This window comes from Camellia sinensis, chromosome 14 (assembly GCF_055761805.1).
Source record: "Camellia sinensis isolate YWXY chromosome 14, ASM5576180v1, whole genome shotgun sequence".
Classification (NCBI taxonomy): domain Eukaryota; kingdom Viridiplantae; phylum Streptophyta; class Magnoliopsida; order Ericales; family Theaceae; genus Camellia; species Camellia sinensis.
This window is the reverse complement of record NC_138974.1, coordinates 139487175-139558730: the sequence shown is the minus strand read 5'-3', so window position 1 is coordinate 139558730 and position 71556 is coordinate 139487175. Positions and strand designations below refer to the sequence as shown.

At 37.2% G+C, this 71556-nt stretch overlaps 1 protein-coding gene and 2 long non-coding RNA genes across 5 annotated transcripts; 2 read left to right on the top strand and 1 right to left on the bottom strand.

Annotated features, from left to right (window-relative positions):
* The first annotated feature begins 2118 nt into the window (after positions 1–2118).
* Positions 2119–4763, top strand: LOC145806728 (uncharacterized). Its single transcript, XR_014350200.1, has 2 exons — positions 2119–2352; positions 4231–4763. It is a non-coding gene; the product is annotated as an uncharacterized LOC145806728 (long non-coding RNA).
* Positions 4764–31225: 26462 nt separating this feature from the next.
* On the bottom strand, positions 31226–49658 carry LOC145806725 (alpha-soluble NSF attachment protein-like). 3 transcript variants are annotated; one of them, XR_014350196.1, is made up of 9 exons: positions 49390–49658; positions 48528–48577; positions 48347–48419; positions 39127–39206; positions 38699–38850; positions 37232–37397; positions 37062–37122; positions 36690–36770; positions 31226–31544 (listed from the first exon to the last, which is right to left on the bottom strand). XR_014350196.1 is itself a non-coding variant. In XM_082904451.1 (9 exons), exons 1-9 carry the CDS (start codon positions 49532–49534, stop codon positions 31464–31466), a joined length of 894 nt encoding a protein of 297 aa, XP_082760577.1. In that variant the 5' UTR covers positions 49535–49658; the 3' UTR covers positions 31236–31463. The 3 variants fall into 3 exon arrangements, 1 of the variants encoding a protein (XP_082760577.1); XR_014350197.1 differs by having other exon boundaries at positions 37071–37122; XM_082904451.1 differs by having other exon boundaries at positions 31236–31544; positions 36690–36784; positions 37071–37122.
* An 18040-nt stretch (positions 49659–67698) lies between these two features.
* LOC145807833 (uncharacterized) lies at positions 67699–71352 on the top strand. Its single transcript, XR_014351255.1, has 6 exons — positions 67699–68012; positions 68100–68225; positions 69741–69802; positions 69912–69963; positions 70082–70177; positions 71110–71352. It is a non-coding gene; the product is annotated as an uncharacterized LOC145807833 (long non-coding RNA).
* Positions 71353–71556: the final 204 nt, after the last annotated feature.

Below are 71556 nucleotides of genomic sequence, written 5' to 3'. Positions count from 1 at the left end.
TCTGAAACTGTGTTGAGAATAATCTGTCTTGAATCTGCCAGCATGTTACCCGAATTTTTAGATAATTTTATACTCAAAATTTCGAGATGATTTCTTCTACAAAGTTGTTGATAATGATGTCTAGTTTATCCAGAAATTTTTGGAAACAATTTTCGATCTTTCTACGAATTTATACAAATTTTCAACTAAATCTGAACTGTTTTGAGAATAATCTGTCTTGAATCTGCCAGCATGTTACCCGAATTTTTAGATAATTTTATACTCAAATTTTCGAGATGATTTCTTCTACAAAGTTGTTGATAATTATGTCTAGTTTATCCAGAAATTTTTGGAAACAATTTTAGAGCTTTCTACGAATTTATACAAATTTTTAACTAAATCTGAACTGTGTTGAGAATAATCTGTTTTGAATCTGCCAGCATGTTACCCGAATTTTTAGATAATTTTATACTCAGAATTTTGAGATGATTTATTCTACAAAGTTGTTGATAATGATGTCTAGTTTATCCAGAAATTTTTGGAAACAATTTTTGAGCTTTCTACGAATTTATACAAATTTCTAACTAAATCTGAAACTGTGAGATAGATTTTACCATGTATTTGAAAATTTATTTAAAATTCTATACTAAGCCAAATCTGGTAATTTCTAACTAAAAGATGAAATTTCAGAAGTCTAGTTTCATGATAAATTTTTAGATTATGGGTTTGATCTATAAATTTAAGCATGGAATTAATGTAAGGAAATGTGACAAATCTGTGTCATAAACACCCTTGGAATTTGTTAGAATTATTTATAAGTTATTTTTGGAAAATGCTTTCTGAAAAATAACCATAACATGTTGATTGAGTATCCTGTAGATTGATATGAATTTTAGAGTTGTATAAGTAATGTATTTATAATTTTATTTGCAAGATATATACTCTGAAAATTTTTCTGGACAGAATAAAATCACCACTTTAATATTATGCTAGTCTGATTTTGTAAATCAAAATTTTGTGCATGTGTGTATTTAGGGTTTAATTCTTGTATCTAAGTTATTATTTCATACCATGGTTTAAATAAATTGTTTATTTAAATTCTGTACTTTTATTTAGTATTGTGTGACACATGCAATATTTTATGATTGGAAATTTTAATGAGTTGGTATAACATTACTTGTGATTAAAATTTGGAATTATTTGTGATTAATGTCAAAATTAACTGAAATGATTACGGCATATACAAAATTAACAATTGACGGTTAATACCAGTTGTTCGGGGTGAGTCTTGGTTTAAAGACTGTACGGAATTAAGAGTTGACGGTTAACACCGGTTGTTCAAGGTGAGCCCTGGTTTTGAGAATTCTCACGTAAATTGTGTTGCGAAACTCTAAGATGGCACGGGACTTATTTGACCCATTTTCGGTATTCGGTTTTGGAATAAGGGTGGATGTGCAGGTGGCACACAGGGAGGTTACTTACCCCTGGCAGACCGTTTCCTTGGGGCAGACCACGGATGCCACTACTTGGGTATATAACTCCGGATGTGGGCATCCCTGGTAGTTACGGTTGGTAACACTTAAATATTTGAGCAAGGGAGGGTTTCAAATTAACCGTTGCCATGCTTAGTGGTTGGTAAGTTAAATCTCTTTGGTGAGATTTCGAGTGTCACCTAATTTATTAAAATTACTGAAACTATTCTAATGGTTGTAATTTCTGTGTATAATTATATTGTTATCTCATGTTTAGAATATTATTATTTGTCTCTTAAAAAGAATGGTAGGTTGGTTACGTTTTCTTATTGTGTTGCAAAACTCATGGCATATATTTTGTTGCCCTGGCGTTTCATGCCAGATTACGTTGAAGAAGGGACTGAGGCTGAAATTGGAGCTGCTGCCAATATCGAACCTTGGCTGACTTAGAGTCAAGATTTTGTCAGAATAAAATCCTGTTATCCCTTGTATTAGGATTAAACTATGTTGTGACATTGTGTGTGAACTTGTAGTTTTATTTTGTCGTTGGACTTTGGCTTTGTAAGAACTTAAAAGTTCCTAACTAGTAGTTAAAATTTTATCTAGCAAGTTATTGTTATTTAAATCTTATGACGTTTCAAAAAAAAATTTGGGACGTCACATGACATTAAGCCCGCATCTAGGTTTTAAGGTCCTCATTTGATACTACAAAACTGGATCATCTACTGAAGGTGTTCACTTGTCAAACAAATATGCTCTCTATTGTAGCTAAGAAATTAAGCAGAACTATGTATGTTGAAGAATTACTTTTTCAATCCTCCCAGTGATTTGCACTAGCTGCAGCAAAAATTAATGGCATACTCTATGTTGTTGGTGGATATGATGGAAGAAATTACTTTAAGTAAGATTTTATTTCTTTTAATTTCTTATCTATTATTTTATTAGGTAGCATTGTCATTTATGGCCAGATTTACCATAATTAAGTAGTTCTGTTTTGAGCCTGCTTAAGATTGTTTTTTTTTTTTTTTTTTTTTTTTTGTGTGTGTGTGTGTGTGTTATGTTACTAATGCATGCCCTGGTTCAGAAAGATTGGCTGATGCTGTTACATAAGACTGTTAAGTTGTGTTATTGCGAGGTTCCATTGTCGTTATGGACCGATTAATAGGTTGGAGTGAAATTAACGATTGTATTGGCTATTGCAGTCTATTAACTTACAGCAACGACTGTCCATTATGGCATGTGAATTTATATACATTTTGATAACACATATAGACTTAGGAAACTTGATTCATTTTTTAGATTCACATTTGCAGGGGTGAAAACAACAATATTTCTCTTCACGTCTCTAGCATCATATTTCTGTAGAAACTGTTTATTGAACTAAACACACAAAGGGTACAGTACATCCTTTGTGGGGGGGGCGGGCGGGGGGGGTTGGTTCAAAATTGAACAAAACTGTCGTGTTAGATGGTCAATAGAAAATTTGGGTGATAGAGTGGTTGGAGAACTTTTAGAAAAAAATTTGGGTAACCCATTACTATGGGAGGGTTAGGGCTGATTGATTAGGTTAATCCTCTGTTGGGCTTGATTTTGAGAGCTCTTCTTTAGATGGTTTGAAGTAAGGAAGTAGGCTCGTCCTCTGCAAGTTGCAGGGCGATGGATCTAGGTTGTCGTGAAGGTGAGTGGTTGAATTCATTAACAGGAGATTATGGAGAATATGACAGCCAAATGAGTTGTGAAGGTTAGGTTTGCTCCGAAACTTTGCTGGGCTCACTGGAAAGGAAGTTGGAAAGAGGATTATTGGGTCAAAGAGCAGGGAAGAAAGGTAGCAATGGAATGGTGGCTTAGGATTTACTTTTCAATTCGATGGTGGTCATTGTAAGGGATGACTAGGTTGATAGGGATGAAATGAAGATGTCTAGCCAGGGGGAGGTTCTCATGAAGTCAAAGATGGTGTCTGATGGATAGGGATGAAATGAAGATGTATATCCTGAAAATGCTAGAGACCCTAAAAATTCTACCAAATGTCTCATATGGATATGGGATCTATATGGGACCTACATTGTGTGGGTTCCATATCTATGTGAGATATTTAGTAAAAACTTTGGTAGAATTTTTAGGTCTCTAGCATTACTCACATCTATCCAGGAGGAGGCTCTCACATAGTTGGTGTCTGAGAAGGAGAGGCTCTCACATACTCGAATACCCAAGGTTGGGAAAAAAAAAGTATAAACTTGAAATTGCATTAATTCTCCAAAACTTGTGTTGCCCTTAGGCTTACAACCATTGTTTATAAATCTAATCTCATTATAGTAAAACAAGAAACTAATAAAATAGGAAATCTAAACAATCTCAAATCAGTAAACTAAATAGTTTTATACTAAATTAAAATATTCCTAATCAAAAATTAATTTCATAATAATAAAATAAAATATATAATTATTAGAATTTTGTCTAGATCAGTTAGCAAATTATTGTTGTTTATATTTATATTTATATTTTTATATGCTTTTCTTTTGTTTTTTTTCTGTAATATTGTAGATTATGTCGATTAGATTTTTTTTTCATGTGTCTGATTTATGTGGTAAGATGCCAATTTATTGTTGAAGTGTCCTAACCGCCAATTAAAGAGTTTAGGGAGGAAAACAATGTTTATCTATAATCTCATGCTGGCACCAAAAATTACAGGTCTCTTCGTATAATAATCTCCTTTGCTTCCAAATATAAAGGGTGCTCAAGTCTATTCAATGTGTATTTGTTGGCTATATATTTTGTACAGACTTATAGCAGTTTGACACGTGGATTATAAGGGGCAAATTGGGGAATCAGTAAAGGTCTCTAATCATCAACAGAAGCATAGCAACTTGCAACAATGGCAATGGATCCGTGAGACATGGGAATAGTCAAGATATCCAAGGTGACATGGCCAAAACGGTTGCTTACAGTTTAAATTCAAAATCAGGAGGGAAACCCAACCATGAGAGTGGAATAGTGGAAGCAAACTGTTCAGAACCACACTCAATGATCATGGAGATCATTTCGATGGTTACCACCTACTTCGACGGCTCTTCAGAGCCTATAAATATAAGAGAATGCTGATAATGCAAGGACCTAGAACCAAATCCAGAAACCAGTTTATTTACTTTTTATTTTCCAATCTTTTAATTCCAGTCTTTACATTCTTGTACTGCACTTCAAATTCCTAGGAGTAATTCTAAGTTAGCCTATCACTGTAATCCTCTTCGAAGCTGTGAAAGTGTGAAGGTACCATTGTAAGTTCTTGTTTACTTAATAAAAGATTGATTTCTAACACTGTTGTTCTCTTCTTCTATTTTAATAAGTCATCTCAATTTCTCCTAAAAACAATCAAGCCACCAGTAAAGTCCTCTTCATTGAGGCTAAAAGAACTTCGAAGCAATCGTCTGACTAATTGGTTGACATTTATTAAATTATATAAGGACTTATTGATACTTGCTGGCACGCTCAAACATGACACGACACGACATTAGGGGTGAGAATTCCTAACACGACTCGAACCATACACGAAGTTATCAGGTTAGGGTGAGCATTTTTCGACACGAACATGTATATGACACGTATAATTTTTTATGTGTTTGTTTAGATAGAGAGTCCTAGAAAGTAATGGAAACTAAAGTTTCCTGTACAACTCAAATTAGCTTGTTAGTTAGGCTAATAATTTCTTGCAAAATATACAAAAAAAAAATTATTTTTCTGACAAATCTTGACAAGTTTTATTTTGTTTCATTTTTGCCCATGTTTCTCTCCACAACCTCCTGTTATGTAGTGATTATATTTATTTTTTTTTCCCATCATTTTCTTACAAAATTTTTCATCTATTCAAATACATGCAAGAAATAAATTTTCAATTTTTTTTTAAACTTTATTTCACTTTATTTTCTACCATTTTTACTATCATCAGTTTCTTTCTAAACAAACAGAGCCTATAGAATCACTTAAAAAAACCCACTTCTCAAACAAACCTTAAATTGAACACATTTATACATTAGAAACTAAATCGACACAATTTAAATATTAAAATCAAATTAAAACGTATGTTTTATACACAAAAACTAAATTCATATAATTTAAACATTGCTTAACTATAATTTTTTTGTAATATGCATAAAATATGTGGTTGATAGTTAATTGAGAAATTTACTATACAACAACAATAATGGCAAGTAATAACCATAGTGCGCAGTAGCCCTTTAGAGTAGGTTTGATTGGTAGGATTAATAGTGAGGTGGTAAATAATTTATGAGATTAGCATAAGATTAGTTAATTAACTGGATTAGTGAGATACATAATTCCCTATTGTCCGGTTTGTTTTGCAATAATGGAAATATATAATCCTAATTATATATATGTTTTGCATTATTAGTTGTTACACATATATGTAGCTTGCTTTTTATAGCGACCCCGGTTTCCCTTTTCTTTACTTGTTATATCCGGACTTAGGTTCCGTGGAGCTGGTTGTTGAGAGTATGTTGTTTGCACCCTTTAATCCTTATATTGAGTCTTGGGTTGTGTTGGGAAGATTTGGAGCAGGTTGGTTGAGCTTAGGAACCAAGTCTAGTTGCTCAGATTTTGGCTTGTCCGCTCGAGCGGGGGTTTGGGCGCTCGAGCGGAGAATACACCCATCCAGTATGTTCTATGTAGTGTTGGACGCTCGAGCGGGGTATTGGCCGCTCGAGCGGGAGGTTGTGAGTGACGCTCGAGCGGGGAGTTAGGCTCTCGAGCGGGGACCTGTCTGCAAAAAACTTCTGGAAGTGTGCATCCGCCGCTCGAGCGGGAGTTTGGCCGCTCGAGCGGGAGTCTGTGAGTGGCGCTCGAGCGGGGGTTTCCACGCTCGAGCGAGGCGACTGTTATAAAAATCCGAGACCCGACTTTCTGGATCATTTTTCATCTCCCTTTTGATTCTAAAACCCTAGAACCGTCTTCTCCCTCTCCCTACACACCTTCTCTCTTAGGTTTGATCTACTTAGAGTGTATTTCTACCCTAAGTCCTTTGTTTAAAAGATAGAGTGGGTCGAGGGCTTCCGTTTAATCTGAACAATCTTGGGTTTGGAGCACTTTGGTTTTTCGTCATCTTCTCCATTCGAGTTCTTCGCTTCGAGGTAGGGATTTCCTACTCCATATTATAGGTTTTGTTCTAAGTTTTGGTATTTTGATATGTTGGGGGTTGTTTGGTAATTTTGGGAAAAACCCTAGTTGTTGTAATAAATTAATTTATATAATTAATTTAGGAAAAATTGGGGAATTTAGTTGAATTCATGGAATTAATGAATTTATTGATTAAATGGTGTAGTTGGTTAGCTTAATCACTCACCTATGAAAATGTTGGAATTATGTTAGTTGATACATTTATTTCCTGTTTAGAAATAACTGTTTTGGGCTACCGGTGGAGGATAGTCGTGATTGTTGTAGACATTGCATGTGGATTAGGGAAAACTGAAACTAATCACATTGGTTAAGTCATTGATTTAGACTATTAAATTAATACAGAAAATACATGTATTGATTGTGTGTTGTATATGACAAGTGTTTAATACATTGTATATGCATTTTGTTTGGGAGGAGATAGGGGATGTACTCCACGGTTTAGGGGAAGATAGGGGATGGACCTCTAAACCGGATTTGTTTGGGAGGAGATAGGGGATGGACTCCATTAGCATCACTATTATGTGTGCTTGTTGATATTGAAGTGTTTTTACATGTTATTGATACAGCACTAAAATGTGTATCAAACGGGAAGTATGAAGTGTTTTGATATGAGCCTGAGTCTCATTTGTTTTGTTGATATTGGAAGTAATGTGAATATGATATATAGTTCACTGTTGTAAGTGTGGCCAGGTTCTGAGCCACATTGATAATAATGGAAAGTGAAACGTGTCATCGACATTAGTGTCATGGAGACTGTACAATGATACAATTGATTATCTTGGTTAACCATCTATCGAATGCTATTGCTTTATTCAATGCTTATATTTGGTTTAGTATATTTCTACTGGGCTGTGGCTCACCCTATATGGGAACATCATTTTCAGGTTCAGGTGATAAGCTACCTCCAAGGACTTAGCTTGGAAGGATTCGATTTTTTTTGGATTTTGAAGACTTGTCTTTAGTTACTTGTTTTATTTGAGATTACATGTAAACATTCAAGCCAAGGGCTTAACTTGTAAATGAGTTAGTACTCATTCTTTTGTGTCCAAGTGTTAGCTTGGAAAGATGTAAGCCCCTAGGGCATTTATTTTGACGTTACAGGTGATGTCTTTCAATAAAAGTACTCTGATGAATAACTCAAATGATTCGTTTTCTTTTAATAATGCATGTTAATGTTATGTATATTATGGGTTTAATTTGAGGGCGTTACACTTTTCATGCTCCTTTCAGATACGATAGCCCTACAATTCGGATTCTCGTGGTTCTGAATCTGATTCCACAAGTGCAATGTGAAATAGATAAACACAAATGAGTCCAAATCCAGCAAATCTTTTGGAAAATCGATTTTGAATCAAAATGTCAAAAATAGACTGCTTTGCCAGATTATAGAGTCGCCACCTAAATATTTTTGGAAAATTTAGAAAACCCGAGACTCGTGCCCAAGGCCACTTATCCGTCATCACCAAAGTGTCTTGGCTCGGGAACTTATATACGAGAGGGGAAGGTCATGAATTGAGCACTCCTGCTCACCCGATCAAAGATCGGCCTCTACTGATCATGATGTGACTCTTATTTACATTATACACTCTTGTTCCAATTATTAGGCTATGTTTTACTATGTGTTGCACACAAGTATAGACTAAGTTGCAAAAGTTGAAACACTTTGATCTCATGTTTGTTTGAAAAGAGTTTTGAATACGAGTCACTTAAAAAAGTGAACATGTATATACATTTGTCAAAAATTCCCAATTTAAGCAATTAGCCTTTATCCACTGGCATTTAGACAAGTATATCACCTAAGCATTTAGCCTCATGGTTTTATGCTTGACATGGCAACATTCGCACACATGCAATATACTAAAGCAATGAATGCTCACCTAGTACTCCAAAGCAAGCCAAAAGAAGTAAAAGAATTAGAAAAATGCATGCTCTAACGATGTGAATGACTAATGCAACACACACAACATGCAATTAATAGGTTCGGCTACTAGTATGACATGTGAAACAATTTGATAGCATGCAGTTTAAGCACGTTTTCAAAGAAGCAATAAACAACAATGCTTGCTAGAATGATGTATCGAGCTTCATGCATGCAAGACAAATGGATACTTTGTTCATGAAGAATGCTAAAAGAAACGTAATGCTCTATGCTATCCATCATAAGAAAGTAAATAAAATGGAGAAAGAACGGGGGTTGGAAGATATACACAATATTACAATTTTTCCCTCACACAGGAGGGTTCGAATAAATGTCCAAACTACGCTAATTATTACAATACCAAAATTAAATAGTTATTCTAACTAATTAATTATAACACAAAACTAACTAGCTATCCTAACTAATTAATACAAATTAAAATTAAACTAACTAATTAGTTACAAAATGAAATTTAATTAACTAAGTAATTAACTATTACAAGTTCACTACTTTAGGTACAACATATTACTATTAAACATAATTGTAACGAGCCCCGAGAAGCGAGGAATGGCTCATGCTTGCATGCAGATTTCCACCCGAAAATGCCCTCTGTTTGGCTTCCAGAATACTTCTATTTTGCAGTCAGAAAATTTCACTATTATTTTTTCACCTCAACCTCTGCTCTGTTCTGCAAGAAAAAGGACACTGCCTGGCTGAAAAAAGTGGCCGGTCGGCCAAAAAAAGTGATCGACCGTACGATAAAGTGGCCGGCCAGCCACTAATGTTTGGTATTGCCTTGTTGTAATAGACACAACACAAACAGAGTATTTTTAGGGGATGTTTGTCTACCCTGCCTCTCCTTATCATCAAACAAATGAAATGAGGGATATGCTTGATTCGCAAGCCATCAATCAACGCAAATTCATTGCGGGAAGACTTATGAATCAAGGGATACAATCTCAATAAATGACAATGCAAAGACTCACAAAACCTCCTCCCTCTCATGATATTGATCAAAGGAAGTGATTGATATTGACTCTTGAATCATCTCATCACTAACAAGTATGAAACGACCCAAGACTTAATGGGTTCAATTAACGTCCGATTGAACCCCAAACCATTTTATTATCTTGCTTCATTTTAGTCCCAATTTTATTAACTTCTTTTAATTGCCTTTCCATTCATTAGTCATTTTGGTCCGAAAATGAGCATTAAGTCCACTAATGGAGAGAAGTGCCAAACAAAGGGTTGTGTCATGCCTTTGGTAATGAACCTCCGAAGAGATTAAACCATTAAGCACAAGGATCTCTATCTCAAGATTAAACAACAATCGGTTGAAACAACTCTCAAAGCAATGAAAAGCCAAGAAATGAGGGAGGTTGCAGAGGTGATTAGAGGTGAACACTAGTATGAAAAGCATTAAATAAATGCTATCAACTCAAATAGGTTGGTGTCAAGTGCCTAAAACAACAAACCTATGAGGACCATTACACTACAAGCATATTATACAAAGCAAAAATGAACTAAAAAACCTAAAACAATCCTAAAATAGTCAAAAATAGTGCTGGAATTCACATGAAAAGGCGTGAAAAAGTAAGCTACAATATTGAGGAAATTAAGCTAGTAAACAAGCACAAGGAGGGGAGGCTAACCCCTCCATTTTTGGGACTTCAAAACACCATTTGTAGCCTCTAAAACCCTCTGAATTCCAATAGTAAGAAGCTCAAAAAAAGTTGATGAAAAGATAGGAAACACAAGGGCAAGAGCTTGGAATACAAGGTACAATGAAGGGTGGTCCACCCTCTACCTTGGGTACGTAGCTTTTAACCACAAGTTTCAGCCCATAAAAATAGATGAAAAGGGACCCAAAAACAGCAAGTAAAGATAGTAAATAAATAAGGGAAAGAAGCTAGGAATTATACCTCTTGAAGAGAAGTAATACCGTAAGTTATAAACCACCAATTCCACACCCTCAAGAGCTGAAATTCAAGCTTGAGAACCTCAGCAAGGAACCTTAGAAATTAGGTTTAGGAAGTGTAGAGAGAGAGTGTGTAGGTTGCAAGATAGAGAGATATTTTTGGGAATTTTTCTTCAAAATTTTCTAACCTAATTTTACGAGAGGGGGTCATCTATATATAGAAAAATATGTAAGGCTCTCGAAAATATCAATATACATACAGCTTGTGCAGTGCATGCACCTGTGGAGACAGCTAGCACAGCTGGCAAAAAGATCTGTTTTTACTAACACTAGTTGGACAGCCGTACACTCATTTGTGGCTGGCCGGCCACCAGTTGGCCTGCAAGTCTCTGGGTGGTCAAGTTTGAAAAACTGTTATTTTGGTCCAAAAGTGGTGCAAGGTTTTGCAAGCTTTTGAGGCTCAAATCTGAGTCTTGAAAATTTTGTCTAAGGTTAACTAGGTCTTAAGTGAGACTGGTGTGACCCCTCCAGCCTTCCTAGAAACTTTCTTGACCATGTTCGATTCTAGGGTAAGTGGTGAGATTAGTTTTGAATTAAATTTCAAACTTTAGGATTTTCTAGTGTTAAGTTTAGTTTTTGGAAAAATTGAACAATGAAATTCTATTGTGATTTTTCAGAAATAGCTTCAAGAGGTGACAACAAGAAATTTTGTTCCACCTGACAATCTTAATAGTTGGGTCAGAACTTGCCCTTAGGGTCATCGATGGGAGCTCGGTTGTCTTTCAATACCATGTCTCCTTCCTTGAGATTCCTAGACTTAACTTTCTTATTAAAAGCCCTAGCAATTCTGCATAGGTAGTCTTGAATGTGATATAATGCCTTCAACCTCCTTTCGTCAAACTAGGGGTGCAACTCGGGCGGGTTCGGTCGGGTTGGAAGGTTTTCCAAGCCCAGCCCAAGTTGTACTGAGACCTGCCCAAGCTCACCCAAGCCCGAATTGTAACCCGAGGTTGTCTGCCCAAGCCCGACCCGAGTTAAACTCGAGTTGCCCGAATTACCCGAGTTGTAAATGAATTTTAGTTTTTTTTTTTTTTTTTTTTTTGCAGCTACATTATTAAATTATTAAATTTGACTCTATTTACAAATTTTTTTATTTATAGAAAATCATTAATGCCATCAAAATAAATAATTTATATAATGTAAGAAAGATGTCACTATAGTAGTCCTTACAATTTATGAGTGAAAATAAAAAGAAAAAAAAAGTAAGATTTTATGTTATTTGTATATATAATATATATTCAATATGATTTAATAATATAAATTACTTTAATATCATGTAATGGCTAATAATTTATATGTATATTTAATATTTTTATATATCTATATATATATATATAATTCGGGCTTCGGGTTGCTCGGGTTGTTTGATGTCTTTGCCCAAGCCCGCCCAAATTTAATTCGAGCTTCTGAATTTTTGCCTAAGCCCGTACCGAATTTGAAAATATTTTGTCCAAGCCCTAAAAAAATTCGGGTTGGGCTCGGGTTGAGCCCGTCCAAGTTGCACCCCTACGTCAAACAGCATCAACTCCTCAAACCTGCTCTGTTGCCAATCTGCCTCTGCTATCTAACACTTAGCTATAATTTGCAGGGACAGTACTTCAATTTCAATTGGCAGAACGGCTTCCATCCCGTATACCAGAGAGTAGGGGGTTGCCTCTGTGGATGTCCAAATCGACATTCTGTAGCCCCAAAGTGCAAACGGCAGCTTGTCCGGCCAGTCCTTGTAGGTCTCAACCATCTTTCGCGGGATGTTCTTAACGTTCTTGTTAGCGGCCTCAACAAACCCCATTAGTTTATGGTCTATATGTTGATGACTTGTGAAAGCCACATTGTATTTCTCGAGAAGATTTACCGCCTCTTTCTTGAAGTGTGAGCCATTATCTGATATGATCTCGTTCGGAACTCCATACCTACAGATGATGTTATTTCTGATAAACTTGGCTACAGGAGACACTTTCAACACCGCATAGGACTAAGCTTCCACCCACTTTGTAAAGTAATCAATTGCCACCAGAATGAACTCATGTCCATTTGACACCTTTAGCGAGACTGCACCGATGACGTCGATTCTCCAGACTGAGAAAGGCCATGGTGAAGTCATGTTGTAAAGCTTTGACGGCGAGATGTTCATATGATTGGTATGGATCTGGAATTTGTGGCATCACCGTACAAAACCAATACAATCCTCCTCCATGGTTGACCAATAATAACCTTGTCTGGGGATCTCCCGGGCTAGCATCACACCATTCATATGTGCCCCACACTCTCCCACACTCTCCTCCATGGATAGCCTCCATGAGATGCTTCGATTCCTCTTCTTCAACACACAGCTTGTGCATTCCCAGATGGCCTCTTTTATACAGCTTGTTTCCGTAGATGACAAATTGGACGGCCAGACGCCGTATTCCCCGTTTGTCCTTGGCATTTGCCCCTGGTGGATACGTCTCTTTTTCCAGAAAGTTTCAAATATCGTAATACCAGAGGTTTTTGTCTTGAACTTCATCTATTGTGGCGATGCTTTCATAGGCCAGCGTGTATTTATGTTCGAAAATGATCGGACGCATCTTGACTCCCAGCAGGATGTCTACCATAGAAGATAGAGTGGCCAATGCATTAGCAAACCGGTTGTTCTCTCTTAGTAGATGCATAAATATCAGTTTTTTAAACCTCGGAACCAGAATATCCAGGGCCTAATGGTAAACCTTCATTTTCTTCTCTTTGACTTTCCAGTCTCCGTTTGCTTGAGAAACAACCAAGCTTGAGTCTCTAATAACATCCAACCTTATTGCCCCTAATTCTAGGGCAGCTTCCAGGCCAACAATACACGCCTCGTATTCTGCTTCATTATTGGACACTTTGAACCATAGTTTGAATGCTAGGGAAATATGGGAATAATCGAGTGCTATCAGCAACACACCTATCCCATAACCGTACTGATTGGATGCTCCGTCAAGATACGTTGTCCATGTTTCCTCTTCCACTTGCAGAATATCTTCATCTGGGAATAGGTATTCCACTGCCTCATCTTCTTCTATTGGGTGATCTGCCAAGAATTTCCCTACAGCTCTCCCTTTAACAGATTTGCACATAACATATTTGAGATCAAATTCGAAGAGAAGAAGCAACCAACGAGCTAGCCTACCCATAAGCGCTAGTTTCTCAAAGAGATATTTGATGGGATCTAATCTTGAAACTAGAATTATGGAGTGAGCTAACAGGTAGTGCCTCAATTTCCTAGTAGCCCATACCAAAGCTAAACAAGTTTTCTCCAGACGAATGTAGTGGGTTTCATAGTCCAGCATCTTCTTGCTTAAGTAATAGATGGCCTTCTCCACCTTATCAGATTCTTGAGCTAGCATGCACCCCATGGTCGAGTCTGTTACCGACAAACACAGAATCAGAGGCTTTCTTGGCTCAGGCGACGACAACACACAGGCGGATTTTGGAGATATTGCTTGACATGCTCGAAGGCAAACTGACATCAATCGTCCCACCAGAGCTTCTTCCCTTTCTTCAGGAGACCAAATAATGGTTCACAAGTCAAGGTTAATTTGAAAATAAACCGTCTTATGAATTGCACTTTACCTAGAAAGCTGCGCACCTCTTTTTCAGTCCTTGGTGGTGGCATTTCTAATATGGCCTTGATTTTGGAAGGATCTACCTCAATTCCCCTCTGTGTGATCAGAAATCCTAGCATTTTCCCTGTCGTTACGCTGAAGGTGCATTTTTGCGGGTTTAACCTCAATCTGTATTCCCTAATCCGTTGAAAGAAATTTTCCAATGCAGTGTAATGGCCTTCTTGCTCTTTGGATTTGACAATCATGTCGTCCACATACACCTTAACATCTTTGTGGATCATGTCATGTAAAATAGTGGTCGTAGCCCTCTAATAGGTAGCCCCAACATTCTTCAACCCAAAAGGCATGACTGGGTAGTAGTGCATACCTCATGGCGTGGTGAAAGCAGTCTTTTCTCTGTCTTTCGATGCCATCAGAATCTGATTGTATCCAGAAAACCCATCCACAAATGAAAGCAAAGCATGGCTATAGACACCCCATTTTTGACCGCCCTTACAACTTGGACGTCATCACTTGCACACCCAATGATGAGTCTATATGCTTGATAAGTGCTCGAAGTCCTCAACGGAATGCCACAGCTTTGAGCCTTTCCAACCCTACACCCCTGTTGCCTTGTTTTGGACCAAAACCTTGGATTTTCAAGCCTGCAACCTCTGGTGGCTTGCCGGTCCCTGATATGGGTTGCCGGCCACTGCTTCTAGTTGTCGGCCACTAATGTGGCATGCCGGCCACCAATGTGTTTTGCAAATATTTTGTGACAGTTGTACCAGTTGTTTGCATAGATGCTTGCATCTGCCCCCACGTGTATGGTTGGATGTTTTTTAGGGAGGTTCATGTTTCTCTATATATATGAGGCCTCCTCTCTTGCCATGGGGTTAGAAAAATTTTAGAGCAAAATTTTTTCCTCTCTCTGTGCAATTCTCTCTATCTCTTGCAAATTTCTTCACCTTTGCCTGTACACTCTTAGCCAAACCTCTCCATCTTTGAGTTGAGGTACCTTTGAGCCTTGTTTGAGCTCTTGAGGGTGTGTTTTTCTTGTTTTATTGCTTGAAAGTGATCTCCTCTTTAAGAGGTATAAAGCTTTGTCTCTTTACTTGTTGTATTTACTCTTTTTCTTACTATTTTCCAACTATTTTTGGGCTGTAAAAACTCTGTATTTTTGGGCTGAAACTTGGGTTTTAAGGCCAATAAAGGTTGAGGGGTGGTTCACCCTTCTTTACACCTTGCTTTCAAGGCCTTTACCCTTGTGTTTCCCGCTTTACACTATCTTTTTTTGAGCTTTTAAACACTAATTTTTAGAATTATTTCAGTGGCTAAAATCATGTTTTGAAGTCCAAAATTGGAGGGGTTAGCCTCCCCTCTTTGTGTTTTGCTTACTAGCATGGCATGATTTATGTTTTAGCTTATTATTCTAGCTATTTTTGTCTTAATTCCAGCATGTTTTAGGACTTATTTAGGACTGTCTTTAAGTGTTTGTTGCATTTGAGCTTTGTTTTGCATGCTTGTAGTGTAATTGTCCTCACAAGCTTGGTGTTTTAGGCATTAGACACTATCTTATTTGAGTTGATAGTGTTTATTTATGGCTTTCCATACTTATGATCACTCTTAATCACCTCTGCAACCTCCCTCCTTTCTTGGCTTTTGTTTTTCTTTGAAAGTGGTTTCAAACTATTTGTTTGTTTAAGTGTGAGATTGAGATGTCATGCTTAATGGTTTAATCCCTTTGGAGGTTCATTACCAACGGTATGATGTTTTTTTCATGCCCAAAGCAACACTTGATTTGAGCCTCTTTCCATTAGAGGACTTAAATTCACCTTTGGACTCAATTAACTAAAGAATGGATGGTCATCTAAAGTGAAGTAATAAAATTGGTTACTAAAAAATGTGCAAGATAGTAATTAGTTAGGGTTCAATCAAACGTTAATTGAACCCTTGAGTCTTGAGTCGTTTCATACTCATTAGTGATGAAAACGGTTCAAGATTCATTGCCAACTACTTCCCTTGATCTTTCATGATAGGGAGGTGGTTTTGAGAGTCTTATTTTGTTGCATTTATTGAACTTGCACACTTGATTCATAAGTCATCATACAATGAAATTGCATCCATTGGTGGTTTGTGAAATCAAAATTACTACTCCTTTGAGCGGCTTGATGATAAGAAGGGGTAAATTGTGCAAACAAACCCTTGAGAATGCACTGTCTCTACTTTATTTGCTCTCTGTTACAGTGGAACAATCAAATCAGTAGTGGCCGGTAGGCCATCATCAGTGGACAGCAAGCCCTCTGCCAGCCACCAGTGCAAAATCCAGCAGTGTACTTCCCCAACAGAACAGAGTTGGTCTAGAGGTGAAAATCAATGCAAATGTTCTACTGTGCAATAGAGGTATTCAACAACAGAAACAGTGGCTTTTTTGGGTGGAAAATCCACACATGCATGAGCATCCTTCATTTTTCGAGGAGGAGTAATTAAGAGTAGTTAATTTAGTTACTTCATGTTGTACTTAGCTAGTTAAACTAGTTATTCAATTTTGTCTTGTAATAATTAGTTAACTAGAATAGTTAATTAATTTGTTGTTGTAATAATTAGTTAAATAGCTTAGCTAATTTAGTCATTTGTTTTGTAATAGCTAGGTAATTAGTTAGCTAGTTAGTTCATTCAGACTCTTCTTCATAAGAGTGCAATGTAATAATGTGTATGTCTTCCAACCCTACATCTTTCTCCCTTTTATTTAACTGCTTACGTTGGTTAGTTTAAGGCATCATGTTTTGATTAGCATGCTCCATGTTTGCATCCATTTGTATCGAATGCACCGAGGCTTGACTCATTATTCTAACTTGCATTATTAGTTAATAATTCTTTGAATACGTGCTTAGACCGCATGCTGTCAAATTGTTTCACATGTTGTGTTAAGTAGCCTATTTAGATTGCATATCGCATGTGTTGCATCAGTCATATTGCATAAGTTAGGATCATGCATTATTCTAACTCTATCACTGTTTTGGCTTGGAGTACTAGGTGAGCCTTTACTCGCTTTAGCATATCGCATGTGTGTGATTGTTGCCATGTCTAGCATGCTTGCCATGAGGCTAATTGCTTAAGTGCTATAATTGCTTAAATGCCTGTGGATGAAGGCTAATTGCTTGAATTGAAATAATTTTAGTAATATTCATATGCGATCATTTTTTCAAGTGGTAGATATTCAAAACAATTAGCAAAACAAACATGAAATCAAGTGTTCCAATTTTTGCAAATTAGTCTATACTTGTGTGTGTGCGCATCACATAATAATGCTAGCCTAATAATCGCAACAAGAGCATATAATGTAAATAAGATTCATATCATGATTAGTAGAGGCTAATCTTTGATCGGGCACCTAAGTTCTCGAGCCAAGACAATCTTGGTGATAACAGACACGTGGCCTTTGGCACAAGTCATGGGTTTCCTAAATTTCTCAAAAATATTTAGGTGGCGACTCTGTATCTGGCAAAGTAGTCCATTTTTGGCAATTTGATTCAAAATCGATTTTCCAAAAGATTTGTTGGATTTGGACTCTATGGTGTTTATCTATTTCACATTGCACTTGTGAGATCAAATTCAGAACCGCGGGAGTTCGATACTATAGGGCTTATTCGTCTTCCGAAAGAGGGTGTGAAAAAGTCGAGCTACAATGGCCAACAGTGAAGTCTACCAACTCATCAATATCTGGCAATGGGAAGTCATCCTTCGGACTCGCTCTTCCAAATTCTGCTGTCTTTCTTTAGAACTGGGACGATATTGGCCAACCAGGTCAAATGCTTGGATAGTAACAAGAATCCTACATCAATCTGCTTAGTGACCTCTTCCTTGATTTTCAGCGCCCAATTTGGACGAACTTTGCGCAATTTCTGTTTGACGGGTCGAGCCTCAAAGTCAAAAGGGATCCAATGTTGTACGATCTCAGGGTCGATTCTAGGCATGCCTTCGTAGGACTACACGAAAACATCTTTAAAATATTTTAACAAAGCAATTAAATGCTCGCATTCCTCTGAAGACAACATGGACTCGATCTGGACCAAGTGCGGATCCTTCTCAATACCCACATTAATGGCAATGATTTCATCAATACATGGCCTAGCATGCCTTTCCTCCTCTTGATTAATCAACTTTTTCAAAGCCAAAGGAATCTCTTCCTCTTCGGTTCGTTAAAATTCTGAAAATCTTGGTCAATACAATAAACCAGCGACACAGAGTAGTACACAGAATCTGCAGTGTTCTCATTCATAAGTTCCGGGTTTTTCTATTACAACAGACTTAAAAGCAAAAGAAAAATAGGACCTTGGCATCCGAGTTACCACCACCGAGAATGCCAGACTCAGACTCCCCAGACTAACTTGAATCTGATCCCGACTCCACAAACTCAGTGGAATCAGATTCTGGCTCATTACCCGATTCGGAACTGGAAAGAAAGCCTTTCTCCAGCTGCCAAGTAAGACACGGTGCCCTCGATGCGTCCCGGTTAGGTCTACACTCGGTTCTTCCCCAATCATGGAGATGGTAAAGTTGTCTCCCAAGTTCTCTAGGTCGGTCGTGGGATCTGTCAGGAGATTGGCCAGTGTTACCCCTATTACAAGCTCATTGTTGTCTGAGTCATCTTCTTTGCTCTTACTAGCTTTGACACTTGGTTCAACCTTTTCCTCATCACTGTCTTGCAGCTGCAAATTAAAGAAAATCTCGAATCCGGGGACGCGCTTCTTTGAGGAATTTACCCAAGGCTTGGGAAAGCCACAAAAAGGGAAATCCTCTCCCTCTCGAATAAAACGGCCGTTCAACGTCCCCCGGATCGGCCTGTGGACGAGCTCATAATGCTTCCCAGCTCTCTTGGTCTTGGCTCTGTCCTTCATTTCTTCTCCCTTTCTGAGCTAGTCCTCTTTGGTGGGTACGTAGCCCAGTCCAAAGACATGCGGATTGTGTGGCACTTCTGCTAATGCTGCAACACCCTTCTGCCCACTCTTTTCGAGCCCCATTCCTGGAATATGCTGCAGCTTGTTCATGAAGTATATAGACTGGGCACTAATGTACATGCCTTCGTTCGCGACCAGAATTGTCTGCACTACCCGGGCTTCTGCCAGAGTGAATCCCAAGAGAAATACATCCTCATCACCATGGTTGATCTCTAGCACTGGCATAGTCACCTCTGGAGGTGGATGGATGGATGAGTTCCCAAAAACAGTTGCTACCATGAGGATACTTCAACATCTGATGGAGGGTGGAGGAGACAGCCTTCACGTGATGTAACCAAAGCCTCCCTAACAGCAGGTTAAAGGTAGCTGGCACATCCAGGACGTGGAACTCGATCTCTTGCTCAGATGGGCCCACCTGGACTCGTACTTTCACTGTTTCCATGACTTCTCTACTTGTATTGTCAACGCCCTGTATCACCTGGGTCGTAGGAATAAAATCTACCTATTTGAGACCAACCACGTAGGCAGTACAAGAAGGACAGACATTAATGGTAGAACCAGTATCTACCAACACTACTGGCACCCACTTCTCTCTGTACTCCATGGATATGTATAATGGCCTGTTGTGAGCCGACCCTTCCAGCGGCAGCTCTTTGTCAGAAAAAGTGAGCATTGACTTGGCACCACTTGGAAAGACTAGGCCCACAAGTTGCTCGAGCGTAGTATCAATGGACAATTTAGCCTTGTCCATCGCCGACAATACTAACTACCGATGTGTGACACCCTCAAAAAAAAGGACTAAAGATATAACCCATGACATATATAAATGACAACATACATTAGAGTAAATAGTTCTTTCATTACATGAAGTCAATAGTACAGGAGAATTTAACATAAATAAATGCCCTTCAGGCTTACACCTTTCCAAGTCTTGACTTGGTTACAACAAAAATGGGACTAACCTTTACAATTAAAGCCCTAGGCTATACAAAATATGAAACAAAACTAGAAGCTCTCTTGCTTCTCAATTATCCCCTCCAATGCTATTGCCTTGGTGGAGGCATGCCATCATTTCCTGAAAATGGTGTTTCCCAAATCGGGTGAGCCATAGCCTAGTAGGAACAATCTAACACGATATATGAGATTTAACAAAAATATAAGTGCAGTATGTGTAAACAATGCTAGGGCTAAAAACATTCATCTCCTTACATACATTCGTAAAGTATTAATTCTATATTCCGTTTCGTCTGCTTTCAATTCATCTCAATACATGAGCAAATTTCCTTACTTTTATTGATCCAAATAATACTACAACTCAATAGTTTAACAAATTTCACACTCAACACATTACACTTCCAACTTGCCATTTTACGGATATTTCGTCCGCGGAATCGGCACCCATGTATAGTTTCACTTGCCATTTTACAGATATTTCGTCTGTGAGATCGACACCCATGTAAAATTTCGAGACTTTCACCCAAGACACTCGGGCCAACTTAATTATAATGGAATCCATCCCCTTTCTCCTCCCAAATAATCATTCATACACATGCAATGTATTTAACACATAACAACACATGGAGCACATCCCCTTTCCACTCGTGAATAAGCATGCATATACAATGTATTTACAATATGATCATATTCAATGATAATCAACCATGGGATAGTTTCAATTCACCTAATCCACATGAAATTTCTACAACAAACAAAGCTATCCTCCACCGATAGCCCAATATAACTATTTCTAAACAGATATACAATCTCAAGACAGATAATTTAATCAAAATTTTCAAAGGTGAGACATATCATCTATTCAATTCCACCATCTATCTCCATACTAGTCCAATTTCATGTTTACAACATCAATTTCATTTATTTATACAAAATAAATAAAATACTCATTCTAGGGCAAATTCCCCACTTGCCCCAAATCTCAGCCAAGTACCAAAATCAACTATTTTGACATCACATGATCACTCTTTCAAACCCTCTATTCTTTAATTCCATTTCTACCAAAAACTCCTCTTTTACATTCTACCCAAGCCCTAGGTTTGTATTAAAAATACTCCCAAATCCACCATTGTTACACAACCACATAATATCTAAGTTAAAAACCATAACAAGGTGTAGAAAATCCCTACCTCAAAGATAGAAGGCAAGCCAAGCAAGGATGGAACTTCAAAAGTGACGAAACCAACTTCTACTCAGATCAAAGTGAAGAGCTTGAGGAGTTCTACCTTTTTAATAAAGGCACAAGGGTTGAAAAACCACTAGATCTAGGTGGAAATCTAGAGAGAGAGTATTTTAGAGAGAGAGGCTCTCAACTCTAGGATTTTGGCTGAAAATATATGAAAAAGTAATGTAAAAAGTGCTTTTCGCGATCTAATATACGCGCAGCCTACTCGAGCAGAGAGTTTGACGCTCGAGCGTCAAACACATAAATTTGTCCCGCTCGAGCGCAAGAAAGGCCGATCGAGCGCCAAGACACAACAACAAGGCACTACCCGCTCGAGCGTAGAATACACACTTCCAGTATTTTTACAGACTTTAGACAGTCGCTCGAGCGTAAGAAAGGCTGCTCGAGCGTAGACCCACTCGAGCATAAGAAACGCCGCTCGAGTGTAAAAAACACTTCCCCAACATTTTTGCAAACGCACAAAGTACTAAATGTTTACAAACCCTGCTCGAGCGAAAGACCAAAATTCTGGGCAACAAGGTTTTAGACCAACGAGCAAACAACCTGTTCTAAAGACGCCCAAGACATTCCAAAACTCAAATTCAAAGAGTGAGAGGAGGAAAAGGCATAAAGAACAACGTTAACATGACCCGAGTCCGGAACATCATAAAAGCAGGGTTAAAATCTAGGATCGCTATACAATGCACCCGTGAGGCCATAAGGAGCCCCCATATAGAGATATCAACTTAGATTTTCTTGAGCTGCTTTAGAACTAACTCCTCTTCTAATTGCTTCTCATTCTGTTTCTCAATTTCCTTGTCTTTTCTTGAGGACTCTGCTTGATCCAAGTGTGGCGGCTTAAAGTACCATCCACTTTGGGAAAGATGGTCTATCTCCTCAGCATACCATATATCATCCAGGATGTAGTTTCCCCAGCCTTCATCAGTATGGGCCAGATGCAAATCATTGTCATCCCACCACTCATCATCAACCGTCGACAAACCGTTGTCCAGCTCTACTTGAATCATTTTTACAGTGCAAGTGTCCCTCTCCAGGTGACACACAATTGCAGTTTTCTGACTGTCTTCAATTCTTTCTATTTCAAACTGTCTCTGCAGTTTCCTGTTCAGTATCTACAGTGTTTACAACACCCACTTCTTGGGTTGGGCATCCCGCACATGCACCCTCTGGCAGTTTTCCTTTCTCATCAGTATTTCCAGACACTGTAGCTACCTCTGTTTCCTTTCCCTCTAGCATCCTAGTTTCTTTTTCCTTATCTGGCTCATTGCTCAGCCATCTGGTAGTATCAGTCGATCCATTCAAGTCGAACTACCCAATCTATACATCTCCCTGATCATGCTTATTGAAGAAATGCAGGTTGTCTAGATCTTCTTCGAGATCTGCTAAGTCATCCAACCCTTGGTTCGGGCCATCCTCCCTGACCACATTAATGCCAAACGACGTTGGTGGCACCACTTCAGGCCTAATTTGAGTAGTATGAACAACATAATAGCTCTGGTCGTACTCACTTTTAGATGAGTCCCGGGGACATTCTGATAGTAAACTAGTACCTCCCTCCGATGTCAACTTCTCTTCTACTGCGGGTGTTGTCACCATCAATCTGGAAAGCTCAGGTTGTTAGTTAGACGTGTCCATCATACACAAGTCTATGCCCTCAAGAATGAACAGCGTCGGTTTTGGTAGATGGGGGGTCATATATAAGCTGGGGTTATAAGAGGTGGCCAGTGTATGGATAAGGTTAAGGTTTCAAGGTGAAGGGACTTGATTATAGGAATTTGTGGTTACATTTGGTTTTTGGGGTGGAGCAATGACCTTGTTGTCAATAAGATCCTAAATCTCATAACGCAAGCAAAAGCACTGGTTGGTGTCATGACCGTGCTGCTAGTGAAAAGCACAGTACTTTGTGGGGTTATGTTTGGGTAGAAGAGGGTCAAGAAATGGGCGAGGGTCTAAGGGTTTTAGGTGCCCTTGACTAGCACCTGCATGACTTTGGATAAGGTCATGTATAGTTGGTTAAAAGTTCTACCCTAAGGTCAGGGTAGGGTTGGATGATGTCTGTGGGCCTATGTTGGCGAAGGGGTTGGTAGTTTTTGTTGTGGTGACAACACTTACATCCGATGGCCTCACAACTGTGCTATCACTGGCAACATTAGAACTGCGAACAAACGGCCTCTTAGCCGATTCCTTATCATTAGTAATAATCCCCTGTTTCATAGCATCCTCGATTTGAACCCCCATCTCGTGAAGCTCTTTGAATGTAAATAGGGGGAGAAAAATCATTTTCTGCAACAACTTCCCATGTAGATTTCGAACAACCATTCTGATCTAATCTTTCTCTGAAGGTCGAACAGTCATCATGGATGCTTTAGCCCTCCATCTTGTCACAAATTCGGAGAAACCTTCCTTTGGCTCCTCATCTCGAGATCACGAGTTGTGACCTCAATTTGCGTGTTGTAAGAGTACTGAGTGACAAAGGACTCGGCTAACTCCTCCCAATTCTGTTTTACGGAATCTTCTAACTTGGCGTACCAGATGGTCGCTATACCCGACATGGTGCGACCGAAGAGAGATAGCTTTTGCAGTCTAGTTAAGCCCATCGGCTGTAAGATATCTGAAAACAGTAGTAAGTGAACCATTGGGTCCCCAGAACCGTCAAAGCGGTCAATGTGCGGCATCTTGAACCGCTCTGGTAATGTAACCGCACATTCAGTGTATCCATCCTCTATGTCTAGAATGGAATTGACCCCTTGCACTTTTTTGAACAGCTTCTCTAATTTGTTGACTTTGAGCACAGTAGGATCAACCTCGAATTCGAACGGTGCCTCAGTTTGATAAATAAGGGCTTTGGAAGCTTGTACTGGGATGGGTTCTGTTGGGACTAAGAAAACCAGGTTACCCTGGGTTTGTGGATTTTGAGCAATGGTAGTATTAGCATTGACACTGGGCACAGGGATAGTAGTGATGGGCATATGTGATGAAGAGGCTGTTGTTGGCTATGGTTGATGTTGTTGTAGCCTAGTTATAACCTTGGCCTGACAAGCCGCGTCCTGCTGTAATGTCTCAATTGTCTATTGCAGTTGGAGTATTAAGTCCTCCATATTTACCAAGAGATAGTGTGCTATTGGAATAGGTGTTTGTCTTTGAGCTGGATTGGAAGTAAATGCATATTCTTGAACCAGACTGAACACAGGTGAGCTAAGAAGTGATTGATGTAAAGACTGGACTGGTGAATTCTGCCTGACCGTTCTTTGCCTTGTAACCGGTGATAATGAGGTAAACACAGGCTGTCCCCGAACAAGATCTCCGACCTTGCAAAGTCTTCCGACACGGCTTCAGAGTACTTGGGGGATATCAGAACCTTCTGAAGCTATGGTTTAAACTACCTAGCAAAAGAGCAGTAATTAGAAACCGCACAGCACTTCATCTAAGATGTTATCAACACAGACCTGATCAAAGCTGTAGAACTGCACTCCATACTGAATTCTTCCCCGAAACAGATACCAACTGTGTAACTAATATTCACATTCCTGTATAAAACACATACCAGTTTAAGAGAGAGCCAAAACACCCCTATAAGGGGGTAGGGTTACCCTGTCCTAGTTTTGTCATGAATTAGGATTCACTACTTCAATCAAGTGGTTTCACGCAATCCTGCACGTGCTTAACCATCATGTCCTAGTTTGGAACAGTCACTATGGCTTACTACATGCAGCTAAGCCAAATAGTCAAAGAGAGTACCTCAACAAGACTACCTAATATACCTCTCACACCTATCACTGAGAAGTGAAAGGAGGATCAAGCAATACAGCAGCAGTCCAAATCCAAGGGTTGTGTTTTCAACATGGCAAAGCCCACGACCGGTTAACCTTTTGGCAAGCGTTTTAGGCAAGCCTCCGGCAAACCGTCCAGGAATAGAAGATGGAAAACACAGTGACTTATAGTAACAATGCAAATGCAAATGCAAATGCCAATGCAAATGCAAAGGCAAAGAACATATATATGTAGATAAAATTTCGCATCATGAATTTTAAGTCAAGTTCTCTAAATCCCCAGTAGAGTCGCCAGAAACTGTAGCTTTCTTTTCGTGCTCCTTTTGGATACGATAGCCCTACAGCTCGGACTCCCATGGTTCTGAATCTGATTTCACAAGTGCAATGTGAAATAGATAAACACAAATGAGTCCAAATCTGGGAAATCTTTTAGAAAATCGTTTTTGAATCAAAATGCCAAAAATTGACTGTTTTGCCAGATTTCAGAGTCGCCACCTAAACGTTTTTTGGAAAATTTAGGAAACCCGAGACTCGTGCCAAAGGCCAGTTATCCGTCATCACCAAAGTGTCTCGACTCGGGAACTTAGGTATGAGAGGGGAAGGTCATGAATTGAGCACCCCACTCACCCGATCAAAGATTGGCCTCTACTAATCATGATGTGATTCTTATTTACAGTATATGCTCTTGTTCCGATTATTAGGCTAATCTTACTATGTGTCGCACACAAGTATAGACTAATTTATAAAAGTTGGAACACTTTGATTTTTTGTTTGTTTGAAAGGAGGTTTTGAATATGTACCACTTGAAAAAGTGATCTCATATGTACATTCATCAAATCATCCCAATTTGAGTAATTAGCCTTTATCTACTGGCATTCAAACAAGTATATCACTTAAGCACTTAGCCTCATGGTAATTATGCTAGCTATGGCAACAATCACATGCATACAATATGCTAAAACAATGAAATGCTTACCTCAATATCCGAGGCGAGCCAAAAGAAAGAAAATAGTTAGAAAAATGCATGATCCTAACAATGCAAGATGGCTAATGCAACACATGCAAAAATGCAACTAATAGGTTCGGTTGTCTAATATATCATGTAAATCATTTTGATAGCATGCGGTAAAGCACGTATTCAAGGAAGTAATAAATGACAATACCATTAGAATGATGAACCGAACCTTATGCATGCAAGGCAAATGGATGCAAATCATGGAAAATGCTAAAAGAAACATGATGCTATCTGTTATCCATTATAAGGGGGCAAATAAGAGGGAGAAAGAACGGGGGTTGGAAGACATACACGCATTATTACATATTTACCCTCGCGCAGGAGAGTCCGAATAAATGTCCTAGCTAATTACTACGAATTAACTAGCTATTACAGACCAAATGAAATAAATTAACTACACTAGCTAATTATTACAATACAAAAATAAATAGCTATCTAATTAATCTAATGAATTAATTACAAAGCAAAATGAACTAACTACTCTAACTAATTAATCACTTTACATTATGAATTAACTAACTATTTACAACACAAATTAAGTTGCTATTCTAACTAGCTAATTAATTGCAACACACTACTAGTGAACACAATTTTAACGGGCCTCAAGAAGCCAGGAATGACTTATGCATGCACGGAGATTTCCACTTGAAAAAGCTCTCTATTTGGCTACCAAAATACTTCTATTTTGCAGTTAGAAAAATGCACTGTTTTACCTCATCCTCTACTCTGTTCTGCAGGAAAAATAACACTGCCTGGCTAAAAAAGGTGGTCGGCCGGCCAGAAGAAGTGGTCGACCGTACAATAAGGGTGGCCGGCCGGCCACTAATGTTTGGTGTTGCCCTGCTGCAACAGACACAAAACAAAGAACAAACAAAGTATTTTCAGGGGATATTTGTCCACCCTGCCTCTCCTTATCATCAAATAGGTCAAATGAGAGGTAGGCTCGATTCGCAAGCCGTCAATCGATATAAACTCATTGCATGATGGCTTATGAATCGAGGGATACAATTTCGATAAATGACAAGGAAAGACTCATGAAGCTCCTCCCTATCATGATATTGATCAAGGGAAGTGGTTGACATTGACTCTTGAACCGTTTACATCACTAACAGGTATAACACGACTCAAGACTTAATGGGTTCAATTAACGTCCGATTGAACCCCAAACCATTTTATTAGCTGGTTACCTCTTAATCCAATTTTATTACCTCTTTTAATTACCTTTCCATTCATTAAGCCTTTTAATCCAATAATGAAGGTTAAGTTCACTAATAGAGAGAAGTGTCAAACAAATGGTTGTTTTAGACATGAGAGAAATGCCATGCCTTTGGTAATGAACCTCTAAAGAGATTAAACCATTAGGCACAAGGATCTCTATCTCAAGCTTAAACAATACTCATTTGAAACAACTTTCAAAGCAAAGAAAAAGTCAAAGAAAGAGGGAGGTTACAGAGGTGATTAGAAGTGAACCCAAGTATGGAAAGCACTAAATAAATGCCATCAGCTCAAACATATTAGTGTCTAATGCCTAAAACACCAAGCCTATGAGGACCATTATACTAGAAGCATGCTATATAAAACATAAATGAAACGAACAACCTAAAACAGTCCTAAAATAGCTAACAACAGTGCTAAAAATAATATGGAAAAGCTTGAAAAAGTAAGCTACAATATTGAGGAAATTAAGCTAGTAAATAAGCACAATGAGGGGAGGCTAACCCTTCCATTTTGGGGACTTCAAAACAACATTTTTAGCCTCTGAAATTTAGTGGTAAAAAACTCAAAAAAAGTTGATGAAGAGATGGGAAACACAAGGGTAAAAGCTTAGAATATAAGGTACAAAGAAGGATGGTCCACCCCTCTACCTTGGGTAGCTTTTAACCACAAGTTTCAGCACATAAAAAGTAGTTGAAAAATAATCCAAAAACAGCAAGTAAAGATGGTAAAGAAATAAAGGTTATACCTCTTCAAGAGGGGTGACCCTTTGAGTTATAAACCACCAATTTCTCAACCTCAATAGCTAATATTCAAGCTCAATAACCTCAGCCAAGAACCCTCAAGAAGCTTGGTTTAAGGAGCCTAGGTAAGGTATGTATAGATGTGTATAGGTTGCAAGGAAAAAAGAGAGATTTTTTTTAAGAATTTGGCTTCACCAAAATTTTCTAACCTAATTTTATGAGACGGGGTCAAGCATATATAGAAAAATATATTAGGCTCTTGAAAATATTAACACAGAAACAGTTGGTGCAGTGCATGCACCTGTGGAGACAACTGGCACAGCTGGCAAAAATATTTGGTTTTCTTAACACAAGTGGCCGACCGGCCACTAAGGGGACAGCCGTACACTCATTTGTGGCCGGTCGGCCACCAAGTGGCCTGCAGGCCCCTGGGTGGTCAAGCTTAGTCAGGCTTGGAAAACTGTTGTTTTGGTCTATAAATGGTGCAAGGTTTGCAGGTTTTTTGAGGCCCAAAACCGAGGTTTCCTGGTGAGGAAATCGAGCATCTGACAAACGTAACAATTCATCATTAGGTGATCAATCGATGGAGCCCAAGTCTTAAGGGTGGTCCAAAATGGGGTGTCTACAACATGAAAGAACTCACAATTGACACAACAACAAAAAAACATAGAATGAATAAGATTAATTCCATTACAATACCAAGTTATACCACCATGTGATAATGCAACATCATCATAAGCAAACACAGTAATAAGACTACAATACTAGAAAAATCAAAAGTGTTTTACTAAATTTTCTTCCAAAACAAACCTGTTTGGAGACATTTTATACCGTCAAAAATCTCTCGATTAGACGAATTTCCTGAAATTCTAAAAACATGAAACCCAACACTTCGTTTTTTCCAAAATTTAATTAATCTAATTAAATCAAAATGGTTAACAAACTTTCAAAACAACAAACGGAATAAATCTAAAATAAAACTAAACTATAAAGTGAATAACTAAATTCACAAATATATCCAAAATTTGAAGGTCCAATATTCTGCCTTATTCACACAAAGGTAATCCTATTCAAATAAAAAATTAGTAGTTCATTTTACTAATTTCAATTTGTTTTGTTTGTGTGTATTATATATCCTCCTTTCGCGTTTAGGTAAATCTGTAGAAAAAGTTAATTACAAAAGAAAATAAATAACAAACAAATCATATAAATTAGTAAGAATTTTAAGAAATAAAATTCTTATTTTCCCTTATCAATTCTTAGTAACTTATGCACTAACAACCAAATTACTCATGCAATAATAACTAATTAACATCAAATAAATTGTATGAATAAATTACTAGAAATGAACAATTCATAACAATCCAATAACTCTAGGCAATTAAATTAATTTTAGTTCCAAAAGTCACTAGAACAAAACTAAATTGTTTTATTAAAACCTATTTATAAGAATCTGTTTTAAGATTGTTGGTATTTTTTCATAATAATATAAGAAATATATATATAATAAAATAAAATAAATAGAAATAACAAAATAATTTTTTTATTTATTATTAAAGAATGAAATACAGAATAAACTACACAACTAAAAATACATAAATAAACTAAATTACATCGTGGAACATATAACAAGATGAATTCCATTAACATATAAAATAATATGCAAGAAATAGTTCAAATCTAAAAGTTTGATGAACAAAAGATAAGAGATGCAAACTGAAACTTGTGTGATACCACAGTTTCCTTAAAATAGATTTACCGCCTCTCAATGGGTGCTAGAGGTACGCCAGCATCTGTCTCCTAGGATACGACGGTCGAAACCAGCTAATGCAGAAGCACCTTCTGAATAGCTCCAGTGAACTTGACAATGACAGCACTCTCTCTAACAAGAACCAAATAAGGGGCTAGTACAAAGAAGATAGAAAATTTTCTTTGGTATAAAAATCTACTTCACCTTTATCTAAAGAAAATCACAAATTTTCCATCTCAAAAATATTTCTATCTAATCTATCTAAGTTGGAGGACCATCTTTATACTTATAGGAAAAGTGTTTTAGCCATGAAGGCTACCATAAAACCTAACATCAAAGGCTATCAACTCTAACCATTAGGGCTAAAGTTACAAAGGTGCAAAACTCTCATGTGCATAATATGATCATCAACTCTATCATCAAAAGATGAGAGTTACAAAGGTTGAAAACCTCGCTTGCATTATATATATATATAATGCTATTTAAATAATCCAACTAGATGGATCGCAAAATGGATACAAGTGTTGGGTCATAACCCGATCCGAACCCAGTTTAAACATGTGCATAAGACAAGCTCAGTCCAGCATAGCACAATCTGGCCTATGCCCAAGACTAAGACTAAGTCCAAGTCCAGACCAAGACTAAGACTAAGTCCAAGTCCAAGCCTAGGTCCAAGCCCAAGCCCAACTTCTATTGATACTCACTTTATGAGACAATTCTCATTCACAACTTAATAGTTTTGGCTTATTATTTTTGTATTACAACCTTCTCACTTAAGAGAATACAAAACCACTCAAATCCACTTCAACCAACGGTTGGGTCCCATTTTAATTTCGAATTAAAGTAGCTGAAAAATCATTATTTTCCAACAGTGTAAAGGTAAACATTTTCTTAAAAAAATAAAGGGAAAAAAATTCAAGAAATATTTTTCCATATTTGGAGGTGATTATGGTGGTAGGACAAAGATGGAGGAGGTGAAGGTGATAGTGGTCTGGTGGTAAAGGTGTGGTAGTGGTGACATTTATAAGACTTTAGTTCAAAAAATATCTTTCATCTTTCAAAAGTGAAATATTTTCTACCCGAATCAATTTATTTTTTATCGACCATAAAAAATATTTTTCGTTGACTTTCGTTTTCCATTGTATCAAACACATTTTAGCTGAAACAAATGGTTTGAAAACATTTTCCGCTCAAATAAACTTATTTTCCATTGACCACATAAAACTTTTTCAGCTAACTTTAATTTCCTATGGTACCAAATGCCAAAAAAAAAAATGTATATATAAAATAGGACGTGGCAATTGTTTTGGCTCATGCCTCGCATCAAAAAAATTCTAGTTGCACAATTTTCATATGCTCTCGGACTAATCAATATAAAATTATATTTGCACAGCCAATTTTTGTTGTGTAAATCATTTACAATGAGGTCAAACATAAGATGCAATAAAACAAAAATGCAGAGGCTTGCAAATTGCAATGGGAATTCTTGAACATCTTCAACAAGCAATTTTTTATTCATGAACTTACAGTAAACAAAAGAAACCTGTATTCCATTACAACCTCGTATATGCTTATAATAGCAAGCATATATTCATTCAGATTCACAACAAAATCAAACGTACACACAAAACCAGTGTAAAAGAATAATAATCAGACACAACCACCCGGTACAATCATCACAAAGATATGCGAATGACACGGCATCAAATTAAAATATAGACCTAAGTAAGATCGTCCTCCTCTAGTTCTTTTGCCTTCAGTGCTTCCTTAACTCTCAAAAGAAGGGTTGTTTTCCAAGCATCCTGCAGAGTAAATGATGTGGAAACAACACAACTAATTGCAACATTCAATAACTAAATAAACATGCGGATCTGAATCTAGACAACACAATAGCATCAGTTTTATTGATGTAAATTCCCATCTCAACTGGATCAGAAAACAAGTAACTTTACCAGCAATGTGTAATATCCACAAATCAATACAGAAAAACTAGCTATAAATAAACTACTACAATGTCAAATGCTATAGAAAATAACAAATGCAACTGAGTTCAATTCAGCAAAGCTTGATCCACACAAAATCTTTTCATTGATTAGATAAGTAACTTTCACCATTCCTCCATTAAGTCTGTTGCTTTGATGTCACCCCTTTAATATTTTGATAAATATTTTGATAAATTCGACTCACATCAAATTTACTTGGCAAAACCATTGAAACCTTCATGTTGTCTAGAGTTAGTGCCACCTCTAACTTCTCATTATTTCTTCTCGTTATATCTTTTGTTCTCATGCAACTTGATCCTTCTTATCAGCCTCCCTCTTAATCTAATTTTTCAAAACTAGTGTTTGTTTGTCTTCAATATTAACAGCTGTTTTAGCAAAAATCAAGATATGCCCGCTAGGATTGACAGAGAAACTACAAATTAAAAGATGTCTGTAAAATTCAAAAATTCCAGGCCTAAGTCACCTAATTCGCTGGTACAAGGTGATGGACACATTATGAGTTCGCGAACAGGTGGATTTTTGGCAAATTCTCGGCAAATTTATGAATTCATTAAATATATTCACGAATTCCTTTAATCAATTTGTGAATTGGCCAGAAATCTCATTCCAGCCAATTACTTACTGCCGCGGATCACAAACCATACGATTTTAATAACTATGAACCAGCAAGTAAAAATGCTAAAAATTTACTGTCTTCCATTTCTGAATCAGTTCATGCTTAGTCATTTTGCCATGCATTAGTCACGCCATTAATGATCAACTTCTAAAGCAGCTGTTTTTCAACCAATGAACCAAATGTTCAACACAGAAATTGTAGTGCAGGAAGTAGCCCAAAAGATGAAAATCTTCAGTACAGCATGTCAGTGGAAATTGATTCAGCAGCCATACTTCTATAATTGATCACAAGGAACCTTTCAAGAAGGTCACACTCAAATAATATGTTCTCTAAATGTCAAAAGCAATCTACATCGCACAATAAGATCAAATTTTGAATTGATATCTATCCTCAACATCAGCCTTTGTATAGTCTAATCAGTATACTTACTGTTCAACAAAAAATAAATCCTACTAAGTGCTATGCTATTCCAAGATCTGAAACTAGACAAAGCTATTCTGACCATACAAAATTATGACAGTTCTAATATGGTACAAGGAGAAAAGAAGGAAGCAATTCAAAACAAACTTGGACCTAGAGTTGCAGTTATGTGCCATCACATGTTGTTCAAGACATTATTAGCCAAAAGCAAAGAAAAGAAAAGAAATTCTGAACCTCCTTTTCAGAATAATATTAAAATCAATTCAACTAAACTCAAAACTTCTGTGCTGCAAGTAAAATTGTTAGAATTTTCCATCTTTACCTTCACCTACTCCACTACACACTCCACTTCACCTACCTCCTTTCCCATCTTTACCTTCACCTACTCCACTACACACTCCACTTCACCTACCTCCACTTCACCACACACTCCACTTCACCTAACCCACTATCACCTCCACTACACCTACTACCACATTTTCTTCTATATATAGATTGTATAGGAATTGTAATTCATCTATCTTGTAATACATCAATCAATAATATACTTCAATATTTTTACATGGTATCAGAGCTGGTTTAGAACCTAGTATTTTTGCTTCACCGGCGGGCGGCAACTTCGCCTTGGCCGCCCGTCGGACCTCAACCTAGTCCGCTCTACCCTCCCGGATCCTCAACTCACCACTTAACCATGTCGACCGAACCGCCGCCGCAGATGAAGGCGCCACCGCCCAACTTCTGGGGAGACATGCCGGAAGCAGAATACTACACATCCCAAGGCGTCACCAACACCCAATCCTATTTCGCAACCCCCAACGGCAAAATCTTCAACCAATCGTTCCTACCCTTGGATCGACCCGTAAAAGGCACCGTATTCATGACCCACGGGTACGGATCTGATACGGGTTGGCTCTTCCAGAAGATCTGCATCAATTACGCCACGTGGGGCTACGCTGTCTTCGCCGCCGACCTCCTCGGACACGGCCGATCCGACGGAATCCGATGCTACCTCGGCAATCTCGAACAGATCGCCGCCACGTCGCTGTCGTTTTTTGTGAGTGTTCGACACAGCGAAGAGTATAAGGATCTGCCCGCGTTCTTGTTCGGCGAATCTATGGGCGGCGCCGCCACCATGTTGATGTACTTCCAATCGGAGCCTTCTACGAAGAACTTGCTTGTCCGCGGGTGCGCCTCCTTTTTCTGCTTTGGTCGCGCTGCCGCTGGACTTGAGAGCCCATCTCCTTTCAAAGTAGGCCCTGCCCAACAGCAGGACATCCTTCCTGCCCCCCCTGTTACTGACAAGGGCAAGGCTCATATCCATACCACTGACCTTGTTGAAGATGATAGTAATACAGGAAAGCTTGCTTTTAAGAGCAACTTGAAGAAGCCTACAAATACCATTCCAGTTTCTGGTGGGGTTGTTAGTGAATGTGAGGTATTGTGTGAGAATGGACGTGACATCCCTGGTCATATGGAAAGAAGGAAAGTACAGTGGACAGCTGCTTCGGGAGGAGAGATTGCTCAGATCCGGAAATTTGAGCTCAGTGATGTGGGTGGATCGGATGATGAATTTGACAATGGGGATGAAAGGCACTGTTCATGCAGAATAATGTAGCTTTGGATTTACTAGAAGAGAGAGCCCCTCAACTTTCTTTTTCTTTTTTTATTATTTTACTCCCTCTTTTTTTTTTGCAACGCACACGCCACACAAATGGCTCTGCACATGCACTTTTTGATAACATTATTTTTCTTTATTTTTTATTTTTTTAATTCCATCCACTCCCTCTCTCTCATCCCTTTTTTCTATCCACTACACCCACTTTCATCATTTCTCTGATTCCATTACAAGCAACCCACGTGATTCTCTTCTTATTATTTCTTTCTTTTTTATTTTTCTTTCACTTTATTTTTCATCTTTTTTTTCATTATTAAAAAAAAAAAAAAAAAAAAAAGAGAAGCAGAAGACCAACTGCACACCAACTTATTTTATTCATGTCGGGGCTCACCCCGATCACCATTTTACACCACTTCAAAAAAAAAAAAAAAAAAAAAAAAAAAAAAAAAAAAAAAAACCAACACAAATTGGAACAGTGGGATTTTTCGTCTCTACTCTGCCGCCGGTCTCTTCTTCTTGCCTCCGTTCTGAGCGGCCCTTGACGGTGCTGCCTCCGTGTTTTCCACGCCACCGAGCACGTTCACTCCCCCATACTCCTCCACTGCCGCATATGGCGGCCCTCCAAATCGGAACATCACGGTGGCCTTCCGCTTCAGCTCCTTGTTTTCTGCCCTTAGCACACTTATCTCTGCTCGCGCATCCTTATACATGCGTTGGAGCAGAGCCAGCTGGGAGTTTAAATGCTGCACCTCATTTGTCCTACTCTGCAGCCGGTTCGACAAGTTTGTGACCGCCGTCATGCTTTCCACACATACCTTCAAAGTATACTGATTGGCCTCCACATCCGACAGCACTGCCATTCTTTGCTCCACAGACCGCATCGGAAAGTTCAACGGAGTATACCCAGCGGTGTTTGGTTGAGGTTCCAGTGCCACCGCACCAGTTCTCTCTCTCGTTGACTCGTTGAGGTCGGGAAAGAGGGTGAGCAGTCCACGGGAAGACGAGGACGAGGCCATTTTTCTGGGCAACAGAGTGTTACAGCGTATTACAGAGTTTCTCTCTCAGCACAACAGTGTTACAGCCTCTCTCTCTCAGCACAACGAAGAGTTTTACAGAGGATTTCGCAGTTTTTTTGCTTCTGCCTCGGCCTCAGGCTCTGTCATGGTTAAATAGCCGAGGCAGCCACGCGCATCGCGCGCCTCTTGCCGCCCGACACACTGGCACGCCTTTTCATGGCACATCTTTTGATAAAATGGACACGCCTTTTGATGGCACACCTTTTGATAAATTGGGCACGCCTTTTGATGGCACGCCTTTTTTAAAAAAAATTGAGCGCACCTTTTGAGGATGCGATTTTTTAAGGGGTCCGACAAGACTCTGTAAACTGTCCCGACATTGATTCCGGTTAGCTCCTTTATGGGTCCGACAAGACTCTGTAAACTGTCCCGACATAGATTCCGGTTAGTTTCTACAAGGGTCCGACAAGACTCTGTAAACTGTCCCGACATAGATTCCGGTTAGTTTCTACAAGGGTCCGACAAGACTCTGTAAACTGTCCCGACATTGATTCCGGTTAGTTTCTACAAGGGTCCAGCAAGACTCCGTAAACTGTCACAACATTGTCTTCTACAACGGTCCGACATGACCCCATAAACTGTCTTCTACAACGGTCCGACATGACCCCATAAACTGTCTTCTACAGCGGTCTGACACCGCCATACCGTGTCCTCTACAACGTTATGACACCACCATACAGTGTCCTCTACAACGTTATGACACCCCATACCGTGTCTTCACCAACGGTCTGACACGACCATACAGTGTCTCCTATCCTTTTTTATTTTTATGTATTTTCTTGTTTTTGTTACTCTCTCCAAACTCAAGTTAGTTAGTTTCTCTCCTCCTTGAGTTTGCGGGGGGCTGTTAGAATTTTCCATCTTTACCTTCACCTACTCCACTACACACTCCACTTCACCTACCTCCTTTCCCATCTTTACCTTCACCTACTCCACTACACACTCCACTTCACCTACCTCCACTTCACCACACACTCCACTTCACCTAACCCACTATCACCTCCACTACACCTACTACCACATTTTCTTCTATATATAGATTGTATAGGAATTGTAATTCATCTATCTTGTAATACATCAATCAATAATATACTTCAATATTTTTACAAAAATCCATGTCAAACACATCAGCAACAAACCCACTCAAGAGTGCTACAAACTAATCAGACTCCAAACATTGATAAGTGTTTTCAATTAGAATCAGAAATGCAATTTACCAGTTGAGTCATGCTGTCAAATTCCTTCACAGCATCAGTGAACTTTGCAATATCTTCCTGATCAATAGCATCAGCTAAATCCTGGGAGAAGCAATCTTCATGTTAAGCTAAATTTTTGTTATCACAATTATATAAAGATATTAAATATAATTATTAAATTCAACATAAGAAAGGACGTAGCTTAGGAGTTTAAACTGTGGATAAAAAACCATCAAAATATGCAGTTCATATGGGGAAAAAATTCATCAAGATGAGAAGTTAACTACATTCCACGAAATCTATTTCCTAACAATTGTAGAATGAATTCACCATCCAAGAGGAAACTTTGAAAAAAAAAAAAAAAAAGAGATGCAAAACCAAAACGAGTTTTACAAGCTTTACATAACGCAAGCAATTTGTACTCTCGTGTTCCAGAAAAAGTTGGATCCAAATCCTGAAAAAAAATAAAAAAAAAAATCAATGTTCATACAAATACAATGTCTAAGCAATATGATAAAAAGACAATCCGCTGGACAAGAGCTATCGCTTAATCACGCTTAAACCTGATATTTCTCTAATGCATTGTTAATTGCAACAGTGTCCCCTTTGTCTTTACAGAGTTGGCCAATGCCAGCATTAAGAAGATGTCCTTTTACTCCATACTTCAGCAAATTATTGTTCAGCGATTGCCGTGCTATATCTTCATAAATCTCAATAGCTTGCTGGTATCTGGAGAAAATTTTGAGCATAATAGTTCCTATCAATGCACTTTCAATTATTCCTCAACAACATTTTACATCAATGTAAAGCTATGACAATATGTATTCCAAATAAATGATTTCTGACAGTAGGTACAGATCTCATTTGTATTGTTCCACTATTTCACTTTGGTAATAAGGCTGCAAATGAGATGAGCCAAGCAAGCTTTAGGGTGTTCAGAATCGGCTCAGTCAGTTTAATGTATGTTCTGGTTTGGCTCATGTTCGTGATAGTTTCATGAGCTCATGATTCCAGCTCAGTTCGGCTTGGCTCAGTAATGCATATGAAACCCGGACACATGTAGAATGGATGAGAAAAAAACCCAATGGACAAAAAGATGACAGGGCTTTTAAAGTATGTCACCAAAAAGCAAAATGTGGGCCATCATTTAACATTTTTTCAAAGTATAAAGCATATTTGTAATACAAAGCAGGGCACACGTCCTCTCTCAATGTGTGGTGTATTATATTATACTTACACAAAAATATAGAAAAAGGATTAAATGTGACCTTGATAAAAAGTAACAAAAGTAGAACAACTCCTCTCATTTGCAGCCCTAGTTACAAAACTAAGCCCTGAATCTATGCATGAATATTAACATATGTGCATACATATATTTGGAAATGAAGTAAACTACACTGTCAATAATGTGAATGATCATTTGTTTTCAAACTATACTGTTGAACCAAATAAGTGCTGCAACACTCTAAAAAAAACAAGCTGACAGTAACAAATTCAAATGTGAGTTAGTTGTTGGAATAATCAGAAGAAAAGACCACCGCACTCACATTGATATAAAGAGAAACAAACAACCAGATGCATATTGACTTAATCCCACATGACCAATTCAAGCAGCCTACATGGAGATCCTACATAACTGACTATACTGCCTTCAGAAACACATACAGAGATGAAAAATAACTTTTGCAGATAATACATGTGGAAGCTCTCCATATAAAAATACATTATTAAATTATTATAAACTTACACATTTAAATATGAAATGCATTAAAAAATTTGGGATTAACTATATAGATCCATTTCCTCCAAAATGGTAGCAGCATATCCTGATAAATTTAACTGCAGGTAGTTTTAAGGTCTACATGGTACAAAGTTAAATCAAACAACAATGTCATCTACTTTCCGCAATCAATTCCTACGCAGAGAAAGAGAGATTAGAACAGTTAGGAGATACATCCACTGTGGACTGAACGTTGCAGAAAATAGGTTTCAAAAGTCATCTAGCCACATAAGAAGTATAACGGGCTTACTGTTCCAACTGAGCAGAAAATTGAGCAACTTTCTGCCTGCACTGATTTGCAGTAGTTGTTACATCTTCGCTTTGGAAAAGATCAGCCGCTTTTTCATAGTAAAAAATAGCCTGCTCGAAGTTCTGTTCAGCTTCGTACGATTCAGCAATTTCCTGCACATGAAGACAAGAGTTCCAAGTTATCTACGACTTTACTAGCCATCATATGCAATGATCCTAGAGGTTTACTCTAACTAAACATTAAAAAAAAAAAGGATAATAGCATCTATGTATTTTACCCTTGTTTATAGTCGTAAGTGATAAGGCTTATCACTTATTACTATGAACAAGGGTAAAGTCATAGATGCAACAAAATATGGGTAAGGAAACAATTATCTTCAACTGCCTCAAGTCTGACATAATTTACAGACAAAATGGTACAGATTGTACCTTGTAATATCTTGCAGCCATGTTGAGCCTTCCAATCTCCTTAAACATATTGACCGCTTGCTCTAGACAAGATATGGTCTCTGAAAAGCATACAATATTTAAGACGAGAGTAACCCCATGCCTCTGTGTAGTTTTCTAATAAAAACATCATTCCTAATTACATGTGAACAGGCGAGATATTTAGCTACAAAATTCCATTAGATTTTGTTCTTTTCAAAGCTTTGATGGGCCGGATTTATTGAATTATTTTCAATGATGCTGTGCATGGAAAGAAGAAAAAGGGCAAATACGAAATATTACATGAAGCACCCCTAAGCTTTCATGACCAGTGAAGCACAAATTATCATCAGGGTGCAAATAAGTGACGATAAACATCAGACTGGTTTGAATCATTGCTAGTGAGCAGGTTTAAAGAATCCCAAGATTTCCCATTACAAAACCTACAAAGATGGTCATGCAAAGTTAAAATCTATGAAGCACATGTACGGGTACAGATCAATACGGAAAAATCTATGAAAAAAAGTAGGATACACGTAAAGCTGGGTACATTCGTAAAAAATAAATAAATTTGAAATAATGCAAAAATTAATTAAATGGTTTAGTTGGTTAAGATCAAACTTACAATTCACATTTAATGTCAAAAGTAAGGTATAAATCAAAATTAAATGTAATTAAATTAAATAACTTACAAATTAAAGCTTAATTTTAAAATCATGCTGAGTATAAAAAAAGAAGTTTAGTGAAACTAACTTCACATTTACATGGAAGAAAATACTATTCTAATTGAGGTACAACTTAGGTATATACTAGACACATCTGGGGCACTGCAAAAATCAAGAAGAAAAAATTGGGCGCGTGTTTCGTGTACCCAGTACTTATGCAGAAGTACCATGCAAAATACTAGTACCCAGTATGGTTACGGCCAAGGTTCTGAAAAGCGGTTGCGGTCACCGTAACTGTGGCGGTGGCGCGGTTGTGGTTACGGGGTGTAAAGGCCGTAGCGTAACGGTTGCAGTAACCAGAACCGTGAATTTTTTTATTTTTCGCACAATTTGAAAAAAACTTACCGATGCGCATATTTTTTTTCCATGATCATATTTATTGGGTTCAAAATAAATATTGATCAATTTTTGTAAATTTTTAAGCATGATCCAATATATTTCATATTTTTAAATCACTATAAACTGAGTTTTTTACATTTTATTTTAATAATTAATGACTTTATATTATACAAAAAATCAATCACTAACTATTATATATAAGATAAACAATGACAAAAGTAAGAATAAATAAGAGCCTAAATATATATATGCATATTTTAACCAAGCCAAATAGATAATGATCACACTTACTATTACTATTATTATTATTATTATTATTATTATTTTCAAACAATATATAGATAGACCTTAGTTGCAGGAATCGCGCAACTAAGTAGCGATTCTCACTGAGAATCGCGATTCCGCGATTCCTAGTAAGAAACGTGTAAGAATCGCGTTTCTGTGGAGACAAAAACGCAATTCAGTCCAAGATGGGATCGTAAAGGGGAGAGAGAGAGAGAGAGAGAGAAACCCTAACCTTCGACATCGACATGAGAGAAGAAAGGGCTTCAATCATCTTCGTCACTCTCGCGATCGTCTTCGTCACTCTCTCGATCGTCTTCGTCACTCTCTCGATCGTCTTCGTCTTCGTCACTCTCTCTGTGCTTCTCTCTCTCTCTCGCTCTTCGTCTCCGCTTCTGTCCCTCTTCATCTCTGCTTCTGTCCCTCTTCATCTCTGTCGTTGTTCCTCTTCACTCTCTCTCTCTTCGTCTAGATCATATATAATATATATAATAAATATAATTTATCATATATTATATATGTAATAAAAAAATATTTAATTATTATTTCTTAAAATATCATATATAATAATAATTTTTGTAAATTATTATTTCTTAACTTTTTAACATATAATAAATAAAATAAATCATCCAATTATTTAAAAGAAATCTAATTAAACCATATATAATAAAAAAAATTATAAAATAAAATATCTAATTTTTCTTTTTATTTATTTTAACATAATTTATTATTCCTTATTTATTATAATTTTTTATTTATAATATATATCAATTAAAAATAAAAAAATAAATTAACAATAATACATTATTTAAAAAATATAATACATAAATTAAATAATTAATGTATATTAAAATAAAAATATTTATAAAAAACTTCTAATGTGCATTAAAATATATATTTATATATATTACCACTCCTCAAGACGCTCCCAACCTAAGAAACTTCTATCGGCTCACGATTCCCCGCTCCCGCCCCCGCTCTCGCTCCCGCTTCGTGCAACTAAGAGATAGACACACACAAACAAAATAGTTAAGTGATAGCAGCTAAATAGAATAGCATAGATCTTACAGCTTCAACAAATAAATAACATGTTCTTCATCTTCCCTCTTCTCTCCCGCTATCTCTTACTCATCCATCTTCTCTCTTTATCCCTCTTTCCCTATTTTCAGTTTTTTTTTTTTTTTTTGTGTTTTTTTTTTTTTTCCAAAAGAAACTGTTCGAAACCGTCACATAACGGTGCGTAACAGGCCGTTACGACATCGTTACGACGGCTACGGCCGACACACCTGTGAATCTCAATCACATTGCAAAAGCGGCCGTAACGGGTAGCGGTAACCACCACAACCGTTACGTAACGGCGTTACGTAACGATTGCGGCCGCTTTTAAAACCTTGGTTACGGCATATTTGGCAAAGTACCCATGCATCATAGAGGTTAAAATTGTGGCGATTTAAACAATGCGTGGACGCATGCCCCTATTTGTGTTCTACATTATCTGATGGTACATCTAGTTTATTAGTTTAATGTGCATGCTCTATCATATTGAGTGGAGGTTCCTTCAGCTTCAAGTAACGAATTGAAATAAATATTCTTTCTAAGCTTGAATTGATCCCAAACACAAAACAACAAATGGCATGTTGGGGCATGTTAAAAAAGACAAAAAAGAAAAAAAGAAAAAGAACCAAGTTGTGATTTAAACAATGCATCACTACAAAAACATAACATGAACATTGACTAACAATGAATTTTGAAATCTAGAATTCTGAAATCCCTTGATTTGTTTATTCTTGAGATTAGTAACTTCTACCGAAAGGACACAACCTTACTGTGTTGTTACATGTTTGTTAATAAAGAAAATTTTGGCGGAATGCCTATTTGACGGACCAAAAAAATAACAAAATGATGCAGGACTGCTTTAGGAATACTTTCTAAGACTAAAGCATCAATTAGGAGGGAGAGATAATGGATTTTAAGTTTATATGTGCCTATAAAAAAATTAGTGTCAACTGATTAAAAGAAGTTCGTGAAGGTGTAATAGAACATTCACTATAGCGATCCCGGGTTTTACCCCTTGTTGTACAGTGATCCAGACTTGGTTCCGTGGGCATTAGCAGTTGTATCTATCTTGTTGTCATCCTTTAGTTCCATTTGTTTGAGTTTTAGGATGTGTTGGGCTTGTTTCGAACAGGTGAGTTGAGCCTTGGTCTAGAACCTTGTTGCTATGTTTTTGGCCGTTCCGCTCGAGCGGGTCTTTGAGCGCTCGAGCGGAGATTGCACACTCCCAGTATTTTGTACTCTGCAAAACTTCTGCAGGTGCGTTATTTACGCTCGAGCGGGTTTGTTACGCTCGAGTGGGTCGCGCTCGAGCGGGATTGTAGGCGCTCGAGCGTCTAGTACACTTTTGGCGTAAGTTCTGGGAGGGGAAAAATTGCGCTCGAGCGGTCTGGTTTTTCACGCTCGAGCGGATGTACTTTATTCTTGTTTCTTGGCACTCGATCGGGCCTTCTTGAGCTCGAGCGGACCATGGTTTTTGTTCTTGACGCTCAAGCGTTGTGTTTTCCGCTCGAGCGGGAATGTCGTATAACAGAGGGCAACTGGGCATTTTTGAATCATTCTCCACACTTTCTCTCTCTCTTACTTTCTAAAAGATATTTTGAGAGCCTCTCTCTCTAGAAACTCCCTTCTCTCTAGGGTTTGATCTAGTTAGAGTGTCCTCCTTCCCTTCGGCCTTTGTAAAAGTTGTGTTGATCGTCCAGGGCGTCGTTTTGATCCGAAAAGTTTGGTTTTTGGAGCACTTTGATTTTGGTCTCTTCTCCATTCGAGCTCTAACTTCGAGGTAGGGATACCCTACTCCTCCTTATGAGTTTTGTCTTTAAATTTTAGCATTTTGATATGTTGGGGGTTGTTGGGTAAATTTTGAGAGAGTTTGGGACTTTGTGTAATTTTACAAAAGCTAGGGTTTTAATCATATAAAACCTATATGCATGTTTGGCATGAAGAAATGGAATTAATGTTGAAACATTGATGAAAATGGAACCCTAGGGGTTGAAGTGTTAATTATGGAAAATGCCCTAATTACATTAATTAATTAATTTGTATAATTAATTGTTGGAAATGAGGAATTGAATTGAGAATGTAGAAATCGGGAAGGCATGGGATTAAAGGGTGTAGTTGAGTCATTTATCGCTCACCTAGTTGAAATGTTGATATAATATCCATTTTGTGCATTTATTTCCTGTTTAGAAATAACTGCTTTGAGCTATCGGTGGAGGATAGTCTTGATTGTTGTAGACAAGGTTCTGAAAAGCGGTTGCGGTCGCTGTAACGGTGGCGGTGGCGCGGTTGCGGTTGCGGAGTGTAAAGGCCGTAGCGTAACGGTTGCGGTAACCAGAACCGTGAATTTTTTTATTTTTTGCACAATTTGAAAAAAACTTACCGATATGCACATTTTTTTTTCCATGATCATATTTATTGGGTTTTAAAATAAATATTGATCAATTTTTATAAATTTTTAAGTTTGATCCAATATATTTCATATTTTTAAATCATTACAAACTGAGTTTTTTATATTTTATTTTAATAATTAATGACTTTATATTTTACAAAAAATAATCACTAACTATTATATATAAGATAAATAATGACAAAAGTAAGAGAATAAATAAAAGCCTAAAATATATATATATATATTAATCAAGCCAAATAGATAATGACCATACTTATTATTATTATTATTATTAAACAATATATAAATAGACACACACAAACAAAATGGTTGAGTGATAATAGCTGAATAGAATAGCATAGGTTTTACAACTTCAACAAATCAATAACATGTTCTTCATCTTCCCTATTCTCTCTCTATCTCTTGTTCCTTAATCTTCCCTCTTCTCTCTCTATCTCTCTTCCCCCATTTTCAACTTTTTTTTGTGTTTTTTTGAAAGAAACAATTCGGAACCGTTACGTAACGGTACGTAACAGGCCGTTACGGCACCGTTACGACCGCTATAGCAGCCGCTACGGCCGATACACCTGTGAATCTCAATCACACTGCAAAAGTGGCCGTAACGGGTGGCGGTAACTACCACAACCGTTACGTAACGGCGTTACGTAACGGTTGCGGCCGCTTTTTAAAACCTTGGTTGTAGACAATGCATGATGATTAGGCAAACGAAAACTGATCAATGGAATGTGTCATAGAATATGACGGTGGATAGAATACATTAAATTTATGTATTGATTGATTGTGTATAGAACCTATGTGTTTGTATACATTATGTGTAGAGGAGGAGATGAGGGATGTACTCCGCGGTTTAGGGGAAGATGGGGGATGGACCTCTAAACCGGATAGTGTTGAGAGGAGATGGGGGATGAACTCCGTAGATACAGCTCATATGCTTATCTAGAGAAGTGAAGATACAACTCATATGCTTATCTTTGAGAAGTGTAGATACAGCTCATATGCTTGTCTAGTGAAGTGTAGATATAGCTCATATGCTTATCTGTGGTAGTGTGATATAGTTCTTATACTTATCTGTTGATGTGTTGATATAGCTCATATGCTTATCTGTTGGTGTGTTGATATAGCTAATATGCTTATCTATTAAACAAAGATGGAGAATGAAAAGTAACATAGACTTGTAAGTCGTGTAATTGTAATGTGATAAAAGTGGACGTATCAGTGTTGGCCATCTATCAACTGCTAATCTTTTAGTCTTTGTTCATAGTTGGTTTAGTGTATTTCTACTGGACTGTGGCTCACCCTATATGGAAACATCATTTTCAGGTACAGGTAGCATGCCACCTCCAAAGACATAGCTTGGACGATGATGAGAGTCGAAGACTCATTTTGATTATTTTGTTCGTATTACATGTATATCAAGCCAAGGGCTTCTTTTGTATAGAGTTAGTACTCTTCTTTTGTGTAACCAAGTGTTGACTTGGAAAGCTGTAAGCCCATAGGGCATTTGCTTTTGTTGTTAACATGTAATACTAATATAAGAACTACTCTGATGAATAGAAATTGATGTTTTACCTTATATTAATGTATGTCTAAAATAATGAGTTTTATATAATATTTTGAGGGCGTTACATTCACCACCATAATCATCTATAATAATCAAATCGATTAGAGGACAAAGGAGGAATCCTACATCTGTCAGTCCTTTTATTTCTTGCATTGTAATTTGTATCTTACTTGGCATTCTGTCAATTGGAATCGTGCCCCTTGCAAGCCAACAAGCAACGTGTATTAGATGTCACATGTAATAAGGCTTCACGAATCAGTACACCATAGGTGGGTATGACAATTCTCTAAATTAGCACCAAGTACATGATTGACTGCTCATAGTTCATAGGAACTAGAGAAATCCACTAAAGGACCACCTATTCTACTAATCATAAGCACCCAACCACCTTGCCTTACAATTCAACCTAATTGGCCTTTTCAGTCACTTGCTTGGTTAGATCTTGTCAACACATGCATTCTTGATTGAGCTACTTTAGCATGAGTACTGAAATACATCTTTTATTTTTTTTATTTTTTCGGATAAATACTAAAAGTTATCTAATTCAAAGAAAACAAGAAGCAAGGGAACATCGCAAAAATATATCGTGTAAAAAGAATTTAAGATTACATTACGCTGTCACTACTTTTTAGCTACAGGGTAGATTCATAAATGATATAATTATAATAGAACATTGCTTATATAAAATAGAAAAATTATCCGTAGTTTGAAATTCGGTGGCCCGAATTTGGCTCGAAACCCAAAACGACGTCGTTTTGGGCTTCGATTTTTTTTTTTTTTTCTCCTTTTCTTGCTTTTCGGATAGAGAGACAGAAAAGAGAGAGAGGAGAAAAGAGTTAGAGAGGAGGAGAAGAAAAGAAGAGGAAGAGAGGAGGCGAGAGAGGAGAGAAGAGGAAGAGAGAGAGTAGATCTAGATTTGATGAAGATGATGATGTTCAAAATCTGGATTGTTGATGAAGGGAAAAAAAAATATATTTGTTGATGAAGATGTTGATCTGGATTGAAGATGATGATGATGTTGTTTTCTTTGCATTTTTTTTCTCTATATTTTTTTTTTTTTTTTTAGTTGCTCTGGAAATTTTTTTTTCTTGTGTTGATGCAGAAACCCAAATTAAACATCATCTCTTTTTTTTTTATGCTGAATTTTTTCTGAACAAATTTTTGTGTTGATTATGGAACGAATTTTTTCTAAACAAATTTTTGTGATGATGTTGATGTTGATGCTAAATTTTTGTGGTGATGATGTTGATGCCGAAAAGTTGCTCTGGAACATCATCAAGAACAAATTTTTGTTCATCGAAAATTTCTTGTGTTGATGCCGAAACCCAGATGATGGTGATGATGTTGATGCCGAAAAGTAGGAATGGCAACGGGGCGGGGCGGGGCGGGGCGGGGCGGGGCGGGGCCGGGGATGCCACTCCCCGTCCCCGATCCCCGATGACAAAAAACTCCCCGGCCCCGGCCCCGATCCCCGACGGGGAACCCATCTCCTCCACCATCCCCGCCCCCTAACGGGGATCGGGTTTCCCCGACCCCGAAAAATCCCCGCCAGATCTATTCTAACACACACAAGAACAACAATAAAAAAAATGTAAGAGGGAGGGAGGGAGGTGAGAGACGTGGTTCTCAATTCTGAACAACAGATTCAGAAACCAGTTAAAAAGAAAAAAGAAAAAACAGATTCAAAAACAGATCTACCACAAATTTGTTCATCAACAGACGCAATTCCCAATTCTCAATAACAGATCTACAACAAATTTGTTCATCAACAATAACCATCAAAAAAATGTAATCTATATATGAACAACACTCGATCAACAACTTAAAAAAAAAAAAAAAAATTTGTTCATCAACAACAGATTTGTTGATTATACACACACACACACGCACATATATATATATATATAGAGAGAGAGAGAGAGAGTTGTTCAGATCCGTGGCTTGACGGTTCACGGACCACAATCTGTTAGATCGGTGGCTTGACGGTTCAGATCGGTGGGTTCAGCTTGGTGGCTTCACGTCGGTGGCTTCATGATTCAGATCAGTGGCTTCATGGTGGTGGATCTGGATGACGATGACGATGACGATGATGAGAGTGAGTGAGGGAGAGGGAGAGAGAGAGTAAGAGTAAGAGAAAGACGGAGGGAGATAAGAGACGCAGTGACTCTGAGAGTGAGTGAGGCAAAGGAAGAGAGAGAGTAAGAGGGACGGAGATGAGAGACCCAGTGAGTGTGAGTGAGAGGAGGTTTAGTGAAATCCGAGTGAGTGAGGGAGGGAAAGGGAGAGAGAAAGTAAAGGAAGGGAAATGAGACACGCACAGTGAGTGTTAGAGGAGGGTTGGGTTTATATATATAGGAGGGGTAAAATGGTAATTTTATTTCGGGGACGGGGCTGGGACACTTATCCCCGTCCACGGCCCGAAAGTGATCGGGATTAATTTTTAAATACCATCCCCGTCCCATTGGGAATATTTTTCGGGAAAAAAAACTGCCTAATTCAGGGTCGGGGGGTCGGGTCCCCGTCGGGCCGGGTTCAAATTGCCATCCCTACCGAAAAGTTGCTCCGGAACAAATTTAGATGCCAAAACCCAGATTAAACATCATCTCCTTGTGTTGATGCTGAAACTCAGCTCCTTCTCTTCTTCTTCTTCAGCTTTCTTCTTCTTCTTCAGTTCAGAAAAACGCGAAAAAAAAAAAAACAAAAAAAACACCAAAACAACGTCATTTTGGTGTCGAGCCATTCGAGCCATCAAACTTTCGAGCTACCAATCGGAATTGTATAAAATAAGCCAAAGTGGTCTGACAAATTTCAGGATAAATTATGATACAGAGAAGTCAACATCATACATACCTTTAGTATTTGTCTTCTTATAGCAATGAGCAGCAGAAGCATAAGCACCAGCAGCTTCATGTTTGCTATCCAACTACAAAAATAAGTAACAGCATTATATAGGCTTATGGTCAGATAAGATCTGCCAAAAACAAAACTTCAAAGATAGAAATATCTAAACCCTGTAAAACGAAGCAATTACCTTTAAATGACAGTTTGCTAACTTCACATATGCTGATCCAGCTTGGTCCCCTGAGAATCCAAATATCATAAAAGATTACTGACCTAATACCTGGGATATAATGCTTATTAATCCAATTTTGAAAAAATAGTCGAATTCTTTAATCAACGTGATCCTTCAAGTACCGAAGTGATCGAAAGTCTTCTTAAAATAGAAAGCAAGAAAAAAAAAGGCTTCCAAAACATTAGGATAACTCATAGCAAATAAATTGTTATTCTCATTCTATAAGCTTAAGAGCAAGCAACTATGGAAGAATCAGCATTGCTCATCAAGAAGTCATTTTTATTTTAATTTCCAAGTACCAAACTATTCAGTCGTCGAAAAGTAATGGCTTTATAGGGCAGGCAGCGATTGAGTTTGTATTGGGTGCCAAGGGTAATCCTGTAAGCCACTAAACACACACACACACACACACACACACACATAATAAATTGGATTTTTACTGATCACTATATATATGAATCTATAACATTCCCAACTTAAGATGCACGCACAAGGCAGATAATGAACAATTTTATAAATTAAAAAAAAAAATCTTAATTTATTTGGCATTTAATGTTAACCCAAAATTAAACAAATAGATATTACTGCTCCATTTCCTTGACAAAAGTTGCATCCAAGTTAAACAATTACAACACACGCACAAGCCATCAAGGACTCAATCAAACCAAGATCCACCACAATTGACTGATCAAGAACCTTCGATTCGAAAAAAAAAAAAAAAAAAAAGGAAAAAAGATACAGAATTGTGCATTCTCACTATCGCATCGAAACAAACCATAATCGATCAACAAAAAATATGTATGAGTAGAAGAAGGCTGACATGATTTGGCGAGCTTGAAAGCATTGGCGGCTTTATCGAACAAGTCGGCGGCGTCATCGAATTTGGAACCGAAGAGGCCCCAGCCGCTGAGCTTCTTCTCAGCTCTCTTCTCGAAATCTTCTCCTCTCGCAATCTGATCGCCCATCTTGTGTTGGCGGTGATGGAAAATGAAGATGAAGATGAAGATGAAGATGAAGATGAAGATGAAGACTGATCAAAAAAGCAACAGAAAAAGAAGAGGAAAGGTGGGGTGGTATCAAAAGAAATGTGCTATTGCCAGGTTTCATCATGGATGAAATATGGGCCTGCTTTTCATGGGCTCAAATTTCATTAAGCAACGCAACCCATCAAATTGTGGATCTGTCATGCCGTGAGAATCCCATGAGAGGATATTCTAAGATTTTTAAACATATGATTCATAAAAAAAATTTAGGATCTTGCTAATAAATATCCTAAGGGTACAAGAAAAAGACAAATAAGTGTAGAACTCAATACACTTTTCATTAATTTTAGAACATTTTTCACTCAATTTAATACACTTTCCAACTTTTTTACTATTTTTAAAGCACTTTTTTCAATCATCCTTATATTAAATAATGCATGAAGGCACTTAGTAACATATGCAACTCAATGATACTCACCATTTTAAAACAAACTATTAAAATTTATGCTTACCGTTTATTTTTAAAAAAATAAATGTAGCTTTGTTTTGAGATCATAAATACCCAATTAATATAATTTTCTATAATATGAATGATTCAAATGAATGACATGAGTTCCGAATTGTAATAACTCTCACCACTGCTTACCAATTAATTACTGATTACCGCTAAACTGAGACTGATTATGAGAAATAATTGAACTGATTAAAATACTGGACTGACTAACTGAAATCTGAAACTGATTGATTGACTGTATCTATTTAATCGCATTTCTATCTGTCGCTTGTTTGATTATCTGTTCATGTTTTTATGTTTGAACTGCAAATTGAAGGCCTTATCGGCGGCCGAATCAAAAATTGATTGATGATTTAGGATCATGAGAATTTGTGTGATTTTAAGGTATATTTATTGAAAAAGTGATTTGGTATGTTTAAATTAGATTAAAATAAGCCAATTACAAGAGTTAGCCTAATTACCATATTGCCATTGTGAGTGGGCCTTTGTTTATTAAAATATTGAGCCTTGTACACAATTAGACAAATGTTTCCTCAGCCTCATTTGAGCACAAAACCGATCTAGAGAGAGAGGGAGTAAGAGAATTGATGTGTTCTTGAGGGTTTTGCTTGGAATCTTGAGGATATTGTAGAAGACTTGCAACACTAAATTCCTATACCTTAAACTCTAGACTTAGGTAAGGAATTTATCCTCTCATTGTTGTCTTTAAGGTTGGTTCTTACAAGGTTTATGTCAAATTGTAGAGCTAAGGCATGATTTAGTCTAAAAATGTTGATTTGTAGCTTGAATCTTGCATGCATGTGTATATTGAAGAGTTTTGAGTTTGGTTTCATGGAAATCTTGCATGCATGTCTATCTTTTGATCATAATCCATGATTTCGCCAAGTTCTTGAAGAAATGAGCTCAATTGAGCTAGCATTGAAGCTTTAAAATGGTTTAAATTCATTCATGTTTGCATGTTCTTCTTGTTCATGAAAATTGGTTTGAAATTGAGTTTTAATTAAACCACCCTTGGGCTTTGATTTCTCAAATTGAGCTTTGAATCATATTATTCTATGTGTTTACAAATGTTTTCCAGAAAATTAGCATAAGAGGATCGAAATTTATGCATTTGAACATGATTTTGAACTTGGAGCTCAAATCTGGATTTTCTAGATTTTGGTTGTCCACTCGAGCGGGGGAAGTGCCGCTCGAGCGGGAAATTCGAGCTCCCAGTACTTTGCACTGTTCATCAGTCCGCTCGAGCGGAGTAATGTACGCTCGAGCGGAGGATTGGGTGACACGCTCGAGCGGGCGTCGAGCGTGAATTTCACCTATCCAGTACTTTTTGGTCCGCTCGAGCGAGTAAGTTGACGCTCGAGCGGGGACCTTTGTTTGCCTATCCGCTCGAGCGGAGTAACCTACGCTCGAGCGGGACCCTGTTTCACTGAAAATTCTGAAAATGTTTTCTGAATACATCTTTACATCCCCATCCCATCCTAGGCATTCTTAGGTCTAGTTTAAGACATCTTAATGAGGCTATAGATGTAGAACACACCAAGGCAATTAGGGATTAAATTATTATTATCCTTTCCAACTGTGTAGCTTAGTGTGTGTTCATTCTGTACTGTATAGGGTTGGCATTTCGAGGAGACGCTCTAGTTTATTGTAGCCCAGAACTCTATGAGTAACAATTGTGTAAAGATATGTTCAAAATGATTATCTTCTGAACAATTGAACTGTACTGTTTCTGAACTGATATTGTTAACTGAATGAATGTATGTCCTATATTCTAAACTGTATTGTGGCATCCTTAGCAACTACTGTTACTGACTGTTACTGTTACAGAGATCTCTGTCGGTTCCCTCGTTGGAACCACTACTATTTACTGATTGATGGCCATCATTACTGTTCGGTCTTTTAAGACCTACTGTTTACTGTACTGCTATGCGAATGGATATACCACATATGACTGTTTACTGTACTGAACGACTAATATACTGTTTAATGAACTGTTTTCATTACTGTAAAGACATTCATTCTAAACCCCTTTACGCTTTATGTTATTCGCTGGGCTTTAGCTCACTGTTCATATATATATGTAGGTGTACAGGCACCGGACCAAAGCTAGAAGCGTCGGGGTAAGCTCCAGTTTTGTCAAGCCAACCATTGTGCCTCACTGCGAGGTTCCGAGCCTGCCAAGCTATGGCTTAGGGGTGTTTTTATTTCCCCGTCTGTCTCTGTACCATTTTTTCGTAATACTGTATAAACTGGCAGCACTGTACTGTACCGTTTAATGGGGATTAAGTCCCTGTTCTGAATGGTTGTTAATAATGTATATACTGTTTTGCCTCTGACTGTATATATGTATGAAAAGTCTTTTTGCATACAGACTATCACAGCTCATTGGACATTGTTTATTTACTGTTTTGGCTTCCGTCATGCCCATGTACTCTGTTTTACTGTACTACTGTTAAGCAGGCCTTCGGTAATCTCAGATTACTGGCCGGTTACGGTGCTAAACCCTTAGGGGCGGGTTTGGGTCGTGACAGAGTGGTATCAGAGCGATACTTAACCACGAGTTATACCGCACACACGTGTCCAAATAAGCTATAGGATGTCCTAGAGAAGTGATTAGGGTATTTCATGAGCATGAAAAGTGTGTGACTATGATATGACTGAATACATGCTAATGTGTTAAACTGTTTAAGTATGCAACTGTTTATGTTTACAATTGCTATAACTGCTTATAGTGAAATGGATAATGCAAATGAATCTGAATCCTCGTCCACTGAGGCAAGAATGGCAAGAATGGAAAGAATGATGGAACTGATAACTACAAGACTTGAGCAACAACAGAACCAACAGCCCCCACCTCCTCCCCTGGTTCAGCCGGAACCAAATGTAAATGTTAATAATGGGGACATAATTGCTCTTACCCAGAAGTTCAGCAAAATGAAACCGCCATCCTTTCAGGGAGGCCTTGAACCGATAAAAGCTGAAGCATGGGTTCTTGAAACAGAAAAATTATTTGAGGTGTTTCCGTACTCGGAGGCACATAAAGTATTGCTAGCTACCTTCACCTTGCAAGAAGAGGCCAGAAGGTGGTGGATGCTGATCCGTGACACCAATACAATAGCGACTTGGGCTTAGTTTAAGGAGTCCTTCTTTGAAAAGTATTTCCCCCAGTGTGTCAGGGACAGGAAAGTGACTGAATTCGAACAATTGAGACAAGGCATAATGTCCGTTGCTGAATATGAAACAAAATTTACTGAGCTTGCTAGATATGCACCACATATGGTAGACACTGACTACAAGAAGGCCAGAAAATTCGAAGGCGGCCTTAATGTTGCAATACTCGACAGAATAAGTGTTTTAAAGTTACCGACCTATGTAGGTGTTCTTGACTGAGCATTGATGGCTGAGTGGAACATCGAAGCAGTGAAACAATCTGAAACACCAGCATCTGAATGGCGTGGTAAGAGGCAGGGTTTTAAGTTCAAGAAAGGCAAGAACAACCCGCTGAACAAAAAGCAAAATACGAGGTCAACGACTACTTCTAGTCAAGGGAACCGTTCCATTCCGCCCTGTTCCGAATGTGGTAAGAATCATAAGGGAGTTTGTTACAAAATTTCTGTGCTTGCTACAGGTGTGGCAAGGTGGGCCACATGGTCAAAGATTGCCCTTCCACCCTCAGGGCAATAGTAAAGCTGCACCAGCGCAGTAGCATCAAATGTTGTACCAAAATCGAACTCCAAAGCTACCGGGAAAGAGCCTATGAGGCAGGGCCGAGTGTTCGCCCTAGTACCGGGAGACGTTCAAAATACCGAGACCGTTATGTCAGGTATCCTCTCTATTTGTACTCAAAATGCATATGTACTGATTGATTCGGGGTCTACACATTCATATGTATCGCATGCCTTTTCACGAAAATTGAATAGACCCTTAGAACCCATGAATTATTTGCTAGCTGTATCTTTACCCGTTGGGGGATCCATGACTTGTGCATATATGTATCCTGCTTGTGAAATTATTGTTGGAGACGCACATCTGTATATTGATTTACTGCCTCTGGATATAAATCATTTTGATGTAATATTGGGGATGGATTGGTTACAAAAATATCATGCTACCATAAACTGTGTAACGAAACAAGTAGTTTTCCGTCCACCTGGTCTGCCTGAATTTGTGTTTAATGGTAGTGGAGTGGTACCTCCCCCGTATTTGATTTCATCTGTGAAAGCTGTTAAATTGATCAGAAAGGGGTGTAAAGGATATCTTTGTTCTGTGTTGACTGTGCCTATTAATGTTAAAACTGATGTGAACTGTATTCCGATAGTCAGAGAATTCCCAGATGTTTTTCCAGATGATCTGCCAGGGGATTTGATTGACAGGGAAATTGAGTTTGCTGTTGATGTGATTCCGGGAACACAACCTATATCGAAAGCTCCTTACAGAATGGCTCCAACTGAACTGAAAGAATTGAAGGCGCAACTGCAAGAATTGTTAGATAAGAAGTTCATCAGGCCCAGTACTTCACCATGGGGTGCACCTGTCTTATTTGTGAAAAAGAAAGACGGCTCACTGAGACTTTGCATTGATTACCGTGAACTGAACAAGGTAACTGTGAAAAATAAATACCCATTGCCGCGTATTGATGACTTATTTGACCAGTTACAGGGTGCCCAAGTGTTCTCTAAGATTGATCTCAGATCCAGATACCATCAGCTGAAAGTTAAACCTGAAGACATTGACAAAACTGCTTTCCAAACGAGGTATGGACACTACGAATTTTTAGCTATGCCTTTCGAAGTTACCAATGCACCTGCTGCATTTATGGACCTCATGAACAGAATCTTTAAACCATACATTGATGACTTTATTGTTGTATTCATTGATGACATACTGATTTACTCCAAAAGTATAGAAGAACATGAACATCATCTGAGACTTGTCCTACAGACCTTAAGAGAACAGAAACTTTATGCTAAACTGTCTAAATGTGAATTCTGGCTTGATCATGTTATGTTTTTGGGGCATGTTGTTAGCAAAGATGGAATTTCCGTTGATCCGCAGAAAATTGAAGCCGTAATAAACTGGCCTAGACCAATAAATGTGACAGAAGTCCGAAGCTTTTTTGGGTTTAGCTGGATATTACAGAAGATTTGTCAAAGATTTCTCCAAAATTGCCTTACCGTTGACTCAGTTAACTCAGAAGGGGACATCATTTGACTGGACTGACCAAAAGGAATCGGCTTTCCAAGAGTTGAAAACTCGACTTGTAACTGCACCGGTTCTTACCTTACCTTCAGGTACGGATGGTTATACTGTATTTAGTGATGCTTCTCATAAGGGTTTGGGGTGTGTTTTAATGCAGAATGAGAGAGTTATTGTTTATGCTTCCCGACAACTGAGACCACATGAAAAGAACTACCAACCCATGATCTGGAACTTGCTGCAATGGTGTTTGCACTGAAAATCTGGCGTCACTATCTTTATGGGGCAACATGTGAAGTGTATACCGACCACAAGAGTCTAAAGTATTTCTTCACCCAGAAAGAACTGAATATGATGCAGTGGAGATGGCTAGAATTGATCAAAGATTATGACCTACAGATCCTGTATCACCCGGGAAAAGCCAACACCGTTGCCGATGCATTGAGTCAGAAATCGATTGGAAACTTAGCCTGTTTGCTTATTGGGCAGAGAGAGTTGCTTTGTGACCTTGAAAAATCTGAAATTGAGATTGTTTTACGAGAACAAGGTGGAACCTTAGCTGCTATTTCTGCTCAACCGCACTAATTGAAGAAATTAAAGAGAAACAGCAATTGGATGACTTCTTGAAGAAGATCATCGAAGAGAGGGAATCTAAACCGAGGCCGGGTTTCAAATTTGAAAATAATGTACTGAAATTTCAAGAAAGACTGTGTGTACCGAATGATACTGAATTGAAAAGAAGAGTTCGGCAAGAGGACCACAACTCAAAATTTTCTATCCATCCGGGGAATACGAAAATGTATCAAGATTTGAAATTGAATTTCTGGTGGCCGGGAATGAAGAAAAAAAATTGCTGATTTTGTATCGAAATGTCTTCATTGTCAACAAGTCAAAGCGGAACATCAGCGGCCCGCAGGCTTACTACAACCCTTACCCATATCGGAGTAGAAATGGGAACATATCACGATGGATTTTATCGTTGGATTGCCTCGCTCCAGTAAAGGTATGGACTCAATTTGGGTTATTGTTGATAGACTGACTAAATCTGCTCACTTCTTACCTATCAAGACAATTTATAATGCGGACAAATTGGCTATACTCTATATTGATGAAATTGTTAGACTGCATGGAGTGCCTGTGTCTATTGGGTACTGAATTGAGACTGAGTAGTGCCTATCATCCTCAGACAGATGGCCAGTCAGAAAGGACCATCCAGACTCTGGAGGATTTATTGAGAATGTGTGTCCTTGATTTTCAGGGAAACTGGGAAAGCCATTTGCCATTGGCTGAGTTCGCCTACAACAGCAGTTATCATTCAAGTATTGGTATGGCGCCTTTCAAGGCATGTATGGCAGAAAATGTAGATCTCCGATTTGCTGGGCAGAAGTTGGAGATGGGCCTTTGCTTGGACCCGAGATTGTTTATGAAACAACTGAGAAAGTGAAACTGATACAACAGAGACTAAAAACCGCACAGAGCCGATAGAAAAGTTATGCGGATGTCAGAAGACGGGACAGAGAATATGAAGTGGGTGATCACGTTTTTATGAAAGTGACACCGATGAAAGGCCAGACTCGTTTTGGAGTCAAAGGCAAGTTAGCGCCAAGATATGTCGGACCGTATGAGATTATTGAGAAAATCAATCCGGTGGCGTATCAAGTTGCGCTTCCTCCTGAAATGGAGCATATGCATAACGTCTTCCACATTTCTATGTTGAGAGATTACCTCTGGGATCCTTTCCATGTGATTGAGCCGACCCGTGTAGTGCTAAGTGATGACTACACTTATGAAGAACGGCCTATATAGATTGTGAACAGATGGATCAAGAAGTTAAGAAACAAAGAGATCCCACTAGTAAAAGTCGACTAGCAAAACCATGGTGGCGTGTATGCCACTTGGGAAAGGGAAGATGACATGGCTAAGAGATATCCTGAACTATTTCCACTGAACCCTGTTTTCTTCCAGAATGAAGGTAACTCGAGTTTAAAGGACTAAACTCTTTTTAAGGAGGGGAAACTGTAATAACCCTCACCACTGCTTACCGATTAATTACTGATTACCGCTAAACTGAGACTGATTATGAGAAATAATGGAACTGATTAAAATACTGGACTAACTGACTGAAATCTGAAACTGATTGATTGACTGTATCTGTTTAATCGCATTTCTATCTGTCGCTTGTTTGATTATCTATTCATGTTTTTATGTTTGAACTGTAGATTGAAAGCCTTATCGGCGACCGAATCGGAAATTGATTGATGATTTAGGATCATGAGAATTTATGTGATTTTAAGGTATATTTATTGAAAAAGTGATTTGGTATGTTTAAATTAGATTAAAATAAGCCAATTACAAGAGTTAGCCTAATTACCATATTGCCATTGTGAGTGGGCCTTTGTTTATTAAAATATTGAGCCTTGTACACAATTAGACAAACGTTTCCTCAGCCTCATTTGAGCACAAAACCGATCTAGAGAGAGAGGAAATGAGAGAATTAATGTGTTCTTGAGGGTTTTGCTTGGAATCTTGAGGATATTGTAGAAGACTTGCAACACTAAGTTCCTATACCTTAAACTCAAGACTTAGGTAAGGAATTTATCCTCTCATTGTTGTCTTTAAGGTTGATTCTTACAAGGTTTATGTCAAATTGTAGAGCTAAGGCATGATTTAGTCTAAAAATGTTGATTTGTAGCTTGAATCTTGCATGCATGTGTATATTGAAGAGTTTTGAGTTTGGTTTCATGGAAATCTTGCATGCATGTCTATCTTTTGATCATAATCCATGATTTCGCCAAGTTCTTGAAGAAATGAGCTCAATTGAGCTAGCATTGAAGCTTTAAAATGGTTTAAATTCATGCATGTTTGCATGTTCTTCTTGTTCATGAAAATTGGTTTGAAATTGAGTTTTAATTAAACCACCCTTGGGTTTTGATTTCTCAAATTGAGCTTTGAATCATGTTATTCTATGTGTTTACAAATGTTTTCCAGAAAATTAGCCTAAGAGGATCGAAATTTATGCATTTGAACATGATTTTGAACTTGGAGCTCAAATCTGGATTTTTCAGATTTTAGTTGTCCGCTCGAGCGGGGGAAGTGCCGCTCGAGCGGGAAATTCGAGCTCCCAGTACTTTGCACTGTTCATCAGTCCGCTCGAGCGGAGTAATGTACGCTCTCGACCGGAGGATTGGGTGACACGCTCGAGCGTGAATTTCACCTATCCAGTACTTTTTGGTCCGCTCGAGCGGGTAAGTTGACGCTCAAGCGGGGACCTTTGTTTGCCTATCCGCTCGAACGGAGTAACATATGCTCGAGCGGGACCTTGTTTCACTGAAAATTCTGAAAATATTTTCTGAATACATCTTTGCATCTTCATCCTATCCTAGGCATTCTTAGGCCTAGTTTAAGGCATCTTAATGAGGCTATAGATGTAGAACACACCAAGGCAATTAGGGATTAAATTATTATTATCCTTCCCAACTGTGTAGCTTAGTGTGTGTTCATTCTGTACTGTATAGGGTTGGCATTTCGAGGAGACGCTCTAGTTTACTGTAGCCCAGAACTCTGTGAGTAACAATTGTGTAAAGATATGATCAAAATAATTATCTTCTGAACAATTGAACTGTACTGTTTCTGAACTGATATTGTTAACTGAATGAATGTATGTCCTATATTCTGAACAGTATTATGGCATCCTTAGCAACTACTGTTACTGACTGTTACTGTTACAGAGATCTCTGTCGGTTCCCTCGTTGGAACCACTACTGTTTACTGATTGATGGCCATCATTACTGTTCGGTCTTTTAAGACCTACTGTTTACTGTACTGCTATGCTAATTGATGTACCACATATGACTGTTTACTATACTGAACGACTGATATACTGTTTAATGAACTGTTTTCATTACTATAAGGATATTCATTCTAAACCCCTTTACGCTTTATGTTATTCACTGGGTTTTAGCTCACTGTTCATATATATATGTAGGTGTACAGGCACCGGACCAAAGCTAGAAGCGTCGGGGTAAGCTCCAGTTTTGTCAAGCCAACCATTGTACCTCACTGCGAGGTTCCGAGCCTGCCAAGCTATGGCTTAGGGGTGTTTTTATTTCCCCGTCTGTCTCTGTACCGTTTTTTGTAATACTGTATAAACTGGCAGCACTGTACTGTACCGTTTAATGGGGATTAAGTCCCTATTCTGAATGGTTGTTAATAATGTATATACTGTTTTGTCTCTGACTGTATATATGTATGAAAAGTCTTTTTGCATACAGACTGTCACAGCTCATTGGACATTGTTTATTTACTGTTTTGGCTTCCGTCATGCCCCTGTACTCTGTTTTACTGTGCTACTGTTAAGCAGGCCTTCGGTAATCTCAGATTACTGGCCGGTTATGGTGCTAAACCCTTAGGGGCGGGTTTGGGTCGTGACACGAATAAGCCTCATGGGCCTGCCAATACCAAGTTGTGGCACAGCACACTTCTTAGGTACTCAAATTGTTCACATATCAAAATATAATAAAATTATCATTTATTATTTATTCTTATTATAAAAAATTATAAGAAATATACTATAAATAAAATAATTATCCATCATTATAAAATAATAACAATATTGTACAAGCACAAAATATTCACTGTTAGTATAATCCTAGTAATCAAGTTTGCGATCCTTCAAATATCGTCGTAAGGCTTGAAATCACAAAAACGTGAGCTTACCGGCGAATGTATGCCAAAAAGCCCCTCCGATGCTTAAGTTAGTACTCAAGATCAATATGAAAAAAGGTTCCTGAATATTGTGAATAGAATTGTGTTACCCCGTTTTAGATTATCTTTAAGCTTTTATAATTTTTGCATAGCAGAATTTTAGGGGTTGTTTGGGATGACCTAAGTAAGTATACTATTTGTCTTTTCACGCAAAGATGTGCAAAAAAGTAGAGAGGTGATGTGATAGAAAAAAGATAAAAAGATTGATTATTTTTGGGTTGCCAAACTTGGCCTTAATAAGACTCTCATTCCTAGGAGTGTAAAAATGGCTTGCAGCCCGGGGTGGACCTAGCCCATTTAGGCCCATTCGGGCCCGAGCCTAGCTTGAGACCCTAGGCCTAGGCCTAGGCCATCATTTGAAGCCCGGCCCACCTAGTCTCGCCCATCGGCCTGCTTAAAATCCACTCAAGGCCTGGCCCACCTGAGGCCCTATGTATTTTTTAATGGAAAGTAATAAAATCTTGGTAGAAAAAATTAAAAAAAAAAACAAAAAAAAAATGTTCAAGCCCGCCCAAAACCCAAATATCCCCTAGGCTTGGGCCTAATTTTCTAGCCCATGGGCTAGCTTGGCCCAGCCCGAATTTTGGCGGGAGCCCGCGAGGCCTGACGTGGGCTGGGCCAGGCCGAGCCAAATTTACATCCTTGCTAATTCCCTTTCCTAGAATCCTACTATAACTCATCTTCCTAAAGGATAATGCCCATTCTTTAACACTCTCATCACTAAAGAAAGTGTATTACAACTCTTTGGTCGGCAACCGAGCAAATCATCAGCCCCGTCGCTTACCCAACATGCAAATGACTCAACCTTGATGCTGCCAAGAACAAGTGCCACGCCGAGCTAACGTAGTTTGGTACGCCTCTTCATTTCGTGCTAATGTAGCTCTAGACCAATTCTAGTCTACCAAACATGCGAAAATAATTGCTCGGTCTGGCGATGTTTGCCGTTTGTTCACCTAAATGTTGACAGAATTATTGCAACCTTGCGAACTATAGCCCAGTCCATAACAAGGATCTGATTTAACCCGACCCAATCATCTCACCGCAAATCTCCCTCTATAAATATATGTAACTAATGACTTATTAAAAAATTAAATTATTTTCAAACAATAGGTGAAGGTGTTGTTGCTATCAAGAAAATGCAATATATATACAAACCTAAACTACATTTCCTTAGATTTTTGTCTAAACAATACAAAATACACCAATAAACCAATCTTTAATGAAGAGATTACTTTTACAATTTGATCACTTTATGGATTTTCCTCAAATATTCATTTGTATCCCACCACTCTTAGGAATTCAACCGACCCCAATATGTGGAATACTAAGTCCAAATAGACTAATAATTTTAAATTTATTAGTCACATATCAAATTATGTATTTTGTTGGATTGTTAGTATAACATGAAGGCCATGTCCCTTCAAACAAACAAGCTCATAAAAAAAAAAAAAAGTGAAAAAATAAAAAAAGAAAAAGGGTTGGATTGGGTTGATGGTGATGGCTAACTGCAGTGGACGCTTTTAATATTTAATTTTTTTTGGATATGAATTCCCTCAAGTTTAGAGGCTAAACTATTCTGCCATGTTCATTTTGGTAGGATCCAGTATGGATCTTATTTCGATAGTTTGAATGTTTATTTTGTAAAAATTTTTGCATATATGAAAAAAAATTAGTTAATTTAATAATCATAATATTTTTATTTTATTGTGTTTATTTCAAAAAAAAAAAAAAGTGGTGGCCTATTTTAAAAAGCACACTTATCAAATTATTATTATTTTTTTTTTTGAGAAATACTCAATAAAATGAAAAAAAAAAAAATAAAATTACCCAACTACCCTCTAATACCAAAATAAAAGTAGGGGAACTTAAGTGTAAATTTTAATTTGTGAATTTATTATCTAATAGGTCCTGTGAAAATTAATGACGTTTTTCATCAAATATTATTAAAAAAATGTCACTAATTATTAATTTTTAACGACAATTTAAAAATTATATTACAAAAAAAAATCACTAATTATAAGTTTTAGTGACTATTTAAAAAAATCGTCACAAAAAATGTCACTAATTTTTAACTTTCAATGATAGTTTAAAAAATTTGTGACAAAAAAAATCACTAATTGTAAGTTGGGTGAATTACACTAATAGTCTCTATAATTTACGACTTGTATCATTTTGGTTATTGACTTTTCAATTGTGATACACTTGATCTTAAATTTTGAATTTTATTCCAAATAAAGACAATCAAAGATATTTTCTTTCCAAATGGTCCATTTCAAGGACAAAATCATCATACAACTTATTTTGTGTTAATTAACTAATATGTTGTTTGAAATATAATGGCATATCTTTTAATGAATAATGCTGGAATTTTGTTGGTTATAAAGTTCTATTTGGTTTGATACTCATAATCAAATTTTTAGAAAATTTTTTTAAGAAATTAAAATTTTAATTAATGATTTTTTTTTAAAAAAACACAATATATTTGTGTCAGAAATAATTTTTTTTAAATATTTTCATTACATTAGTTTCTATTTTTTCAAAAGTTAAATATGGCGACAACTTTGATATCATTATTAAATAAATCCATTAAATCGAAAAATTCAAAATTAAAAACATTTCCTATATCACTACAAAAAATTAAGATTTTAGAAACTAAAATTTAGGGACAAAATTATTTTTTAGGGATCAAATATTTTTGTTATGAAAAGCGTCGTTATTATATTTTTAGCAACAAAAATTAGACATTAGTGATAAATTGTTATCCTTTTGGGACCAAATTTTTTGTCTAAAAAAATAAACCATTTTGAGATCAAATTATTTTGTCCCTAAAAGTCTATTTATTAGTGATATTTTCAAAATTTTGTCACTAAAAATCTTGTTTTTGACTTTTCGGGACGACCTGTTAGCAACTATCCTCATGACGATAGAAATTGGTACATAATTTTTCGCAACAAAATTTTTACTTTTAAAGACCAAAACATTTGTCTCTAAAACTCTTATATGTTGTAGTGTATTAAATATATCGATTACATATTAAAAGCCTAATAACTATTCATTACATAACTATCTAAAAACAACAATGATTTAGACCACTAAAAAATACACCACTAATAGCACTAATGCATTGGGAATGGTAAAAAAAAAAAGAAAAAAAAAGAAACAAGGCATAAAAAGTGGGCGGGGCCCACAGCCACATCATTAGTGCTCATTCTAGTGCTCCATTTGTAGTGCTCCCAAGCATTTTTCATCTAAAAATATTTATTAACAATAAATACAACCATTTATTACATGATAACCATTCCAAAAATAACAAAAACAACTACTCATTACATAATCATCATCTGAACACATACTACACATGATAACTCAACCGTTTGGATTTGAGTTTTTTTTAGTAATTTTTTAATTTTTAGATGAGTGAAAAAAAAAATTAATATATTTAAAAATGGCGTTTTAAATTTTATATATAAAAAAAAGAGTGAATAATTAGTTTGCGTGTATAATCTGGGAGAAATATTATAGTATACACCTTTCAAAGGATGTGTACCATATGTATTCTATAACTAAAGAAGAAAAATAATATAATTTCATATTTTTTGAGTCGTAACTAAAAAAATAAATATTTGTATAACTAAACAGAACATGAGATATAACTAAAGATCTAATAAATTATAACTAAAATAAAATTATAACTAAAAAAAATAACAGAATTAAAAATGGTACACCTTATTTTAAGGTGTGTGTACGGGGAGCAAATATTCCGCAAAGCTCGTACTCCATTCGTCCAAGTTCCTCGTCTGTCCGATCGACTTGAAAATACAACGGTGGTGAGTTACCCGGCGGTGTGTGGCCGGAAAACCACTCCGACGGTCTAGTTAGCACACACTCAGAGATAGAGAGAGAGAGAGAGGAGAGCTTTGAGTGTTTAGGTTTATCTCACCAAACAATGTTCCATCATCAGCATGGGGGGCGCAGTCATACTTATATACTTTCTGCGCTCACCTCTGCATCCATTCTCTCATTGACACGTGGAGCTGCTCTCCCATATGTCAGCACAAATTCAGCTGAACATCACCTAATTAAACCGCCAGTTGACATTGGCGGGAATGAGTAGCCCGTCGGAGTTACCTCGGCCTCCTTCTACCGAGCTACTTAACGAGCCCAACAGTGCCACTCGCCGAGCTCCATCACAACCGAGCTTCGTAGCATTCCAGTAAGGCCGAGCACCAGATAGGTTAGGCCGATCCAAGGGAGACTTTCCCACCGAGCTACATGCGCGACCGTAAGACCCGAATCAGCAAACGATCATCTCGGCCTCCTTCGACCGAGCTACTTATTGAGCTCAACAGTGCCACTCGCCGAGCTCCATCACAACCGAGCTCAACAGCACTCCGGTGCGACTATGCCCCAGACAAGTTAGGCCAGTCTGCGACAAATCAAGATCACTGAGCTAAAAAGAGCGAACAAGAGAAGACAAGCTGGTAGAGGATCATGTCGGCCAACTCTGGTCTGGACTTCGGCCGAGCAAGCTTCACATCGGCTCGGCTCAACCCAGCTCGGCCCAAATACGCTTGGACCACATTCAGCCCTGCTAGAACCACAGCCCAAGCCAAGACAAAATCATCATACAACTTATTTTGTGTTAATTAACTAATATGTTGTTTGAAATATAATGGCATTTCTTTTAATGAATAATGCTGGAATTTTGTTGGTTATAAAATTCTATTTGGTTTGATATTCATAATCAAATTTTTAGGAATTTTTTTTAAGAAATTAAAATTTTAATTAATGATTTTTTTTTTTAAAAAAACACAATATATTTGTGTCAGAAATAATTTTTTTAAATTTTTTTTTTATATTTATTTTCATTACATTAGTTTCTATTTTTTTCAAAAGTTAAATATAGCGACAACTTTGATATCATTATTAAATAAATCCATTAAATCGAAAAATTCAAAATTAAAAGCATTTCCTATATCACTACAAAAAATTAAGATTTTAGAAACTAAAATTTAGGGATAAAATTATTTTTTAGGGATCAAATATTTTTGTTATGAAAAGCGTCGTTATTATATTTTTAGCAACGAAAATTAGACATTAGTGATAAATTATTATCCTTTTGGAACCAAATTTTTTGTCTAAAAAAATAAACCATTTTCAGATTAAATTATTTTGTCCCTAAAAGTCTATTTATTAGTGATATTTTTAAAATTTTGTCGCTAAAAATCTTGTTTTTGACTTTTCAAGACGACCTTTTAGCAACTATCCTTATGACGATATGTTTTTTGCAACAAAATTTTTACTTTTAAAGACCAAAACATTTGTCTCTAAAACTCTTATATGTTGTAGTGTATTAAATATATCGATTACACATTAAAAGCTTAATAAGTATTCATTACATAACTATCTAAAAACAACAATGATTTAGACCACTAAAAAATACACCACTAATAGCACTAATGTATTGGGGATGGTAAAAAAAAAAGAAACAAGGCATAAAAAGTGGGCGGGGCTCACTGCCACATCATTAGTGCTCATTCTAGTGCTCCATATGTAGTGCTCCCAAGCATTTTTCATCTAAAAATATTTATTAACAGTAAATACAACCATTTATTACATGATAACCATTCCAAAAATAACAAAAACAACTACTCATTACATAATCATCATACTACAAATTAACAAAAACAACTACTCATTAACAAAAACAACTACTCATTACATAATTGTTTTTGAGACGGCAAATGGTCTATCTCTCTTCTTTCTATCTCTCTCATTTCTTTGCTCTCTCTCTCTCTTATCTTTCTATCTCTCTCGTCCATCTCTCTTCTCTCTCTGTTTCTCTCTTTTTCTGTGTCTCTCTCTCACTCATCTCTTTTCGCTCTATTTCTCTCTCATTTTGTCTATCTCTCGCTCATCTCTTGTTTCTTTCTCTCTCTCTCTCTCTCTCTCTCTCTCTCTCTCTCTCTCCATGTCTCTCTCTCACTCTCACTCATCACTCTTCTCTTTCTCTCTCTCTCTCTGTCTACTTGTCTATTTGTCTATTTCTTCCTCACTATGTTCGCCTTGCTCACTCTCTCCCTTTCATCTTCTCTATTTATCGAGTTCCTTCGCGATTTATCGATCCACTATAAGAAAATAAACTTTTAGCAACCACTTTGTCTCTCTCTCGCTTATCACTCTGTCTCTGTCTCTATCTCTCTTCTTTATCTGTCTCTCACAAAATTAAAATATTTTTAAAATATTTAAATATTTTAAAATTTGAATTAAGTTTTGAAAAGAGTTTTGAATTATGTGTTTGGTTATGAGTTTTGAAAAGTAATAATTATATTTTGAATTGAGTTTTGAAAAATGGATGTAAAATTATGATTTGAAAGTTCAAAACAAACACCATACGTAAATCAATGGGTGGAACTATGACCACCACCACTATCTCATTTTCTGTCTCTCACTTTCTATCTCTTTCTCTTTTTGTCTCTCTCTCTTTGTCTCTCTCTTCTCTCTCTCACTCATCACTCTTCTCTCTCTGTTAGTCTTTGTCTCTGTCTCTTTCTATTTCTCTCTTTGTCTCTCGCTTGTCTCTCTATCTCTCTCATCTCTCATCTCTCTCGCTTATTTCTCTTCTCTTTATCTCTCTCTTTTTCTATGTCTTTCTATCGATCATCTATTTTCGCTCTCTTTCTTTCTCTCTTTGTCTATCTCTCGCTCATCTCTTGTTTCTCTCTATTTTTTTGTCTGTCTCTCTCTTATCTCTTTCTCTCTCTGTCTCTCTCTCACTCATTACTCTTCTCTCTCTCTCTTTCTCTCTTTGTGTCTGTTTGTCTGTCTCTCACTCCTCTCTCTCTCTCTCTTTCTCTATATGTGTCTGTTTGTCTCTCTCCCCAATTTTGTTCACCTTGCTCACTCTCTCATTCCTCTCTTCTCTATTTACCGAGCTCTCCACTACAAGAAAATACACTTTTAGCGACCACTTTGTCTCTCTCTCGCTCATCACTCTGTCTCTCTCTCTCTCTATCTCTCTTCTCTATCTGTCTCTCACTCATTTCTCTCTCACCACCCATCTCCTCTACCATCTTCACCACTACTGCAAATGCCATTCCACTACTACCACTGTTGCCACTCTACCTCTACGACTATCATTACTACCATCATCGCTACCACTCCACTACCACCACTACTACTACCATTACCTCTCCTCCACCACCGCTACTCTATCTCCTCTACTACTACTATAACTTCATCACTAATCTCCTTCGCCATCACTACCACCACAACTATCACCTCTTATCCACCACCTTCACCACTACTGCCACTCTTTATCCTCTACCACAAAAAATTAGTTCTTGATTTTTAGTAACAAAAAAAAAAAGGATCGCAAAAAAATATTTTTCATTAACCACAAAAATTAACTTTATTTTAATAGAAAATATTATCCCTACTTCTACCATATAAAAAAAAATTATTCATTAAAATAAATATGAAACAAATAAATTTTCAACCTTACTAAATGAAAAAAAAAAAAAAATCGTTAATTATAAAAAAAAATTATTTTAATAAAATTTTTTTTTTTGACCACGGCATCCTCTGTTGTGAAAAAAGAAAGAGCCAGTTTATTATTTAAATATTCATTTGTAATGAAAAAAAAAAAAAAAAAAAATTCCATTCCCGCTCCCCCTCCACCCCTTTTCCATTCCCGCTCGGGTTCCCCCCACCCCAAACCCAAAATCCCTATTCTCAAAAATCCCTAATCTCTTCACCCTCTCCTCCCTCCCCCTCTTTTTCTCCATTCCCGCTCGGGTTCCCCCCCATTCCAAACCCAAAATCCCTAATCTCTTGAACCAAAATCCCCAATCTCAAAAATCCCTTATCTCTTCTTACGTCTCTCCCTCTCTCTCTCCAGCGAGCGGCAGACCCTTCGAAGTTCCTCATTTCTTCTATCTCCTTGCTGGGTTGTTCGAACGAGCAGGAAATGCGGAGATGGTTGAGGTATGAATTTACATTTTCGTCTATCTATGAAATATATATATATATATATATGGGGGTTTAGGGTTTACTGAGATTTTAATTTTCTAGATAATGTTATTTGGACGTAAGTGGAAGAATCTTTGAGGGCATGGCCATGCAAGCTCATCAGAAGGGAGGTGCATCTGGCAGTTTCATTTTTCCAGATGCTTGTTTTCTTCCTAGTAAATGAAAGAGGTACGATATTTAGCATAGATAAGCTTTTGGACGTGTTCTGTTTTTGGGTAGTGGGTGCTGTCTTTTTTATCATATTGTTCGGGAGCACTGTACACTACATGCACTCTTAAATTTCTTTGGGAATTTACATTTTTATGAAGATCTTACCTTTCTACATACCTGTAAGTTCTGCGATTTGCTTCTGATGATTTAGTGCATAAGTTTCTACCTTCAAACTTAATGTTGAGCATTGTATGATGGAGCTTTCTACCACCATGATAGTGGAATGGCTCAGTTTATTTCCCATACTATAATAGGACATTGCTCAATGTGGTGAAAGCTTGGGTTGACAAGAAGGATAAATGTGGGTTTGGAATCCAAAGGCTACAACTTTATGCCCAAAAGTTTTGCCGAAAAAATAAAACAGAGTTTGAGCCTATAAACCTAACCTTTTGCATTATTTGCACTAAGTGGCCAAGTTTGAACCCCTGCCCCCCCTAAAATAAATCAAATGTAATAAATTAAAATCCTGAGAGTGGAGTTTTAATGGGATAAATTTAAGAAAATGGACTGTAATCGTACTAGAATTATGTTTTTGCCTAATTAATTTGAATGATAAAAGAGTACATTTTGTTGGATGCCTAACTGCAAAGAAAAAATTGCTCTCATGCTTAGATATACTTAAATTTTAGTACATGTGGAATACCATGGTCATTTTCGTATTTATCATGAATGAATGATTTGTGTAGCAGGTAACATTGGTATAGAGATATGGTATTCATGAACAAGGTTGATCATGTTATTCTTGAAGTTGAGCTTGTTGCTTCATCTAATGAGTATTTTGGGTCACTTGTGGTCATTGGCTTTAGGAAACTCCCATAATTGAACATTTCGGTTGTGTTTGGATCTTTGATTTGTGGGGTAAAAGAAAAGGAAAGGGAAGCTGATTTTCCACCCTTTTTTTTAGCTGGGAAATGAGAATAACATGAACAGATATTTGCCAAAACATCACTATTTTGTTTAGTTTGAGCTTCTCCAATGGTATGACGAAAGGCTTGTTCTCAAAAAATAGCATGGAACTCAAATTTGAGCTCTCCAATGGCTATTTAAACCTTATGCTATCATTGCTAAACTTTGTGCAAATTTGGTGTGAGGTTTAGCTATAGCTAAAATTTGACAACCCCTAGGTTCCGTTTGGATAGATGTGGATTTCAAATCATGGGATTTGACCTTAATCATCGAAGGACAATAACTCAAATTTAGATATGATAGTTTATTTGTGAATTTCAAGATTGAGTTAGCTTTATCACGATGGTTTTGAAATAATTATATAAAACTAGTTTTTTGGGTGAATTATATAAAACTAGTTATTTGAAATTATGCTAAGAATTTTCTTTTTAGCTACAAGGATCTTACTATAATATATATATATATATATTTATATATCTTCTATTTCAACTTATCTTCTTCCATTGTTTTTTTGATTTGAAATACATAAGGTAGTTTGTTTTGTGTCCGTTTGTTGTTTGGTTGCAGCTAGAGGCGGCTCACGATAGGGAGAAGGAACTACTTCAGGAAATAACTGATTTGCAATGGAGGTTTTTATAATCATAAACACACGATATTATACATCACAATGTTATAAAAAATCTCATAGCTTTTGAACATTGTTTTTCTTTTAAAATTTTCTTTTAATTTTTTATGCAGGCTAAAATGTGCCCAAGAGGAGCTTCAGAAATATAAAACTGACAATGCTCATGTTGATTTCTTACCCTATTCTTGTTTCATATAAATTATGGCATATTTGTTTTGTTTTTTGTTTTTGGTTTTAATTTTTGTTGAACAGATTATAGACTACTATTATATCTCTGTTTCAGGTATGATCTTATTCCCCAACTGGCATTGAAGAAAAATATAGTCGATTCCACTACACTGACTAAAATGGAAAAAAGAAAAGAAAAGAAAACAATAAGGTGATTTCAATGACCAACAGACTTTATTAAACATTTAGCGGTTCAGTATGTTGTGTAGGAATGTTTCAAGCTTGCTACATAGCTCCATACAGGCAAACCCTTGGTAAAATTATTCTTGTACATGATTTTATTATTATCTTCTCACTTTGCTTGTACTATATTATTATCATTGGACCTTTTGTATTTAGCGTTCTGTCAAGTATATAGCAAGGACCCGTTTCTTTTAGTTTGTAAATAGATAAGTATATATTTTCTTTTTCGTTCATGATTCGCCCTAGTATTCATTTTAATATATTCCAACATTTCATGTGTTAATGCTATTGAAGGCGGCTATAATGTTTTGTATACGAGTTCTCAGAACTATGGGAGTAGCTTGCAGTCAACTTCTCATACTATTTTGTTAGGATATGAGTTAAAATTTTAAACCGTGTGTCAACGTGTATTACTTGAAGCTTCCAGAGATTACCGTGCCTAACCTATCCTGTTAAATTATTTGTGCTTGTTCGACAACCATTGTGTATTAATCAGTAATGCAGCGTTGAATTAGAAAAGGGAGCCCTTATAGAGATCCTCATTTTATGGAGCTGAAAGATGCACCAACAATCTGAGATCAATCTGGGCTTTTGATAATTTTTTTCACTACCTAGCTTTTTGATTTGATGTTGTTGATATGGGTTAGTGGTGGTGGTTGTGGGGTTGGCTTGAAATGATTTAGCATTCCACTTTCAGCTAAAAACCATTCATAGTAACATATTCTATACTGCTATTGATTAGAATGAAGAAAACTATATTTCATCGTGCCTATAAATAGAAACCTTCACTTAACTAACTACTCCAACAAACTAAAAATAGTTAATTTTTTATATTTTTCTGTAATTAAAATATTAACACCATTATATTGTCATTAATTATTTTTATTTTGTTATTTTCAGATATTTTCTGAGTAGCAGTTTGCTTCTTGTGGAATGCGGGCGTATAAAGATTTTGATCAACTTTTGTTTTTGTAACCCACAGAAGAATCAAGATGAAAACTTTTGATTTTGATTTACGTTATTTAGATTTGTGAACAACATTATGTATGTATTATGCGATATTATGCAGTGGGAGAATTTCTATTGTTATGAATTTTTATTTATGTATTGTTATGAATGGAATAACATTATGAATTTTCATTATGTGCCAACTTTTGTTTATGTATGTATTTATATTATTATGTAATTATCGGTTTTTTTAATAGTTATTTTCATATTTTTAATAATTTTAATATAATTTTTTTTTTTTTTGAGATGGCAGCACACACCGTCTCAAAAAAAAATTTGAACTAGGGTTTTTTGCGACGGCACCTTTACCGTCGCAAAAGATAGGGAATTGGTTGAAAC

Coding starts and splice junctions, on each gene's coding strand:
- LOC145806725 (XM_082904451.1), bottom strand. CDS start 49,534: ATGGGCGATCAGATTGCGAGAGGAGAAGATTTCGAGAAGAGAGCTGAG. Junction 39,207..48,346: donor TAAGAAGACAAATACTAAAG/GTATGTATGATG, acceptor TATGCTTTTCAG/AGACCATATCTTGTCTAGAG. Junction 38,851..39,126: donor TGGCTGCAAGATATTACAAG/GTACAATCTGTA, acceptor CTTCATGTGCAG/GAAATTGCTGAATCGTACGA.